Source organism: Lycium barbarum, chromosome 6, assembly GCF_019175385.1.
Source record: "Lycium barbarum isolate Lr01 chromosome 6, ASM1917538v2, whole genome shotgun sequence".
Taxonomy (NCBI): domain Eukaryota; kingdom Viridiplantae; phylum Streptophyta; class Magnoliopsida; order Solanales; family Solanaceae; genus Lycium; species Lycium barbarum.
In genome coordinates this window covers 107692216-107764304 of record NC_083342.1, presented here as the reverse complement: position 1 = coordinate 107764304, position 72089 = coordinate 107692216, and the positions used below count along the sequence as shown (strand labels likewise).

Genomic DNA, 72089 nt, shown 5'->3' with positions numbered 1-72089 from the left:
AGAACAGGTACCCTCTTCCTAGAATAGATGACTTATTTGACCAACTTCAGAGCGCCTAATGTTATTCCAAGATTGACCTCAGATCAGGCTATCATCAGTTAAAGGTTAAGGAAGTTGAAATTCCAAAGATCGCTTTCAGAACCCATTATGGCCATTTTGAATTTCTTGTTATGTCATTTGGGTTGACAAATGCGCCAGCTGCTTTTATGGATCTTATGAACAAGCTCTTCAAGCCTTATCTCGACTCGTCATTGTCTTCATTGATGATATTTTAGTGTATTCCCGTAATGAGGCTGATCATGCAGAACATCTCAGAATAGTGTTGCAGACTCTTAAAGATCGCGATCTTTTTGAAAAATTCTCAAAGTGTGAGTTTTGGCTTAAGTCAGTGGCATTCTTAGGCCATGTGATCTCAGGAGAAGGTGTTAAAATTGATTCTCAGAAGATTAATGTAGTAAGGAGTTGGCCCAGACTCACTTCAGTTTCTGATATCAGGAGTTTCTTGGGTCTGGCAGGCTATTATAGACGTTTCGTTGAAGGATTTTCCTCCATTTCTGCTCCGTTGACTAAGTTGACCCAGAAGAAGGTTAAGTTCCAATGGTCAGATGCTTGTGAGCGAAGCTTTGAAGAGTTGAAGAAGAAATTGACTTCTGCTCCAGTTTTGACGTTACCGGAAGGAACCGAAAGGTTCGTGGTTTATTGTGATGCTTCGGGAGTTGGTCTCGGATGTGTCTTAATGCAGCATGGTAAGGTTATAGCTTATGCATCTTGTCATCTCAAGGTTCACGACAAGAATTATTCGACTCATGACCTAGAGTTGGCAGCTGTAATTTTTGCACTTAAGATATGGCGTCATTATTTGTATGGAGTGCATGTTGATATTTTCACAAATCATAAAAGCCTGCAGTATATCTTCAAGCAAAGGGAGTTGAATCTTAGGAAGAGGAGATGGCTCGAATTTCTTAAGGATTATGATGTGGATATTCTCTATCATCCGGTGTAGCCGATGCTCTTAGTCGGCGCTCCATGGGGAGTTTAGCCCATGTTGATGCAGATAAGAGAGTTATGACCAAGGAAGTTCACCGTTTGTCTAATCTTGGAGTTCGACTTTTAGACTCCGAGGATGGCGGCGTGGTTGTTCAGAATAGAGTCCTTTCCTCATTAGTGGTTGAAGTCAAAGAGAAACAGTTTAGTGATCCCTACTTGTTGCAGCTGAGAGAGGGTATTTACAAGCATAAGACGACGACTTTTGAACAAGGGGGAGATGATGGTACCTTGAGGTACCGAGGCAGATTATGTGTTCCAGATGTAGATGGGCTCAGAGAGCGAATCATGTCAGAAGCTCACAACTCCAGGTATTCCATTCACCCAGGTTCCACTAAGATGTACCATGATCTTAAGGAGATTTATTGGTGGAATGATATGAAGAAGAATGTAGCAGATTTTGTAGCTAAGTGTCTATTGTTAGCAAGTGAAAGACGAACACCAGAGGCCTGGTGGCTTGGCTTAGAATATTGATATTCCTGTCTGGAAATGGGAAATGATCAATATGGACTTTGTATCAGGTCTACCTAGTTCAGCTAGGAGACATGACTCTATTTGGGTGATCGTTGACAGGCTTACTAAATCGGCGCACTTTTTACCAGTCAAGGCCACAGATTCAGCAAAAGATTATGCCAAGCTATATGTTAATGAAATTGTCAGATTGAATGGGACCCCAGTGTCCATTATTTCAGATCGTGGTGCTCAGTTCACGGCGAACTTCTGGAAATCCTTTCAGAAAGGATTGGGTACCAAGGTGAACCTCAGCACAACTTTTCATCCGCAGACAGATGGCCAGGCAGGGCGTACTATTCAGACTCTGGAGGATATATTGAGAGCATGCGTCTTGGATTTCAAAGGTAATTGGGATGATCACTTGCCTCTCGTTGAGTTTTCTTATAATAACAGTTATCATGCTAGTATTGGGATGACACCATTTGAAGCTCTGTATGGGCGAAGGTGTAGGTCACCAATTGGTTGGTTCGAAGTTGGTGAAGCAGAGTTGTTAGGGCTAGATTTGGTCTATCAGGCGATGGAAAAAGTCAAGTTGATTCAAGAGCGTTTGAAAACGTCTCAGAGTCACCAGAAGTCTTACACAGATGTGAGGCGAATGGACTTAGAATTTCAAGTTAATGATTAGGTATTCCTTAAAGTCTCACCTATGAAGGGTGTTATGAGATTTGGGAAGAAAGGGAAGCTTAGTCCCAGATATATTGGACCTTACAGAATTTCACGAAAGGTCAGTCTAGTAGCTTATGAACTTGAGTTGCCACAAGAGTTGGCTGCTGTTTACCCAGTGTTTCATGTATCCATGTTGAGGAAGTGTGTAGGAGACCCGTCATTAGTTGTTCCTGCTGATACTATAACAGTTAAGGATGGCCTCACCTATAAGGAGATCCCCGTAGCCATTCTTGATCGTCAAGTTCGCAAGTTGAGAAGTAAGGAAGTAGCCTCGGTAAAGGTCTAATGGAGGAGCCAGAAAGTTGAAGAGGCTACATGAGAGGCTGAAGAAGACATGAAATCCACATATCCTCACTTGTTTGAAGAGAAAGTAGATAGACTTCAAGGTAAATACCTTTAGTATTCATGTCATGTCCCTTATGTATTCATGTCTCACGTTTCACGTTCAAGTTCATGTATTCTCTATTCATGTCTCATGTTTTAGCACTCATGTTTTCATGAAACTATGTCATGTCAGTTTTCTATGTTCCATGTCATGTTTCTTCACGTTCATACATTCAAGTTATGTCCAGCCACATTCTTAACCATGACCCATCATTTGAGGACAATTGATCCCAAGGGGGAGATATTGTAATACTTCGTGCATTCGGGCTAAGATTTGACTCATAAGACGGGGGTATAATGAACCCAATTTGAGTAGTGTATAAATGGTGTTTGAAACCCAATCAATACATGAGAAGAGTCCTTGAGCAAAGGAAAGTCCGAAGCTACCCTACGAAGCGTGTTTTCAAGTGAGTTTGCACCATATCTCAATTAAAATGAGTGTACGGAAAAATCTGTAAGGAATTTGGGAAAATTTCCTCTTGAAAGTTGTAGATCTTTGAAATACATTTCCAACGGTATATTATGGAGGTCAAACAGACATCTGTACAAAAAGTTATGCCTGTTTACTAAAACAGTGTTCTGTCGATTTACGACGGAATCTACGAGCCGTGAAAATTATACGGGTCGTAGATTTAGGCCGTAAAATTGGTCCAGAAATCCCAAATCACTGTGATTGATTTACGATGGGATATACGGTCCGTAAAACTTTTATGGGCTGTAAAATAGGGCATAAAATGGGTCCGACAACAATTTTAAAACTTCGTTTTAAGGCTTTTTCACTTCATTCTTCACACACCCCCAAGCCCTAGAACGACCTTCTATTCTCTCCCATCATTAAGAACACCAAGGTAATCCTAGTCTAATCATTCGATGTCAATTCTAATATATATATATCCTTGTAATCTAAACAAGAAATCATCATTCCTAACCTAGGGTTTTCAAGAAAACCCATCTCAAGGTTCAAGATTCAAGATTTTGGAAATCTTCTTTAAAGTTAAAGTCTTTGATTCAAGTTTGTAGCATTACAAGGTATGTAGAGTTACTATCTACGTGTGCGAACATCATTGTTCTTCCCCACGCCTCATAATCCATAAATTATGATTCTCTACTAAAACTAGGGTTTCTATACCATGCTCATGATAACCCTAGGTCCATGTCCATGATTATATTATGTATGAATTATTATAATTCCATCATTGAGTTCTTAATATTTCTTTATGATTATTGAGAATCCTTCCGTAATCTATGAAAACCCATAACTTGTATTCCATGGGTTCTTGCATGCATGTATTTAAATAACAATGCTTATTTCATGAGTATCCTACATGTCTACAAGTTTTCATACAATTGTATTATATAACTATCTTCATGCCATGACTCAAGATACATACATGCTAAATACAAGTTATTTCATGAAACCATGTTTACAAGTTATTTCATGAAACCATGTTTACAAGTTATTTCGTGAAATCATGATTACAAGACAAGTACAAGTTAATTCACGAAAATCATGGGCTTCTTAGCCAATTATATCATGTTCATGTTTTTGGGAGTTGCACGAATTACCGAGAAGGCTCAGATAGCCTGAAACTACGTAGCCACCGTAGGATAAGGATCGTTCCGCCCAGTTAGGACGATTTCCTTAATTTGACACTGAATGAATCCATCAGGAACGTTATCACCTTATACCCTGGCAAGGCATGGGGGCTGTGCTGGTCCGGCGAGGTACCAGACCCCACGTATCCACGTGGTGATATCATGTTGTTGGTTTATGAAATGCTCTTCCTATTTATCAAATTTTACTTATGTTATATATATATATATATATATATATATATATATATATATATATATATATATATATATATATATATATATACCCATGCTCATGCTCATGTTCATGTCCAGGTTTTCAGTTTTAGTTCTTATCATGTTATTCCATGTCCTATGTTATTTCTTTCAGTTGCTTTACATACCAGTACATTCAATGTGATGACGTCCCCTTTATTTCCCGGGGGCCTGCATTTCACGATGCAGGTACGGATTTACAGGACGACGCCTCTGCTCATTAGGATTTGCATGTACCAGCTTATTGGTGAGCCCCATCTCATTCGGGGTTTAGGCATTGTCTTTCTTTATTTAGTTTTGCATCTAAAGGTATGCTGGGGGCCTTGTCCCAGCAAGTATGTTACGTGCTTTAGACTCATGTTAAAGGTTTCATAGACAAGACAAGTGTCATGTTAGACTTCCAGAGTTGGTTAGCCAGTTTGGCTCATTTATGATATTGCCCGCATTCATGACTTAATCGAGTACTTATGTTTAATATTATGACTTACTATGTTTTATAAAAGCACATCATGCACTTCACGTTATATTTCCGCTCATGTATGCCTCATGATGATTCAGCAAGCCATGTGGTTCGCTCGGTCACATGCAATCAGGCACCGAGTGTCGTGTTACGCCCACGCTATGGTTCGGGGCGTGACAGTAGATGTCTTTGATACCCAACTTGTCCAATGAGTTGTTAAATGGTATACTTGGAACAACTTTTGTTAGCATGTCTGCTAACTGGCCTTCTGATTTCACATGAAGAAAAAACATATTAATTTCTCTTCAATTTTCTCTTTAATGAAAGTCGATCTGCTTCAAAATGTTTTGTCCGGTCATGTTGAACAGTATTATGAGCAATTTGTATAGCTATCTTATTTTTACAAAACATTTTTATTGTTGAACTTGAGTCAAAACCGATTTCGGTTAATAAACTCTTCAACCAAAGATGTTCACAGATTCCCTTTGTCATACTTCTGAATTCTGCCTCTCCACTAGATAAAGCCACCACATTTTGTTTCTTGCTTCTCTAAGTAACTAAGTTTCCTCCAACAAAGATCAATTAACCTGATGTTGATCTTCTATCTGTTGCACTTCCAGCTCAGTCCGCATCTATATTGTCACGCCCCGAACTATGGCCTAGGCGTAACACGACACTCGATGTCTTGCTGAATCAACATGGGGCATGAAATGTAACATCTCATACCTTTAACTTAAGCTTTGACCATGATTCAAGAATTAGAAAACCAGATAAAGAATGTGGGAATTTAAAATTTCTCTTCAGTTGTCAGATGGGGATTTACGCCCCAGAATACGAACCGTATTTCGATATACGACCAGTATTTCAAATCGTAATGTGGCATCTAATCACTGTGCATTCTGGAAATTGGCTCAGAAAATTTCATAGTTAAATACGGACCGTATTTTGAAATACGGCCCGTATTTGGTGGTCGTATTTGGTAAGGAGTTGTACAGTGTTTCTGTCCGTTGAACATGCTTAAATACGGTCCAGGTTTACGGACCATAATTCAAAATACGGACTGTATTTTGAACCGTATTTCTCAGCCCGCACCAAAACCTATAAATACATGGTTTCAGTTCTAATTTTATTTTTACCAGTTCCTAAAGCCCTAACGCGATTTGTTTCTATTCTCCAACCCCAAGAACTCTAAGGTAAGAAAGTTCTATCCATTCCAATCAAATTCTATCATGTATTTAGATCATCTAAGATAGAATTCATTGTTCTTAACCTAGGGTTTTCATGAAAATCCACATATAAGGTTTGAGACACAGGCTTTTGGTTTCTTCTCAGAATTCAGACTTTTGGATTGAGGATTGTGAAGCAAATAAGGTATGTGAGGCTAGCTATCTACGTTAGGGAATGTTCATGATTCTCCCTACGCCTCATTCTTCATACTTATCAGTAAATTGACTCAGAATACAGTTTAGCCCTAGTTTCTTGAATAGTTGTAGAACTGTTATCTTCTAAGCTTACAGTTTCAGAATTCGTTCATGAGGATTAATTTGAATATCATGAACTCAGTACGTAATAAAAATAGACTTATGAATTGTATCTCATGAGTCTCAGTATGAATGTTTAGAATTATTGTGAACAATTACCAGTTTTATCTTCATAATCAGTAATCAGTATCATGTTATCAGTTATATCTCTGTCTCAGTGCTTGTTATTGAATACATGTATTAGGGCATCAGGCCCACAGATATGGACCTAAAGACCCAAATTATGTGTACGTATACTTAGGCATCATGCCACAGATTTTGCATGCATGTTATTATTATTGGACCTAAGGTCACAGACAGTAAACAGGTTATTCATTATTCAGGACAGGGAGTATCCATATCTTTACTTCCCTGTTCAGTCCAGTTATCAGCATTTCAGTTCCGTTTCAATTCGGCGTATTATTTCATTCAGTTGCTTTACATACCAGTACAATTCCAGTGTATTTCCTATCTTAGAGCCAAAAAGATAATTTTCAAGGGGTATATTTACCACTTGGTTTGAGTCAGGAATGCAGATGCCCAGATTCCGACTCTCCAGTCAGTACCAGTTTTTAGTGAGTTTCTAGAGTTCTATCCAGATGATCTACCCGGAGTCCCTCCCGACAGGAAATTGACTTTGGGATTGACCTGCTTCTCGGCACTAAGCCGATTGGGAAATTAAATTTGGGATTGACCTGCTTCCAGGCACTAAGCCGATATCTGTTCCGCTGTATATAATGGCCCCAGCAGAGTTAAAAGGGTTAAAAATTCAGTTGAAGGATCTTATTGATAAAGGATTTATAAGGCCAGGTGTCTCACCCTGTGGCGCGTCAGTCTTGTTTGTTCGAAAGAAAGATGGGTCCTTGCGTATGTGTATAGACTATCGCCAGTTGAACAAAGTCACCATTAAGAACAAGTATCCTCTTCCCAGAATAGACGATTTATTTAATCAACTTCAGGGTGCTCAGTGTTATTCCAAGATTGACCTCAGATCAGGCTACCATCAGTTAAAGGTTAAGGGAGTTGATATCCCGAAAATCGCTTTCAGAACCCGTTATGGTCATTTTGAGTTTTTTGTCATGTCTTTTGTGTTGACGAATGCACCAGCAGCTTTCATGGATCTTATGAATAGGGTCTTCAAGCTGTATCTTGATTTGTTTGTCATTGTATTTATTGATGATATCCTGGTATACTCCTGTTGTAAGGCTGACCATGCAGAACACCTCAGAATAGTATTGCAAACACTCAAGGATTGCCACCTTTATGCAAAATTCTCAAAGTGTGAGTTTTGGCTAAAGTCAGTGGCATTCCTAGGCCAGGTAATTTCAGGAGAAGGTGTTAAGGTCGATTCTCAGAAAATTGGCGCTGTTAAGAATTGGCCCAGACCCACATCAACATCAGATATCAGAAGTTTCTTGGGTCTGGCAGGCTACAATAGACGTTTTATAGAGGGGTTTTCCTCAATCTCAGCTTCGTTGACCAAGTTGACTCAGAAAAAGGTTAAATTTCAGTGATCAGATGCATGCGAGCAGAGTTTCGAAGATTTGAAGAAAAGGTTGACTTTCGCTCCAGTTTTGATGCGACCAGAGGCAACCGAAGGGTTCGTAGTCTATTGTGATGCTTCAGGAGTTGGTCTCGGTTGTGTTTTAATGCAGCATGGTAAGGTTGTAGCTTACGCATCTAAATAGCTTAAAGTTCATGAAAAGAATTATCCGACTCATGATTTAGAATTGGCAGCAGTAGTCTTTGCACTGAAGATATAGTGTCACTATTTCTATGGAGTGTATGTTGATATCTTCACCAATCATAAAAGTCTACAGTATATCTTCAGGCAAAGAGAATTGAATCTTAGACAGAGAAGATGGCTCAAATTGGTTAAGGACTATGATGTGGATATTCTCTATCATCCAGGGAAGGCGAATGTTGTAGCCGATGCTCTCAGGTTTAGCCCATGTCGATGCAGATAAGAGAATTATGACCAAGGAAGTTCACCGTTTGGCCAGTCTTGGGGTTCGACTTTTGGACTCGAAGGATAGTGGTGTTGTTGTTCAAGATAGATCCCAATCCTCCCTAGTCGTTGAAGTGAAGGACAACCAGTTTCGTGATCCTTACCTGTTACAGCTGAAGGAGGGGATTCACAAGCATAAGACGACAACTTTTGAACAAGGGGAAGATGATGGTCACTTACCTCTCATCAATTTTTCCTATAATAACAGTTATCATGCCAGCATTGGGATGGCACCGTTTGAAGCTTTGTATGGGTGAAGGTGTAGATCACCAATTTGTTGGTTCGAAGTTGGTGAAGCAGAATTGTTGGGACCAGATTTGTTCTATCAGGCTATGGAGAAGGTCAAGTTCATTCAAGAGCATCTGAAAATAGCTCAGAGTAGCCAGAAATCTTACACAGATGTGAGACGGAGAGATCTAAAATTTGAAGTTAATGATTGGGTGTTCCTCAAAGTCTCACCCATAAAGGGCGTTATGAGATTTGGAAAGAAAGGAAAACTCAGTCCCAGATATATTGGACCTTATAAAATTCTGCAAAAGGTCGGTCTAGTAGCTTATGAACTTGAGTTGCCACAAGAGTTGGCTGCTATACACCCAGTGTTTCATGTGTCCATGTTGAGAAAGTGTATGAGGGAACCGTCATTTGTTGTCCCAACTGATAGCATTACAATTAAGGATAGTTTGACTTATAAGGAAGTCCCAGTAGCAATCCTCGATCGTCAGGTTCGCAAATTGAGAATTAAAGAAGTAGCATTAGTAAAGGTTTTGTGGGAAAGTCAGAAAGTCGAAGAGGCTACATGGGAAGCCGAAGAAGTCATGAAGTCCAGATACCCCTATCTCTTTGAAGAAACCACATAAATTGGTAAAGGTAACGTACTTTCTCTTCTCAAAATTTATCCATCTATAGTTTCCACGTTCTCAGTATTCAGCCAGTTAGACAGTCAGCTTAGTAGTTATTCAGTTCAGCAGATAATTCAGTTTAGCCCCTTTCAGTTCAGTTTGCATGTGCTCATGCCAGATAGTGTGCACATGTTTCAGCAGTTACCTTTAACCAAAATCTATCATTCGAGGACGAATAATCCCAAGGGGGAGACATTGTAACATCTCAAACCTTTAACTTAAGCTTTGACCATGACTCTAGACTTAGAAAACCAGATAAAAAATGTGGGAATTGAAAATTCTCTTCAGTTGTCAGATGGGGATTTACGCCCCAGAATACGGACCGTATTTTAGTATACGACCCGTATTTCAAATCGTAATGTGGCATCTAATCACTGTGCATTCTGGAAATTGGCTCAGAAAGTTTCATGGTTAAATACGTACCGTATTTGGTAAGGAGTTGTACAGTGTTTCTGTCCGTTGAACATGCTTAAATACAGTCCAGGTTTACGGACCGTAATTCAAAATACGGATCGTATTTTGGTTTGTATTTCTCAGCCCGCACCAGAAACTGTAAATACATGGTTTCAGTTCTAATTTTATTTTTACCAGTTCCTAAAGCCCTAACACGACTTGTTTCTACTCTCCAACTCCAAGATCTCTAAGGTAAGCGAGTTCAATCCATTCCAATCAAATTCTACCATGTATTTAGATAATCTAAGATAGAATTCATTGTTCTTAACCTAGGGTTTTCATGAAAATCCACAGATAAATTTTGAGACACATGCTTTTGGGTTCTTCTCAGAATTCAGACTTTTGGATTGAGGATTGTGAAGCAAATAAGGTATGTGAGGCTAGCTATCTACGTTAGGGAATGTTCATGATTCTCCCTACGCCTCATTCTTCATACTTATCAGTAAATTGACTCAGAATACAGTTTAGCCCTAGTTTCTTGAATAGTTGTAGAACTGTTATCTTCTAGGCTTATATATGGTTTCAGAATTCGTTCATGAGGATTAATTTGAATATCATGAACTCAGTACGTAATCAATATAGACTTGTGAATTGTATCTCATGAGTCTCAGTATGAATATTTAGAATTATTGTGAACAATTACCAGTTTTATCTTCATAATCAGTATCATGTTATCAGTTATATCTCTGTCTAGTGTTTGTTATTGAATACCTGTATTAGGGCATCAGGCCCACATATATAGACCTAAGGTCACATATTATGTATACGTATACTTAGGCATCATGCCACAGATTTTGCATGCATATTATTATTATTGGACCTAAGGTCAATGACAGTAAACAGGTTGTTCATTATTCAGGACAGGGAGCATCCATATCTTTACTTCCCTGTTCAGTCCAGTTATCAGCATTCAGTTCCATTTCAGTTTGGCGTATTATTTCATTCAGTTGCTTTACATACCAGTATAATTCAGTGTACTGACGTCCCATTTGCTCGGGGCCTGCATCTCATGATGCAGATACCAATATACAAGGTGTAAACGCAGCTCGCTAGGACACTTTCAGATTCAGCTAGTCAGTGGTGAGCCTCAGTTCTCCGAGGCCCTACACTTAACTTTATATTCAGTCAGTTAGTAGACAATATTTTCAGTATCTCCGAGGCCCTACATTTATCTGAATATTTGACATGACGTACTGAACTAGTCTAGTCTATGAAACCTCTGAAATGAGTCTGACTGCTAAACTATTTATCCGAACAAAGCCCCCCCGCATACCTTAACTGCATAACTGACATGAAATAAATAAAGATAAAACCCCGAATGAGATGAGGCTCACTAATAGCTGATACATGCAAGGTCCAAATGAGCTGATCCATCGTCCTATAAATCTGCATCGTGAAATGTAGTCCCCCGGGCAAATAAAAGGAGACGTCAGTACATTCAAATTGTACTGGCATGTAATGTAACTAAATGAAATAAGCATGGCACATGAAATAACAGAACTGAAACTGTATATGTAAGCTGAACATAAATATCATCTGACATGAATATGTATAACATGAATAAAATATTTTAAGTTTGTTAAGATATCTGTGGGAAAGCATTAGTATGACCGACATGTAACCACCACATAAGTACATGGCGTCTGATCTCTGGCTGACCAGCTAGCCATCCTGTACCTTGCCAGGGTACAATACATGAACATAGGGGTGTTCACGGTTTGGTTGAAAATCGATCCAAATCGAAAACTAAAACCAAACCGATTAAATAAAGTGATATTTACTTGGGTTAGGTTTGGTTTGATTTTTTAAAAATCGATAATATTTGATTTGGTTTTGGTTTTACTAAAAGCAAATCCAAGAAAAAATCAAACCGAACCGACAAATTTTATACTTTTTTTATAATTATATATATACACAATATATTAGTTTTTACAAATACTTTTAAATAATTTATACTTTTTAAGCAAAATTTTATTTATCTCTAATAGGCTAATGAGCTTTATATTGTAAGCTGATTTTAAAAAAAGAATTCCATGAATTCAAACTCATTTATTCAAAGAAACAACTATATGAGATTTACCTTGATTTATTTTTTGTATTTCTTATAAACTTTATTCACTTAATTAAAATCATAAATCTTAAGACATTTTCTCCATAATGCAGGAAACTATAGTTAACACAATAAAAGGGTAATAGCGGATTATAAGTTGGAAAATGATAGAAAATTCTCTCCTAATTGTAGGAAAAAAACATGAAAGAGAGAAATACCGTTAATTTTCTTAAAAACCGAAAGACCAACCCAAACCAAACCAAACAGACTACAACCAAACTGATGGATATGTATTATATCTGGTTTGGTTTGATTTTAATAATTTTAAAAACTAACTAGATTGGTTTGGTTTTGGTTTTAACCTAAAACCTACCCAAACCAACCCATGAACACCCTTATGTGAACATGAAAATGAACATAAATGGATCCAATAACCCACAATGGGAAAACATGAAGGAATCATTCTAACTGGGCGGAGCGATCTTTATCCTACGCAGGCATACGTAGTTTCAAGTATTAAACCTTCTCGGTAATCTATGTTACTCCCAAAGCATGAACATGGATATAATTGGCTTAGTAGCCCATAAGTTATATAAACACAATTGTAAACTTTATTCGTGATTGTATTGTAACATGAAGACAGATATACAGTATAACTTATATGAAAACATGGAAGCATGTAGAGGTTCGTGAAAAATAAGCATAACAGTTCATATCTTGCATTTAAGAACCCATGGAATGCCAAGCATGGGTATTTATGAATTACAGACAGATTCTCAATAACCAAAATGGAATATCAAGAATACAACAACGAATTGGTAATACAAAGATGGTATAGCATGATACTTGTAACTTAGGGTTATCATGAATTTAAAATAGAAACCCTAGGTTTATGGAACTTCATATTTTCATGGATGAACGTGGTGTGAGGAAGAAAAATGATATTCCCACACGTTGATAGAAACCCTACATACCTGTTAATACTCCAAAACTTGTAATTAATGGTCTGAACTTGAGAAGAATCCCAAAAGAGCTTAATCTTGAATCCTTGAGGTGGGTTTTCTTGAAAACCTTAGGTTAGGAATAATGAATTCTTATTTAGAAATCATGAATACATGTTAGAATTTACTTGGAATGATTGGAAAAGGCTTACCTTGTTGTATTATAATGGTGGGAGGAGAAGAACTTCGAGCTAGGCTTGAGAATATGAAAAGTGAGATTAAAACTGAAGTCCCGAATTTATACTATTTAAGAAGCGGGGAAGATACGGGCACATTGTGTGGCATGTACAATATTGTACATCCCATACAATGTGGGCATACCTCATGTGCCAAATTCCAGAAACCGTGATTTTTCGCTGGTGAGGTACGAGATGATAAGTACGGCCCGTACTTTAAAGTACGTCCCGTATAAATTTTATGGCCAAGAACTACTCCCCGTACAATAATGCACGACTCATACATTCAGGCCGTATCTGGAATGCCAAATTCCAGTAGTTCTATTTTCTCCCTAGTGAAGTACGGCCCGTACATTTTGACGTAACGCGTACTTTTACCGTTCCAAGGTAAATTCCTAATTCCAACACTTCCCGTCTTGGTTTCTAAGTCCCTGAATCATGAACGTAATTTAGTTAGAAGATACGAGGTGTTACATGTATGGCCATCTATTCAAACGACTATGTTTCTTAAACATAAGTCCTCTTCCGGGAGATGACTTTAGATATTGCAGAATACGAGTGACCGCCCCCATATGTTCTTCACTAGGATTATGCATGAATTGACTAACAAGACTCACTGCATATGCTATATCCGGTCTTGTATGGGATAGATAAATCAATTTGCCAACAAATTGTTGATACCTACCATTGTTTGTGGGCGTCTAATTCGGATGCTCTTTTAGTCCATGATTTTGAACTATAGGAGTTTCAACTGGTCTGCAATTTAGCATTCCTGTTTCTGCCAATAAGTCAAGAACATTTTTTCTTTGGGAAAGGAAAATTCCTTTGCTATCCCAAGAAAATACTTAAGCCCTCAAAGGTTCTTCATTTCAAACTCTGCAGCTAAATATCTTTGCAACTTCATAATCTCTTCTTTATCATTCCCCGTGATCATAACATCCTCAACATAGATAATTAAGGTTGGCACCATATAAACTTCAGGACTGCACTCAGGAGATTGGTCTTCGTGTGGTACTAAGCTTTGAGTGACGATTTTATCTGTCAGTTGCTCATTTATATGCCCTGGCCCCTCCTGTACATCCTCTCGTATACTCATACCACGTTTCTCAGATCCTTCCATTAAGTCGGTGTTTCATTCAAAGTAGGATTATTATCACCATGCTTTTGAGGTTCTTCCATAAAGTTATGTTTGTCATTTAAAGCTGAATTATTATCTTAGAAAGTGGCCAATTCTCCTAATCATTTGCACTTTGCTTTTCACTAAGTTTCTTCCCCTGAAGAGAAGAGTCCATACAACTATCAGAAAAAAATGTTTCAGATTCTAAGAAAAGTAATATCCAGTGTGACATACAACTTTCTACTCGTGGAGTCATTGCAGCGATATCCTTTCTTATGATCGGCATATCCAAGAAAAACACAACGAACAGCACATGGATCAAGTTTAGATCGATGATTCTTGTAGAGATGGACATAAGCCACATAGCCAAATACTTTAGGTTCAAGCATTAGTACCGACGATAATGAAGAATGATCAGCAAGTGTCTATAATAGAGTTTGAAACTTCAATACTCGTGATGGCATTCTGTTCACCCAGTAAACCCAGTACAAACTGCACCTATCCAATAATGTCGATGTGCTTTAGATGTTATCAAAAGAGATCTAGTTTTTTCCAAAATATGTCTATTTTTCCGTTCTGTGACATCGTTTTGTTGGGGTGTTAGTGCAAGAGGTTTCATGAAATATTTCGTTCTCTCAAAAGTTATCCGCAAACCAGTTACTCTTATATTCTCCGCCATTATCTGATCGTAGAACTGTCACAACAGCAGAGAATTGAGTTTTTATCATATTATGAAATAAACGAAAAATCCCAAACACCTCATCTTTACTTTTCATCAAATAAAGCCAAGTCATACGTGTACAATCAGCTACAAATAGTACAAACCATCTAATACCCGAAGAAACTGAGATGGGGGCTGGACCCCAAATATCATAATGAATTAACATAAATGGTGTTTCATACTTATTTAAACTTATTGGATATGAAACACGATGACTTTAGCAAGAATACAATATTCGCACTTAAACTTTGTTTCGTCTAAATTTAAGAATAAACTTGGCAATAAACTTCTTAAATAAGGAAAAGATGGGTGTCCCAGCCGGTGATGCCACAGCCATATCCGTTGCTTCTTCTCACTCATTCACAGAGCTACACTTGTAATCATCTATGTAATATAGACCTCCTCGCTTAGTACCACGACCAATAATCTCCTTCGTGGGAATATCCTAAAATAGACAAAACTTTGAATATATTAGTGCAGAGCAATCCAATTCCTCTGTTATTTGACCAACAGATAATAATTTATTGTAGAGAGATGGGACAAGTAAAGCATTTTATAAAGAGAGATTTAGTGCTAGCGTCACTCTTCCAGCCTCTTCAACAGGATATGTCACTCCATTTGCATTAACACTATATGTCCGTCTAGGTTGAGTTGAGTCTACTAAATCACGCGAATCAAAGGTCATATGGTCAGTTACCCCTGAATCAATAATCCTGTCACGCCCCAAAACCCACCCTAGACGTGACCGGCATCCGACGTCATGAACAACATCGGAAGAACCTAAACAACACAATAATAATACTTGAACCCGCCAGGTTCAACATTCACCTCCAACAGTTTATAAATTAAATGTAACAAATCATGAATATATGAATTAAATCAGCGGAAGTCTTTATAAGTAAACAGTCCTAAACGTTGCAAATACACATTAAGTCGTACGAGACTTTGACAATCTACTCACTATTCTGACACCTATCTATGGAGCTTCTAAGAGCCAAAACAATCATCTAAATTCGGGACGCAGCCCGGAAATCTAGAATAATAAATGAAACAGGAAGTGTCCCACGAACAAGGATGTGGGCTCAGCAAATCAACAGCAGCAGCAAGTTCTCCTAAGCGTCGAGAGTATCACGAACCTGCTCTTCTTCGTTGCCTAACATACCATAAAAAACAACAATGGTATGCCTGAGTACTTTCGTACTCAGTGAGTGCCTCGGGGATAACAAGTATTATAAAAATAAAATATAATAATACATAAAGAAATCAATTCTGGAAGGATAGTATAAAAACAGTCATTCCACTTTGTGATTCTTAATATCATTTGTTAAATAGTTTACAATGCCATTAATCAATATAAAAACATGTATTCAGCATATGTATCTCAATAAGAATTATCAAAACCGATTACAAAGCCTTTTGTCAATTTATAACTTTCAATTATGCCTTTCAAACTGATCATGATTGTTATACCCCATTTTAAACGGGTCAAATCAGAGTACAACATATTGGTGATTCCCAATTAATTATTTTAAGGAGTCGCCACCTAATTATTTTAACGGTGAATTAGGACACCTAATTATTAACTAAGGTAAAGCTAACTAAACCTCCATTAATGGTCTGCTTAATTAATGTGATTCTAGGTAAGGGTTCTTGGTTATCCTAAAGGGAAGGGATTAGGCATCCTATAAGATCCGTTTAAAAACGGTTAACCGGTCAAACTTAGGTTATTTAATTAAGACTAAAAAATACAAATATAGCATTTTAAATGTTTAGGAAAATAGTTTGTAAATATTGTCAAGATTTCAAAATGGAAAATATAAGACTGCTATTTAAATTTAAATAAGACAGTAATTTATAGAAAAAGACTTTAGCCATTTTATACTAAAAAATGTGCTGGATTAGTCAATATACTAATATGCATTTGAAAACAATTCAATGATTGCGTATCAATTGATTTTAACTGCTTAAATTTATTAAGTGACAAAATAAGATCAAGAAAGCAATAAAAAAATTAGCTCCCTGCTGTTATGTGAAAAGTAGTTTTAAAAAATATAACTATCCTCTTTTATGAAAAATTGGGCCTTGTTTGGAAAGTAAGGATTTAAATTAAATTTGGGAAAAGATTCATCTCCAACCACTACTAGAAATGATCATTTAATGTCTTTACATAGAATTAACCATAAAACTTAAAAAAGGACTTATAAAATAATGTTAGGCTATAATTTGAAGTAGGTGGATAATTTTGAAATCGGACTTAATTCTTAATTGGATCACTCAACCCATTTTAAACTTGTAAAAGAGTAATTAACAGAAATCTTGAACTGACGAAATAGGCTAAATTATTAAACCTTTAAATACGTTATTTCGAAGGCAAACTCAAACTCTAACTACCCATTGTCACTAAACTATCCCCATGTATTCCACTAGGATTCATCTAAGCTAAGAAAACAAAAACAAGGTAAAATGTTAGTCATGCAATACAAATCAAATACACAAAATAAAGTAGAGGGACAAATATAATTAAATGGATCTGGCCCATTTTAGGCCACTGCAGTCTGGTTCCGCCATATGGGCTTTGGCCCAAAATCCCTTTACTACACGGCTGATGAAGGATTGACTCGATAAGGAATATCACGTTGGGCTTTAGCCCAACACCGAATGCAGGAAGAAGACGAGCCCCTTGGACTCATACGAGAGGGTCATGCATAAAAATGAAAGAAAAAGGATTAGTACTGTCACACCCCATTTTAACCGGGTCGATTTAGAGAGTATGACGTATTGGTGATTCCCGTTTATTTTGTTTTAAGGAGTCGCCACCTAATTAATTTAACGGTGAATTAGGACACCTAGAGGTTAACTAAGGCAAAGTTAAAACTAAACCTCAGTTAATAGTCTGCTTAACCAGTGTAATTCTAGGTAAGGGCTCTATATTATCCTAAAGGGAAGGGGTTAGGCATCCTCTAGAATCCGTTAACTTACGGTTATCCGACCAACTTAGGTTAATTAATTAGATTGAATATAGTGTTTGAATTTTAAGAAAAAATGGTTTGCTTATATTACTAAGGTTCCAGAAAAAAAATATAATAATACCGCTTGAACTAATTTGTAGAGAAATATAATAATTTCACAAAGGAAATGTTGAGACTTATAAATGTTGTTAAAACTTTGCATGAGAATAGTGATGTTATTTTTTTTAAAAGAAAAATAAGACTTGTAGAAAATATAATAATTTATGTAGAAGAATATTTAAAATATTGTTTATAATAAGACTTATAAAAGACTTCTAATAATAAAGCTATTAAAAATAAGGTCAATGCTTTGTATAAAGGGAAACCTTAGAATAAAATTTATAATAATTGCTCATAGTTTTAAAGGAAGTAGCATAATAAGAATGGAGTTTACAAAACATGATAACTTACATATAAGTAGAAGAAGATGCGAATTTATGCAATGTTTTAATAAATATTTGAACTAAGTAATGAGGTATTAATTGATTTTCAGTTTATGAATAAAAATACAAAATAGTTAATAGATTTCCTTTATCTATTTTTTAGTATCTTTATCAACTATGCTTAATTAAGAATATGCGTGATTGATTCAAAACTTGAAGAGTTACAAAAAAATATACTTATAATTGCGTATTAGTGACGTTTTGAAACATTTATGATAAAATGTGATTCCCTTTATTTAAAATATATAGTCATGCCATTTTGCAAATCAATTATTCCAAATAAGTATTAGAGTTTGTAAATAGTTTTAACATGAAAAGAAAAGAATAACTCGTAGAATTAATTGTTAGTCCTCTTTAACTGACTACCCATTATACTAAACTAAGCCACTAATCTTACCGAATTCATCTAACTAAAAGTAGAACAACAATAAAAAGTTAGTCACATAATACACATCAAATGATAATGAAATAAGAAAGTGCAAATTAAATGGACCCAACCCATTTTGGGGGCTGTTGGATCTCTCGGCTGTTGGGCTTCGGCCCAGCAGTCTTTTTTGGTATTGCTGTGGATTGGCCTGCTGTAATTTATGGGCTACTGGGCTTCGGCCCAGAACTGCTCTTATCGTTTAGAATGGACTACGGACAGGGCTGGAACGAAAGAAAAATGTTGTTTCGTTGGGCTTTGGCCCAACATCGAATGCGGAAGGAGACGAATCCCTCGGATTCGTATGCGGTGTTCATGCAAAAATGAAAGGGAAAAGGATTAGTAGATGATCAATAAATGATGTTAAGACACATGAAATATAGACTTGCAAAACAATCAGCGAATTATGTATACACTATGTATACATATTCATAACTATTTCAAATAGGGATATACCAACAATATATGTAATATACATAAACCAATTGAAATATACTTGCAGCAATGCACAAAAATTCAAACAGTAGTAGATCTGCTAATTCATTCACTTGAAGGTGCTCGGAATATAGATTAAATGTATTGGCAGTGCACAACACATATCAGGCCTAGACATGGCATACGAATATCCACTGAATTCAGGAAGGATATTCATGGTATTCAATCACATTTTAGCTCATATTCATGGTATTCAATCACGTTTCCTACATAACGAGCGATATATACTAGACAAACAGATCACTTTAAGAAAATTAGGAGTCTTTAGAGATAGGGATTCTCTAACTCAAACATTTGTCCATACCCAAACAGTCCCCTGTATACAAATTCCTAGACTTCCAATTCATTAAGATAGAGCAGATTCCATCAAACACAAACAAATCCTAATCATGAGTCATTTTAACAAACACCTTACCATATACCATAAATCAAACCAAATATATATCAAGTTCAGCATTGTTATGGAATCATTATTCAAGCACTCCGACAGGATTAACCGATGAAACTAAAATATGCATAACAGATCCACTTAAAAGAAAGTAGGATCACTATAATGGGTCATACATCAATAGAGCAGTCCTCAAGACTTATCTATATCCATGATTTATTTAACATGATGTTATCACAAAGCATTTATACAAGTTCATAATGTTCAGATAAAGTCTCGAAAGAAATCACCCAAGATATGAGGGAGAAGAGGAGGGTTCTAGTTTAAGGAAAAGGAAGGAAACTAGTTTTAAAACATATTTTGCCTCATCCTAAGTACTGAACTGGAAGAACATCTCCTACACATGGAACATAGCCAAACTAAACTCTATAGTCTGTTAGAAATCCCAGAAAATGATTATTAAGTCAAGCTACTTCATTAAGCAGCAGTCGAACTACACAAATGCTGATGCCCTAACAAACAGGAATCAAAACCCAATAAGCCAAAGAAACATATATGAAAAATATTAATAACCTAAAGCTATCTGGACAAACATATTTGAACAGGACATGAACATAATTTGAAACATGTTTATAATAATCTTAGCCAACACATAATTAGCTACTAGCATAGTTTCAGGCCACAAAGCACGTTGATGCTGGACCAATTATGCAATTCGAGCAGTATGAAGTGCTACAGACACGCTAACGACTACGATAAAACTACCAGCAAGTTAATGACTAGGCTAATATAACCCATACTTAATCCGAGAGCAGCTGAACTAGATCAAACTAGGCAACACATTGACAACTGATCCACCTGAACTAACACGGCACTCTTAAACCAACCTAATATCAAACAAGAAATAATGGGCTATCCTGATAACATGTCAGATCAAAGCATAACCCAGATAGACTTGTTTAAATCAACTGAATCATAAGGCTAATGCATACGAACTAGATGGACAAACTAGCTAGTTCATACTAACATGTGATCAATCTAATAACACACCAGCAAACAAGGCGAAACTTGCAGCATAAGGATTAATTTAAACAAGCATATAGAGCTAAAATAGTCATAAACTCAATTGAACCAGACTAAACTTGTATAACACGACCAAAATAACTGCAAACGGGACTGAAGTATGACTAACAGACAGATCACACAAACAGTTTCAAACATCCAATCAAATACTAGATCAATTTAAAAGAAAGAAAATACCTTCTCCGGGTGCAGCGAAGTGGGTACGGGGGTCTTCGATTCACCTCGAAACACTTGAGACTCTGGTTTCAAATTTACTCGGACTCGAATCAGTTGCAGGGAACAAAAAGGAATCAGAATAATCTTTTGTTTTCGAATGAATATCCAAACGATATTAAAAACTGATGAAGACTTGATAATTTTAGACGTGAATTTGAAGCGATTAAAAGAAACTCAAAACTTTAGGGGATTTCTGCAGCTAAACAAAATTTGTTCTTGGGAAACTTTGTGAATCCAAAAAATCCTCTCTTTTCGATTCAACCCTACCACCATTTATAGGTCTTTTGACCTTTGTATTGAAAAAAGAAAGAGGAAACGGGGACAGCGTCGAAGTGGGGGCAACAGTGGCGTGGGGAACAGGAAGGCGTGGTGGATATGGCAGGTGAGGTCACGTGGTGTAGTCAGAGGCGTGGGTGGAGACAAGGTGAAGTGGAGTGACAGAAGGTAACGTGGGGGAGATGGGAGACGAAGGGAGCAGAGGGAAGTGGGGTGTCAGGGGTGTAGTGGAGGCGTGGGAGAGAGAATCAGTGGGAAGGGTGTGCGGCGGCTAGGTTTTAGGATGAAGGGGAGGAAGAGAACGATGGGGAGATGGTGGTGTAGAGGTGACGACGGTGGTGATGGTGGTGATAATTGACGGCGATGAGGTGGAAGAGGGAGAAAGGGAAAGGGAGAGAAAGGGAGGGGGTGCGGCGGTGATAAGGAGGAAAGTGATGGGGAAACCCTAAAAGGGTTTCCTTATTCAGCTGAAAAATGAATTGGACCCGGTCCATTTGTGGACCGGGTCAAATTTTAGACTGGGTATTAAAAGAACGGACCAGTAAATTAAACATGGATTATTCTAAAAAATTGAGACAAGGGATATGGACTAGTCCTAAAATTACCAAGAGTCAATCGGGCTTTAATTTGGAGTCCGGTAAGTCAAAATGCGGACCGAGTGCAAGAAATAGTTTGGCTTTAAATTTGAATAAAAGACCCATTTAATTAATGAATATACCGAGGGTGACAAAATATTACTTAATACCAAAAATGTGTGATTATTAGACTCGGGTAATAAGATCATATGGTGTTATAATAGCCGTGTAATAATATATGTTACTTTTCTTTGAAAATCCGCACTAAATAAATACTATTATTTATTTATGCAAAGATAAATGCGTAAGCTGGTAAAATGCCGAAATGATAAGAATTGTGAATTATAATAATATTAATAAATAATAATAATAATAATAATAATAATAATAATAATGATAATAATAATAATAATTATTATTATTATTATAATAGAATAATAAAATGTCGGTATTGATAAGAGGCTAATAATTATAGTAACCAGAATGTATTTTTTTTATTTTTTATTTTCAAAATATTAGAAGCTTAAAAATAGGTATTTTGGCAGAGAGACGGGACAAAATTGGGTGTCAACAACTTGTCCCTCTTTGCCCGGTAATGATGAAAAGAGTTGTCGGGCAAAGACGTTGACTTAGTAGCCTATTTTGTCCCGGCTAAAGGAAACTTGAGAGGATTATGACTGGACTCCGGTCTCTGAGTTGCCTACATATCTCGGGCTATACGAGAATCAGGTCGAGTGTAGTTCTGGGACAATTACGACACTTGAACCCCAATTGGCGCGAAACTTGCAAAATATTGTCTCAGTGCTGAATTATGATAACACTGGGTATTGTGATAGAAACTTGAGAATTCTGAAAATTGAATTGTTGGAACGCAAGAGAATACTTGTAATTAGAGACGAGTGTTCGAGGTAGATCTTTGACCCGTGTCGAGAAGTCTGATTATCCTTCCCGACAACTTGCCCCAGTTCGCTGCCGAAGAAATAGTTCCACGATTTGATGTGTGATGCCAACTTTGATGTTGTCAAAAGCCACCAGCTAAAAACAATTGTTAGCAATAAAGAAATATATGTAAATAAGACAGGGTTGGAGAAGTTACACTTGCAGCCCCTGTTTCGAAAGTTGAATCCACATTCGGAGGTGGATGCCGGAACTGAAATATAAGATACCCGCATTCGGAGGTGGGTGCCTGAACTTGAAATATAAGATACCCGCATTCGGAGGTGGGCGCCTGAACTTGAAATATGAGATACCCGCATTCGGAGGTGGGCGCCTGAACTGAAACATAAGATACCCGCATTCGGAGGTGGGTGCCTGAACTTGAAATATAAGATACCCGCATTCGGAGGTGGGCGCCTGAACTGAAATATAAGATACCCGCATTCGGAGGTGGGTGCCTGAACTTGAAATATAAGATACCCGCATTCGGAGGTGGGTGCCTGAACTGAAATATAAGATACCCGCATTCGGAGGTGGGTGCCTGAACTTGAAATATAAGATACCCGCATTCGGAGGTGGGTGCCTGAACTCGAATATAAGATACCCGCATTCGGAGGTGGGTACCTGAACTGAACATTGAAATACCCGCATTCTAAGGTGGGTGCCTAATTTGAAAATCGACATACCCGCATTCTAAGGTGGGTGTCTAATTTGAACATTGAAATACCCGCATTCTAAGGTGGGTGCCTGAATTGAACATTGAAATACCCGCATTCTAAGGTGGGTGCCTGGATTGAAATTGACATACCCGCATTCTAAGGTGGGTGCCTTGATTGAAATTGACATACCCGCATTCTAAGGTGGGCGCCTAGATTGAAATTGACATACCCGCATTCTAAGGTGGGCGCCTAAAATTGAAAATTGACATACCCGCATTCTAAGGTGGGTGCCCAATTTGAACATTGAAATACCCGCATTCTAAGGTGGGTGCCTGGATTGAAATTGACATACCCGCATTCTAAGGTGGGTGCCTAAAATTGAATATTGAAATACCCGCATTCTAAGGTGGGTGCCTATATCATGTCCACTTCCCATGGTGCAAAAATGTAAATCCACATCCACTTTAAGGATGCAGAAAAATAAATCCAAGTCCACTTTCACAGTTCAAAATATAAATCTACGTCCGCATTTCACGGTACAAAATATAAATCCACGTCGACTTTGACGTCCGTATTATACGGTACAACAGTAAATTTACATCTACTTTCACGTCTGCATTATACGGCGCAAAAATAAATTCACTTTTACTTTCGAAACATAAATCTGTATCCACTTTCTACAATTATATGTATATTTTGTAATATAATTCTACTCCCACTCCCATACTCGTATCCACAATATAAATGTAAATCCACGTCCACTTTAGAGATAATATTGTAAAAAGATATCCACATCTTACTCGATGTCCCATTGTGACGGGGGTTAAATCTATAATTAACCCCACAATTTGATATACGATGCAATATTTCGATCTTGTTATCTTATTAACATACTTCATTAATGATTTGAACATGTATGAAGTGATGACGAAATTGAGGAATTCTAACCAATAACAGGTGATTAAGGTCAGTGTCCATGATTATATGTATTCGATCCATCGATGAATGTCACGAGCTAAAACAATTGTTAGTGATAAGAATCAATAGCTGGGTCTAAAAGAATTATACTTACAGCCCTTGGTTGAGAAGATGAACTTGTGTCCATTGTTGCAATTGAAATTTCGTGATGAGTGGAACGACGCCCACCGTTCGGCATAAGCTACCTTTGCATCCATGCTGAAGAGTATTTGCATTTTGAAGAAAGTTAACTTTTTGATCACGCCCATAATTTGATACATGCACCGTGTTCATGTTAATTGGACCTGTCTCAACAAAGAAAAATTGTGAGTTTAAGAGAAAATTGGTTGACTTGTGCATGTCGGGGAACTTGGCCCTTGAATTGACTTTTGTCTCGGTCGCGTCCACGTTCTTCGATGTCTCACCACATATCTTGCTTTGCCGGGGAGTTTCAGTTATAAAAAAAATGTATTTTGAAAATAAAAGTAATGAGATTTAGATGACTTTGAAAGGAAATACTTAGTGGCTCTAATATGTAACATGATTAAGAAGACTCAATTTTTGAATTTACTCACATTTTAGAAATATGGATGGACTTTTGTTTAAGACCACTTTTATGCTACTTCTAAAAATTTGTCCCAGTTTCAGTCTTAGAGATGCTTGATTCTGGACAAATGAAAAATAAGAACTTATAATGAAAGTTTTCGAAAGTGATTTGACCGACTTCGAAATTTGTCCCAGTTTCAAGTCCTGGAAACGCTTGGTTCTAAACGATCGAAAAGTGAGAAAGTTGTAATGAAAAATTTTTGAAAGTGATTTGACCGATTTCAAAAATTTGTCCCAGTTTCAAGATACTAAGACACATGAATTTAAGTAGTGGGAAGACCAAGTCTTGTATAAAAATCCTTATGTATTTTATAAGAACCAAAATGTTTGGACAAACTGAAGATAAAAATTTTAAGATAGAAGGGCCGAACCCGCCTCGGGTTGCCTACGTATCCCAAAGGAATCAGGCCAGACGTAGTTCGTGATGAACACAAAGATTTTTGAGTTTGTTTTGTTTTTTAATAAAGGGGCCGAACCCTATGTGGGTTGCCTACGTATCCAAAAGGAAATCAGGCCATACGTAGTTCCACTCATACAACAAAAACACTGAAATATTTTGAAAAAGTGGTCGAACCCGATGTGGGCTGCCTACGTATCCAACAGGAAGTCAGGCCAAACGTAGTTCCAACCACAAACAAAGATACTGGAATGATTTGAAAAGAGTGGCCGAACCCGATGTGGGCTGCCTACGTATCCAACAGGAAGTCAGGCCAAACGTAGTTCGTTACAAACAAAATGACAGAAATCTTAATTTAAAAAGGCCGTAACAAAACATAGAGGCAACATGACAAAAGGAACTAAATGTTCTAGTTGATGCCTCCGGCCTACTACAAAAAAGGAAATTTAAAACTTAAAATACTGAAACTCCCGACGAACCGGGGCTAAGATAGAAGTTCAATTTTGCAACTCAGGTCCTGGCTCAGCAGCCTATAAAGTCAATATTTCAGCAAAGTCTTTGATTATCGCAGCATGATCATTTTCATCTTCGACGAACAGGTTCTTGACTCCCTCCACGATATCATCATAGGCAACTTCAACAATCAGATCTGAAGGTTTTGAGAAAGTTTGATCAATGGTGGGAATAGGTTTTGGCAATGCAATCTCCTTCCTTTTATTCTTTCGTGCTTTCTTCACTTCTTCCTCAGTTGGCTCATATCCCAAACCGAATGTAAATTGTTGCGTAGGGAGAACGACTGGCTCAACCCGCCCATTTAGTGTTTTCCCTAGCCCAAATCCAGGTTGGTACCCATTTCTCACCATTTCTTTTGCAACCATAATTGTGGCACATGATCTTTTGAACTCTTGAGTTTGACATACTTCACTCTCCTTAGTGACATTCACAACCTCCCAAGCGTGGTAAGCTGCTCCGTCGAAACCTCCTTCTGCCTCGACGAATGGGGTGGATTGCTCTAGATAGAAAGACGTATCTCCTTCTCCGTGTATACATATTTGTTGCTGATCCCACTCGAATTTGACAGTTTGGTGCAAAGTAGATGGTACGGCCCCAGCCAAATGGATCCACGGTCTACCTAACAGCATGTTGTATGTCGTGGAAATATCAAGTACTTGAAAATCCATAATGAATTCAACAGGGCCAATCAACACTTTCAACTCTATTTCCCCAATAGGGCGCCTTTGAGCCCCATCAAATGCTCGAATATTCATATCACTGGTCTTGAGCTCACTAACATTATATCCGATCTTCTTCAGACTTGCTAATGGACAGATGTTGAGTCCAGAACCCCCATCAATCAATACTTTAGCCACAAACATATTACGACACTTGACAGTTATATAGAGTGCTTTGTTATGCATACATCCTTCCGGCGGCAATTCTTCATTATCGAAGCTGATTCGATGACTGTCAAGCACGCGCTCAATCATCCCAGCTAACGCCTCACTAGTCGTTTCGCTTGGAACATATGCTTCATTCAAAATCCTCAACAGTGCATTCCTGTGCATATCTGAACTCAAAAGCAAAGAGAGAATAGGAATTTGAGCATTGGTCTTTTGCAACTGATCCACAACTGAGTACTCACTAGCCTTGATCTTCCTCAAAAATTCTTCTGCTTCGGTTTCAGTCACGACCCTTTTGGGAGGTACATTGGCTTCCTTAACTTGCCCCAATCTAACTAGCTCTTCTGGAGAATAGCATCTTCCAGACCTTGTCATTCCTGATGTCTTAACCTTGTCAGTGATCGTGTCCTTTCCTCGACATTCCATCACAGTTTGTTGATAATTCCATGGTACGGCTTTTGTATCGAGCACTGGTAACTGATTTGGTGCTTGAACTACTTCCACAGGCGTTGATGAAGCTCCTAATATCTCGACAGGCACACAACCCCTTATCACTACAGCCGGAGAAGCAACGGCTACAAAATTATGATCCTCCACACGATCCACAGGCACTATAAATTCGGCTGGGTCGTCAACATTTTCATCTATTCCAATCATATTTATCGTGGCCCCATCATGGGTCGGGAGTGGATTGTTAACCACATTTGGTGTTGGTGGTTTGACCGTGATCTGTTTTGCTTCAATAAGATCCTCAACTTTATGCTTCAATGCGTAACAACGATTAGTGGAATGGCCTTTTACCCCCGAATGATATGCACATGTTTTAGTGGGATCAAAGATTCTGGGTAATGGATCTGGAATTCTACCTTCCACGGGATATACTAAGCCTGAAGCTTGCAGTCTTTCGAAAACAACGCTCAGTGGTTCTCCCAATGGTGTGAAATTGCGGAACGGTTTATTTGGGCGAGGTGCGGATGCATTGTTTGGATGATGAGTTTGTGATGGTGGAGCTGGATATGTTGGTGGTCGTGGAGCTCGATATGCTGGTTGTGTGTTGTAAACAGGGTAGGATATTTGTGGTGATTGAGGTTGGTAAGATGACAAAGCTTGGTCGTAGGGATGTGGAGAATATTGGAAATATTGTGAGTGGTGAGCGTTAGGCTGGTATCGCGGTGGCCGTTGATGGCGGTATGATGTGTTTCCCAAGGCCATCACCGATGCTGCTTCTTTCTCTTTTTTCTTTCCATTTCCGAGAGTACCAGTTTGTATAGCCCTACTGGTAGACTGCAAAGCTGCTAGACTTGTTATTCTCCCTGTCTTAATGCCATCTTCGATCATGTCCCCAGCTTTGATCACTTCTGCAAAAGTTTTTCCACTCATTGTCACCAAACGTTCATAGTATTCCGGTTCTAGTGCTTGAATGAAGAAAGTAACCATTTCTGTCTCCTCCATGGGTGGGTGTACCCTAGATGCTTCTTCCCTCCACCGTATAGCATATTCTCGAAATGATTCGGTGAACTTCTTCTTCAATTTTGTAATTGAGATTCTGTCAGGAGCGATCTCAACATGAAACTTGTAGTGATCCACAAAAGCATTTGCCAAATCATCCCAAGTACGCCATTTGGTTGTATCTTGCTTAGAATACCACTCCAAGGCTTTTCCACTCAAACTCTGATTGAATAGTTTGACTCTTATCCCTTCATTCTTCCCCACACCAATCAACTTTTCACAATAGACCTTCAAATGGAAGAAAGGGTTCCCCGACCCATCAAACTTCTCAAATTTTGGAATCTTGTAACCTGGTGGCAATTCTACCTCAGGAAATGCACATAATTCTTCATATCTCACGCTTTGGTTACTACCAAGTCCACGCAAACTTCTCATGGCATCTTCCAAACTTTTGAGCTTTCTATTTATCATTTCATCATTAACTGACCGTGCCTCATTTTCAACTTCGACATAATGATCAACATCTGTGCGACATTGTCCTTGAATCTGTGTCATGGGTGGAGCTGTGGTATAAGTATACACCGGCGGAACTTGATGTGTGTCATGTGCTGGCGGTATGAATTGAGCTTTTGAAGAGGTGGTTGTAAATAAAAAGGGAGCATTTTGAGTGAGGTGTTCGGAACGAACTGGCTGAGAAGTGGTGAAATAATTTGCTTGGTTAAATTCGTCCAAATTTGGGAATGGACGTGGCACAGGCAAAGTTTGACGAACTCCCTGGGACGGAGTCATATGTGGCGGTGTTTGAGAAAATGACCGGTTATGAAGTACCATATGACTTAGTTCGGCAACTCGTCGCTCCAGACGAGCAATGGTCTCCAAATGTGTTTCTGGTTCATTAGAGGATGTGGGATCACTCGTGATTGGTAAACTAAGAGATGGCTCAGATGAAGTGGTTGCATTGATCAAACTTTGCTCCATTTTAGAACGAGTCCTTTTAGTTAACCAGGTGATTAGTGATGAGTCAGAATCTGATTTCTTGGCTTTAGACCGTGTGAAATATGGATGCTCCGCCAGTTCCCTTTTAGCACAAGTCAACCTTTTTTGTTTTGAAAATAAGTTTAAAAAGAAAAAGGATAAAAACAAGAAAAAGAAAAGGAAAATGAGTCAGTATACGGTAAGGATAATATTATTGCATATAAACACATTATTGCACATAATACATCGCGTTTTATAATGCAAGGGACCTCTTTATGCCAGAGGTAGGCCTAACGAACATTGAAGGACAAACATGTCTTTTATGTATCATTCCATAACTCTTCTTACAACTAATTTACAAGAAAATAAAATTTATTACATGCCAATAAATAATACATCTCAAAGTTAAACTAAGATATCTAATACTTCAACTCCACTAATTTCTTTTAGTTGTCTTCAACCTCCAGCATTAATTTAAATGCTCCACGTCAACCTGCAACAAAAGGTCAGTTTTTCTTGAAATACTTATCTATAGAGTACTAGGTCTACATATTCCACATATTTGTCCTTCAAATAATGCACATAGATAGTGAGTAGTGTCACTTAGAGTCATAGACTCTTTTGGACATTTGGTAAGGTTGACTAATGAACTTAATACACCAAGGGTATTAAGCCTCCTAGGTTTAAAATGATGCATGTCCTTACAAGGTTTTGGCTTCGCTCTACCCTAAGTAGACTAAGAATGGGTTTGCTAGACACAAGGTTCCCGAGCGGACTGCTCGAGTGAGAAGGCTACGCGGTCCCCGTTATTCGGGCACCCCCGCGCATGCGCCAACTCCCTTAAAATTTGGATTCTATGAAGAAATTTGCGGGTGCGCTAAGCACACCTCGCGTGTACGTGTGATAGTGTGAATTTTCCAAAAGTGGAGGAAATATGAACGGAATGCCAGTTTAAGGAAAGCAGTAATAACATATTACACAGAAAATACATATAAGGAATAAAAATACTTAAAAGCATATAAAGCAACAATATAGACAAAATAAAGCAAAATAAACAAAGCATCCAACAAATGATTTATTAACCTAAGTTGTTATGGTTAAGAGCCTAAAGTCCCCAGTGAAGTCGCCAAGCTGTCACACCCCATTTTAACCGGGTCGATTTAGAGAGTATGACGTATTGGTGATTCCCGTTTATTTTGTTTTAAGGAGTCGCCACCTAATTAATTTAACGGTGAATTAGGACACCTAGAGGTTAACTAAGGCAAAGTTAAAACTAAACCTCAGTTAATAGTCTGCTTAACCAGTGTAATTCTAGGTAAGGGCTCTATATTATCCTAAAGGGAAGGGGTTAGGCATCCTCTAGAATCCGTTAACTTACGGTTATCCGACCAACTTAGGTTAATTAATTAGATTGAATATAGTGTTTGAATTTTAAGAAAAAATGGTTTGCTTATATTACTAAGGTTCCAGAAAAAAAATATAATAATACCGCTTGAACTAATTTGTAGAGAAATATAATAATTTCACAAAGGAAATGTTGAGACTTATAAATGTTGTTAAAACTTTGCATGAGAATAGTGATGTTATTTTTTTTAAAAGAAAAATAAGACTTGTAGAAAATATAATAATTTATGTAGAAGAATATTTAAAATATTGTTTATAATAAGACTTATAAAAGACTTCTAATAATAAAGCTATTAAAAATAAGGTCAATGCTTTGTATAAAGGGAAACCTTAGAATAAAATTTATAATAATTGCTCATAGTTTTAAAGGAAGTAGCATAATAAGAATGGAGTTTACAAAACATGATAACTTACATATAAGTAGAAGAAGATGCGAATTTATGCAATGTTTTAATAAATATTTGAACTAAGTAATGAGGTATTAATTGATTTTCAGTTTATGAATAAAAATACAAAATAGTTAATAGATTTCCTTTATCTATTTTTTAGTATCTTTATCAACTATGCTTAATTAAGAATATGCGTGATTGATTCAAAACTTGAAGAGTTACAAAAAAATATACTTATAATTGCGTATTAGTGACGTTTTGAAACATTTATGATAAAATGTGATTCCCTTTATTTAAAATATATAGTCATGCCATTTTGCAAATCAATTATTCCAAATAAGTATTAGAGTTTGTAAATAGTTTTAACATGAAAAGAAAAGAATAACTCGTAGAATTAATTGTTAGTCCTCTTTAACTGACTACCCATTATACTAAACTAAGCCACTAATCTTACCGAATTCATCTAACTAAAAGTAGAACAACAATAAAAAGTTAGTCACATAATACACATCAAATGATAATGAAATAAGAAAGTGCAAATTAAATGGACCCAACCCATTTTGGGGGCTGTTGGATCTCTCGGCTGTTGGGCTTCGGCCCAGCAGTCTTTTTTGGTATTGCTGTGGATTGGCCTGCTGTAATTTATGGGCTACTGGGCTTCGGCCCAGAACTGCTCTTATCGTTTAGAATGGACTACGGACAGGGCTGGAACGAAAGAAAAATGTTGTTTCGTTGGGCTTTGGCCCAACATCGAATGCGGAAGGAGACGAATCCCTCGGATTCGTATGCGGTGTTCATGCAAAAATGAAAGGGAAAAGGATTAGTAGATGATCAATAAATGATGTTAAGACACATGAAATATAGACTTGCAAAACAATCAGCGAATTATGTATACACTATGTATACATATTCATAACTATTTCAAATAGGGATATACCAACAATATATGTAATATACATAAACCAATTGAAATATACTTGCAGCAATGCACAAAAATTCAAACAGTAGTAGATCTGCTAATTCATTCACTTGAAGGTGCTCGGAATATAGATTAAATGTATTGGCAGTGCACAACACATATCAGGCCTAGACATGGCATACGAATATCCACTGAATTCAGGAAGGATATTCATGGTATTCAATCACATTTTAGCTCATATTCATGGTATTCAATCACGTTTCCTACATAACGAGCGATATATACTAGACAAACAGATCACTTTAAGAAAATTAGGAGTCTTTAGAGATAGGGATTCTCTAACTCAAACATTTGTCCATACCCAAACAGTCCCCTGTATACAAATTCCTAGACTTCCAATTCATTAAGATAGAGCAGATTCCATCAAACACAAACAAATCCTAATCATGAGTCATTTTAACAAACACCTTACCATATACCATAAATCAAACCAAATATATATCAAGTTCAGCATTGTTATGGAATCATTATTCAAGCACTCCGACAGGATTAACCGATGAAACTAAAATATGCATAACAGATCCACTTAAAAGAAAGTAGGATCACTATAATGGGTCATACATCAATAGAGCAGTCCTCAAGACTTATCTATATCCATGATTTATTTAACATGATGTTATCACAAAGCATTTATACAAGTTCATAATGTTCAGATAAAGTCTCGAAAGAAATCACCCAAGATATGAGGGAGAAGAGGAGGGTTCTAGTTTAAGGAAAAGGAAGGAAACTAGTTTTAAAACATATTTTGCCTCATCCTAAGTACTGAACTGGAAGAACATCTCCTACACATGGAACATAGCCAAACTAAACTCTATAGTCTGTTAGAAATCCCAGAAAATGATTATTAAGTCAAGCTACTTCATTAAGCAGCAGTCGAACTACACAAATGCTGATGCCCTAACAAACAGGAATCAAAACCCAATAAGCCAAAGAAACATATATGAAAAATATTAATAACCTAAAGCTATCTGGACAAACATATTTGAACAGGACATGAACATAATTTGAAACATGTTTATAATAATCTTAGCCAACACATAATTAGCTACTAGCATAGTTTCAGGCCACAAAGCACGTTGATGCTGGACCAATTATGCAATTCGAGCAGTATGAAGTGCTACAGACACGCTAACGACTACGATAAAACTACCAGCAAGTTAATGACTAGGCTAATATAACCCATACTTAATCCGAGAGCAGCTGAACTAGATCAAACTAGGCAACACATTGACAACTGATCCACCTGAACTAACACGGCACTCTTAAACCAACCTAATATCAAACAAGAAATAATGGGCTATCCTGATAACATGTCAGATCAAAGCATAACCCAGATAGACTTGTTTAAATCAACTGAATCATAAGGCTAATGCATACGAACTAGATGGACAAACTAGCTAGTTCATACTAACATGTGATCAATCTAATAACACACCAGCAAACAAGGCGAAACTTGCAGCATAAGGATTAATTTAAACAAGCATATAGAGCTAAAATAGTCATAAACTCAATTGAACCAGACTAAACTTGTATAACACGACCAAAATAACTGCAAACGGGACTGAAGTATGACTAACAGACAGATCACACAAACAGTTTCAAACATCCAATCAAATACTAGATCAATTTAAAAGAAAGAAAATACCTTCTCCGGGTGCAGCGAAGTGGGTACGGGGGTCTTCGATTCACCTCGAAACACTTGAGACTCTGGTTTCAAATTTACTCGGACTCGAATCAGTTGCAGGGAACAAAAAGGAATCAGAATAATCTTTTGTTTTCGAATGAATATCCAAACGATATTAAAAACTGATGAAGACTTGATAATTTTAGACGTGAATTTGAAGCGATTAAAAGAAACTCAAAACTTTAGGGGATTTCTGCAGCTAAACAAAATTTGTTCTTGGGAAACTTTGTGAATCCAAAAAATCCTCTCTTTTCGATTCAACCCTACCACCATTTATAGGTCTTTTGACCTTTGTATTGAAAAAAGAAAGAGGAAACGGGGACAGCGTCGAAGTGGGGGCAACAGTGGCGTGGGGAACAGGAAGGCGTGGTGGATATGGCAGGTGAGGTCACGTGGTGTAGTCAGAGGCGTGGGTGGAGACAAGGTGAAGTGGAGTGACAGAAGGTAACGTGGGGGAGATGGGAGACGAAGGGAGCAGAGGGAAGTGGGGTGTCAGGGGTGTAGTGGAGGCGTGGGAGAGAGAATCAGTGGGAAGGGTGTGCGGCGGCTAGGTTTTAGGATGAAGGGGAGGAAGAGAACGATGGGGAGATGGTGGTGTAGAGGTGACGACGGTGGTGATGGTGGTGATAATTGACGGCGATGAGGTGGAAGAGGGAGAAAGGGAAAGGGAGAGAAAGGGAGGGGGTGCGGCGGTGATAAGGAGGAAAGTGATGGGGAAACCCTAAAAGGGTTTCCTTATTCAGCTGAAAAATGAATTGGACCCGGTCCATTTGTGGACCGGGTCAAATTTTAGACTGGGTATTAAAAGAACGGACCAGTAAATTAAACATGGATTATTCTAAAAAATTGAGACAAGGGATATGGACTAGTCCTAAAATTACCAAGAGTCAATCGGGCTTTAATTTGGAGTCCGGTAAGTCAAAATGCGGACCGAGTGCAAGAAATAGTTTGGCTTTAAATTTGAATAAAAGACCCATTTAATTAATGAATATACCGAGGGTGACAAAATATTACTTAATACCAAAAATGTGTGATTATTAGACTCGGGTAATAAGATCATATGGTGTTATAATAGCCGTGTAATAATATATGTTACTTTTCTTTGAAAATCCGCACTAAATAAATACTATTATTTATTTATGCAAAGATAAATGCGTAAGCTGGTAAAATGCCGAAATGATAAGAATTGTGAATTATAATAATATTAATAAATAATAATAATAATAATAATAATAATAATGATAATAATAATAATTATTATTATTATTATTATAATAGAATAATAAAATGTCGGTATTGATAAGAGGCTAATAATTATAGTAACCAGAATGTATTTTTTTTATTTTTTTTTTTCAAAATATTAGAAGCTTAAAAATAGGTATTTTGGCAGAGAGACGGGACAAAATTGGGTGTCAACAAGTACAGTGGGGATTAACAAGACCTGTACTTTAAATAAAAAGAAAGCAATGGCCGAAACAAAATAAAAACATCACGTAAATAATAAACAAAAGCAGGACTTTGACATGCCAACTTAATAGAGGAATCTCGACACTCGAGACAAACAAATGATTTATGTATACATTATGTATATTTAAGTATATCTCGTGTATACACATTCATAAGGATGCTTAGAAGGTTAATATCGGAAAGCTTTTGCCCCCGTCTTCCCGATGTTGCATAAGTTCCAAGGGATTTCCATGAATCCCAGGCATGGCTAACACCGGGGAGGGTTCAAGCTTGATCCATAATGACCAACTAACCTCCCTATCAATGTGTTTTCCTTTAAATATATCAAAGGACATATGCATATACACATTTAAACAATGTAAGTATACTGTAAATAGTGGTAAGCAAACAATCATCCAGACTTAAGACATTCAGACAAATAAACATTGCAGTGATCAACACATACATATACATAAAGGTCATGAAGAAAGTTGGAATAAGGTAAGCAACTACAGGATATAGAGGCATAGTTTGTCAGCACCAAATAGCTTATATATACACGATCACAGAGAGTGCACAAAAACAAGACACTAAACTAGCATGGTAATCAGCTATACAAACTAAGAAGCTAAACATGGTGTAGGATAAGCTGCATTAAGCTAAAATGAAATCAAACAATTTAGACATGGTATTAGGCACACAGAACTCTACTAATCGAGTAACGGGATCCAAACTTAATCAAGAGGAATCTGAACAAGCAACTGGGAAGCAAGCATTGTGCTAAACATGACAAGGACCAAATGAAACAAAGAGATAGGAAGTGAATGCCATCCTAAACATGGGAACTGCTGAGCCAAACAAAACAAAAAAAAAAAAAACACGGGACAGCCACACTATATCTAACATGATAATAACCCAGCCAACAAAGAAATAAGAAGTTAATACTACACTAACATGGTAACTAAGCTAAACAAACTAAACATGATAACCAAGCTAAACAGGACATAAATACCACACTAAACACAGACAACTAAACTAAACTATACTAAACATGATAACTAAACTAAACAGAAGATAAACATTACCCTAAACCATGACAACTAAACTAGACAGGCAACAGAAAATAGATATAGCAAAACCAAATTAAGCAGATAAAGCACTAAAACACACAGGGGAAGGTAAAATGCAATAAGATAAAAGAGAATAGAGGATTACTGACCTTCCTCGTGTGCAGTGAAGAGGGTGCGGGGGGTCTCGGATCTATGCTCGAATGCGAACGACGGTTGGATCTTTCGAATGCAACCCTCACCGAGAATGGAATTTAAATTCCTTCCTAGACCCTCAATACACTCAAACACAACAAAAACAAGAGAATTTAAAACTGGAAATCAAACTAGACTCGGTATATATTCTACTGGATTTTTTAATTAAAATAAGACTAAGTCTTAAAGCTTTTAATCGAAATTTTCAGGATGTTCAACCCAGAAAAAAAAACCCCTCAACACTGAGATGGGGTTCTTCTTTTATAGGACCCCGAAACCCTAGATCCATTGTCGTTTTCATTGTGAGGCCAATAGAAATTGAGGGAAAAATCCCTCCAAAATGTTTGAACAACCAATCACATGCGAGTATTTAAAATTAACAAGTGGACAAAACCAATTAAAGGTTTCAGATGATCAGCAGAAGAGAGGGAAAGAAAACAAAATTACCCTCTTCAACGGTTGAATCCTGATGGAGGAAGGACGGAATCATTAATTCCCTTCCCCAAAATGGCCATGCACGACCTGTAGAATCGAAGGCACCTCTGTGAATTGCTATTTGCGTCAAGGAGAGAGAGGAAGGAAAGAGGAGGCGCGGATGACTTCATTTAGGTTTACATTGAACAGATTAAAAAAAATGGGCCGGGTCGGGTAGGTTTAGACGAAATGGGTCAGTTGGGTCAAAGAATAAGTGGGCCGCGTCGTTTTGGGCTGGTCCGAAAAATATTGGTGGTTGATTGGGTTCGGATTTGGGCTAATATTGGCCGAATGAAAGAAACAATTTGGGCTTCTGAATTTAAATAAAAGATCTTCCTCCATTAATTATATATTAACGTGTGCTAAAATATTACTTACTATAAAATATATTTATTACTAAATAAAATTATACGATGTTGTAATAGCCGTGCGATAATATTTTAAAAGTTTAACAATAAGTAAATGCTATTGTTTAATTGCATAAAATAAGTGCGATGCGTGTGTGCAGAAGACGGTAAAATAAAAATGTTAAAAGTGATCATAATGCAAATAATAATAATGGTAATAATAATAATAATAATAATAATAATAATAATAATAATAATAATAATAATAATGGTAATAAAAAAAAATGAGAAAAGCGACGGTATTAATAGAAAACTGATTAAAATTGTGGTAAAGTATAAATGACTATTCTTAAGCTATCAAAAAATATCAGAAACGTAAATAAACATTTTGGAAGACAGGCGGGACAAAATTGGGTGTCAACAATGATTGTCAACAACAGTTCCATGAGAGAATAAAAATATCATACATGTCAATACAGGCCCAAGAATCAATCATATCGCGCATAGCGCACCACACCGGAACATATAATTCTCGGTGGCTATCCTTCCTCCCGAATAGCTAGGCATAAATCACACCGGACTATGTAGTACGCGGTGGCTATCCTTCCTACCGAATAGCTAGGCATAAATCACACCGGACTATGTAGTATGGGGTGGCTATCCTTCTTCCCGAATAGCTAGGTAGTACGCGGCGGCTATCCTTCCTCCCGAATAGCTAGGCATAAATCACACCGGACTATGTAGTACCCGGTGGCTATCCTTCCTCCCGAATAGCTAGGCATAAATCACACCCCGGGTAGCGAACCCAGCGGTGGCTATCCTTCCTCCCGAATAGCTAGGCATGAATCACACCCCGTGTAGCGAACACGGTAGTGGCCACTCTTCCTCCCGAATGGCTAGGCAATTACCACACTAGGATCCATAGTGGATACCCTTCCTCCCGAGTAGCTAAGCCAAACACAACAATAAAGTTCATAGCATAGAAGCCGATTCACAATTTGTCACAAAGTAGTCTCACCATCGATTAGCATTAAAGTTCATTATTCCATATCGTAAAGATAAACCATTTCAAAGAACGTCTTGAAAAAGTTTACACTTCTTTAACCAAGATTTCAATGCCATAGTTCAATATGAAAACATCATTACTAACCCTTATCCATCATTATTGATCATCTCTTCTAGAGGCAAAACATTTATAACTTATATATGTACATAGAGCTTGATATAAACTAGGTTTAATGTGGGTTTGTCCCCTCACACACATTAACCATAATTAAAGCAATAAATAGAGTTTCAATTTGTGAAAATTTAACCCTCTTATTCAACGAAGAGCCTTAAAAGAGACATACAAATCACAACCAAAGAGTTCATAAAAACCGACCGAAAAAGTATGTTCAAAAGAGACATACAAATCACCTTTATAGTCAAAAATGATTTTTAAAAGAGACATACCTTAATATGTTAAACAAAGTTTAGCAATTCACTTTCCTAATGAAGAACACCCAAACCCTAGCTTGAATCACTTTAGGAAGAATTATGTTGCAAACCCTAGATTTTGATCACAAGAATCATGGTAAGAATCATGGGTTTGATGTTAGAATAGATTAGTAATGTTAAGGGTGTTCTTACCTTTGATTTAAATAGTTGGAGAGATGATTTTCGTGATTAGGGTTTGGAAGGATGAAAAAAAGGGGGAACAAAATAAGACCATACCCATTTTAAACCCACTTTTCTGCCAGAAATGGAGAAAATACGGCCTACAAAGTACGTCCCGTACTTGTAGCCCACATTTATGCTTCCAATACCAATGAAGAACGGAAGAAGTACGTCCAAAAGGACGTCCCGTACTTTCTGGGCGTACTTTGGGCGAATTGTCCAGCTTTTGTGCCCTTCAGTAAAACGGACATAACTTTTTATACATAGCTTTGCACGGGCTGAGCGACCTACCATTGGAAACATATTTCAAATATCTACAACTTTCATCTGGGAAGTTTTTCCAAATTCGCAACACATTTTCATGAAAATCGCCCAGAATATAGACCTATCAAAACTTAAGAACTCCAATTGTTGGTTTGACTTCAAAACGACCATCTTCCACCCGAATTCATCAAGAATGGATTCATATAGATATAATATCATCTTAACACTATATTTTTACACATTCACACCTAATTCAGATTTACGGGATGTTACAAATCCAACCAAGATTACCTAAATCGTTATGAGCCATAAAGTTGTTGACACTTGCTGGTGAAGTATCCTCATGTTGTGGTATAAGCGTCAATGATTCAGCACTTTTTGAGGTCTCCCCAGTGTATGCCAATGAGGCTCTACCGACCTCTTTCTTTCTTTTCTTTTCATTTCATACCACCAGTCTGAAGTTCCATTCAATTGGAAGCATGTTTCTATTGTGTGTTTCGAGTTTCCACATTGTGTGCAACCACGTCTTTCTTCTTGTTACTTTGGCTTTGACGTGTTATACTTACCATTGATCATTGGTTGTAGAGATTCTTGGCGTTGAGATCCTTGTCCTGTCCTTAAAATCATAGCAGCACTACTCATGTCCTCTTCTTTAGTCAACATTACAGATTGCCTCAAGTTTTCTCGCCGAACAAATGCATATGCTTCCTCTACTGTAGGGAATCGTTTGAGTTGCAAGGCATCACCTCTGATTTTATCTAGTTTATCATCCAATCCATCTAGAAAAGTATAAACTCTATCTTCTTGCAATATAGAATTATACTTTTCTATGTCAGATTGACATTTCATTAGTTTTGATCTCTGAAAATCAATTTCTCTCCACAAGCCTTGAAGTTGGTTGAAATATGTCTCAATGGATCCCCCTCCTTGCTTCAACTTAATCACTTTTCTCTTTAAATCATAAACTTGAGAAGTATCATGTAACACCTTGTATCACTAAACTAGGCTACGTTCATGATTTGTGACCTAGAAGACCAGATGAGAAGTGTTAAGAATGAATTCGTCTCAGTTCAGCAAAGTCCTGCTTTTACGTCCAGATATACGAACCGTATATTATTATACAACCGTACTTTCAGACCGTGTTTAGTAGGTGGAAAATTCTAGTTTCTACCAAAATTTTATAATGCTTTAATACGGACCGTATAAAGTTATACGGACCGTACTTGGTGATTGTATAATAATATATGGATCGTACTTTCAGTCCGTAAAACACTTTTAGGAAATTTCAGTTTCTGGAATTTTAATCATTGTTAAATACGATCAGTTGACCGTATAATTTTTTACAAACCGTTTAAATGGACCGTATAATGTACCGACTTAGTTAAGTATAAATACCCCAGTTTAGCCTTGTTATTCTATTTTTCATACTCCCAAGCCCTAGCACGAAGGTTTTCTTTTCTCATCAATCCAAAATAACAAGGTAAGCCATTCCAAGCCCTTCCAAGTCAATTTTAACATATATTCATGTAATCTAATAAGGAAATTATTGTTCTTAACCTAGGGTTTTCAAGAAAACCCATCTTAAGGCTCAAGGTTTAAACTTTTGGAATCCTATTACGAGGTAGCAGCATTAATAGGTATGTAGGGCTTCTATCTACGTGAGGAAACATCATTGTTCTTCGCCACGCCAGGTTCCTCCATGATTTTACAAGAGTTCACCAAAACTAGGGTTTTAGCCATGTTCATGATAACTTATAAGCTCAAATTACACCTATTAATGGTATAACGCGGACATTGTCAAATATAGTAACCCAACAAGGTTGGGGTCGAATCCCACAATGAATATGGTGTGAAAAGATTACTAAAGTCGTAGGATGCTAAATTTAGGTCTAATGTCTTAATCCGATGATTTTGGTAAAAGTTGATTTTTTTTTTTATGACTAATTGCTAACTACTTGCTTTGGTGGAAATTTATGGTCAAAGAAACTAAGGTTGTGTCCCCTTTAGATGAGGTGTATGATCATGGGTATTGATCTTGATATACTTCTAATGGATTGCTATATGAATGCACTTAACCTCTATGTGAATCTCTACTATTTCCAATAAATAGAGATTATTACTTTCTATGAATTTCCCAAATATAAGAAAGTGATATGAAGAACGGTTAATTATGCCAAGTAGATTCGTCTTATTCCTAAGTGAATCTATTAAACAAAGTTTAAAGCTTTGAGTTCTTGTTATTTATTCTTACCAACCCTAATTATTTTCCCAAATAAATCAAGATTTATGGCTTTAATCAATGTTTGCAACCATTAATTATGAATGAAGAATGAAGAATAAATAAACCCTAACAATCCATTATGCATATATCAATCACAAACCCAATCACGAAACACCCATCATTGGGTTCACAACCCTAGTAAGGGAATTTAGCTACTCATGACAAAGAACAAGAAATAAGAAATTGAAGAATTCATAATTGCTTACTTTGGAAGAAAAGAGGAATTAATAATATTTGAATTGATGTTTGAACCTTAAAAAACTAGAGAGTATTTAATGTTCTAAGCCAAAAGTCAAAATATAACCACTCATAACTATTAAAATCCTACAATGAGCTATTTATAGGTTTCAAAAACGTAAAATTATAGAATTTGCACTTAAGTCCCAGGCAGTACTTATACGGTCCATACAATTTTTCACGGACCGTGTAAGACTTATACGGCCTTCATCCTTGTGTCTACAGAGAACTATACGAACTGGTGTTCCACGATTCGTAGAACTTTATACGACCCGTACAACCTGCCCGTGAAGCTTCATCCATCCTTCATCACATCCACTTATACGGCCCGTATAATGTTGTACGGTCCGTATAAGTGTTCGTGTTTCAGCGTCTCTCCATTGTGGCATTCTGTTGCTTTGCCACCTTTTGTACGACCAGAAATACGGTACGTGCAACTTTCTACGAACCGTGAAAATCAAGCTTCAGTGCAACTTTTCTGTAACTTCTAATTCTTGAACCCGAACTCTATGATTTACCTGAAATATGATAAAAACACATCAAAACAACACCCACTTTCCTAAAAACAAGTAAAACTTCTCGTAAAAAGGTATCAATTGTGCCTGAATTTCTCGGCACATCAATAACCCTATGTTTGTGTACCATGATATACCATATATGTATGATTACTTCGTCATTGTGTTCTTAATATTCCCTTTTGGTTATTGACAATCTATCTGTAATCCATGAAAACCCCTACTTTGCATTCCATGGGTTCTTACATGCAATATGTGAACTATTATGCTTATTTTTATGAAAATCCTACATGTCTCCATATTTTCGTACAAGTTAAATTATATAGTAGCTTCATGTTGTAATAGAAGCTAGAATCATGTTTACAAGAAAGTTATATAATTCATGGGCTACTAAGCCAACCATGTACATGTTCATGTTTTGGGAGTTGCACAGATTATCGAGAAGGCTTAGATAGCCTGAAACTACGTGTGCCAGCGTAGGATAAGGATCACTCCGCCCAGTTAGGACGATACCTTCATGTTTACCCATTGTGGTTATTAAATCTATTCATGTTCATGTCTTGTACCCTGGCACAGTATAAGATGGCTTAGCTGATCGGGCAGAGATCAGACGCCTTGTACTAACGTGGTGGTTACATATCGGTTATACTAACGCTCTCCTATATATATATATATATATATATATATATATATATATATATATATGTTCATGCTCATGATCAAGTTTCAGTTTCAATTTCAGCTCTTATCATGTTATTTCATGTGCCATGCTTATTCTTTCAGTAGCTTTACATACCAGTACATTCAATGTGCTGACGTCCCCTTTTCTATTGCCCGGGAGCCTGCATTTCACGATGCAGGTACGAATTTACAGGACGCTGCATCTGCTCGGTAGGATTTGCTCGTATTAGCTTGTTGGTGAGACCTATCTTACTCGGGGTGCTATCCTTATTTATTTTCATAGCATATTTTGCAAGTTAAGGTATGCTGGGGCCCTTGTCCTAGCAACTATGTTTTATAGTTCAGATTCATGATAGAGGTTTCATAAACTAGTCAGTCAGTTATGTCAGATACTCAGAGTTGTGTAGCCATCTTTGGCTCAGCTTACGATATTTCTGCATTCATGTTTTATACAAGTATTTTATTAAATATCATGACTTCTCATGTTTTGTTGAGGCTCATTATGTTTCATGTTATATTCCGCTCATGTTTATGCCTCATGTTAATTCAGCAAGCCATGTGGTTCACTCGATCACATGCAATCAGGCACTGTGTGTTGTGTTACGCTCAGGCTATGGTTCGGGGCGTGACATATCACCTCCATCAAAATATGTCATAGCAATAACATCCTAAATTGCTTTTCCCGTCGGAAATTGAATATAATTTCCAATTAACTTGGGATCCATCGAGTTGATTAACCAACTCTTCACTAGTGCATTTTTCGTTCTCCACTTTCTGAATGTGGAATCTGTCTCTTCTAGTAGTTGAAGATCCCATTAATATATTCCAGTTTGTCTTTGCAAGAGATATACATCTCTATAACCTGGGATCAAATCGCATAGTTGGTGCCATCTAGTTTGATACCTAGCGGAACAACAAGTGCTTCATGGCTTGCTGTTATTGATGTACTGCCTATCATTTGTGATAATTTGGATGTTAGTTCAGAGATTAGGGAACACTCAGATCCAACACCAGATTTCCCAGTTGGTGGAGTAGTCTCCACCATAGTGTCTCAGTTTTTTCTTCTTTTCAATCTCCCTCTATATTACTCGCCCTTTTTCAGAGCTTCGAACTATGCTCAAATACCATGATAAGAAACCAAACATAGTTAAATGCTTTCTTTTCTATTAATTTTCTGTATTTGAATGATTAAAAAGCTATTGCTATATCCAAAGAGAAAAAACACCTAAAAGGAAAGATAATCAATAGTAATTAATCCAGACACCTAATAACTATTAAAGGAAATAGAATAAAATCAATTTAAGCTCCAATCCCACTAATCTCTCATTCTGTTTCATAGCTTTGCTCACTCTATACAGCATAGGAAGACTTAACATTTCTTCACTCTATACAGCATAGGAAGACTTAACATTTCTATAGTTAGCTCTGTTGTAGTAGAAAGACTTAACTTTTCTCCCTGTCTCGACTCTAAGAATGCATAACTATGTGTCTTTTAAAAACAGAGATCTATATAGCAACATGACCACCAAAAAGACTTAGCACTTTGCCACTTGCTCTTTGTTTGTAAAGTAGGGAAAAAGAAGTGCTTTATAAACTATTCTTTGGCTCTACCAGAGAAAAGATTATATTGGAGAATACTTTTTTTTTATCTTTAACTTCCTATTGTTAGAGAGGACATGGCGCATTTTCAGCTTACCGAGGACATGACCTTAGATAAGAGGATATGGAGGTCGCAGATTTGGGTAGAATGTTAGTAGGTAGTTGAGGTTGTCTTATTTTTTGGCGGGACTAGGCTAGTGATAGTCTGGAGCACCGTGTCTATCATAGTATTAGCCTTATTTGTGTGTTTTCTTGCTTCTGATATTTGTTACCATGGATGTTTATATTGCTTTGATTATCGCACTATTTGCTATTGCTATTGTTCTTTTTGTGAATGCTCTGTAGTGCTTTCCTTATTAGTTGTCATGTTTTTTTCACTGCTGCATTTCCTTTTCATAACTACTTTGATGTTGCATTTGAGTCTTCTTTCAGAAACAACCTCGCTACCTCCACGAGGTATATATAAGACTCCACTTGTAGGATTACACTAGGTATGTTGTTGTTGTTGTAACTTCCTAATATAGTTTTTGCTTGTACTTTCTTTCATTTTTACTTGACAGTGCTACGAATTCAACAGAGTTAAAGCTATACTTTGTGGGATTGAACAACTTTTTGATGTACACTTTTGGTCTGCGATCTTATCTTAAAAAAAGATGAGTGTTAACAATTCAACCTTTCATTTTTTAACTTGATAGTCCTTCTACTAATTGAACAGAGTTGAAGTCTATATTTTGTGGGATTGTACAACTTTTCGACGTACTCTTTTGCTCTGCGATCTTATCTTAAAAAAAGTTGAGTGTTAACAATTCAACCCACTCTATAACCAAAAAAAAAAAAAATTGCAAGAAGATGCAAAGTTGTTACTAAGAGGATATCATATTAAAAGGATTATATCAAAAACTTTGAAGAATATAAAAGGCATATATTAAAATATCATAAAAAATTTGTGTATCTCGTCAGGGCTTGCCTAGTGCGGGTTATCTCTCATGTGTGGTTTGCGGGCTATTGCACGGAAGCGGGGTTTACCTTGTGCCCGGATATAGGTTTTATTTAAGAATGATATTTGGAAAATCTTCTCCTTGTATTCATCTATACAGCAATATAGGTATTTATACAGGACTGAGACTGAATTTAATAAAGCAATATTTAAATCCTATGCTATTTTGTCTAATTCTAATTAGCGACAAGAAAATATCTATGTAACAAAATTATTCCTTTCTATGTTCATTTGTGTGCTTCTCACGTGATAATTGGAACCTTCTGGAATAATTTTATTCACAACTGTGTCATGAGCTATATTGGACTGATGTGGACGGTCCAGATTACTTCTTTCATCTTTGGCACTTTGTACGGCTAGATCATGTCCACGTAGATGTGACTTGTTTGGGGACAAGTCTAAACACTTCGACAAGTTCGAAGTTTGGTCATTTGAAACCCTATCACCTATCTTCTTCAACTGAGAACTTTCCACCATTGTTGATGAACTTAAACTCATCAAAATCTTTTCTTTCTCAGTCAAGGGGGTAGGGGGATTTTGGGGAGTGTTTGGGGGGCCAAGGTGACGGATTATAGCCGTTGCCAACGGCTATAATTGCAAATGGCCGTTTGTGCAATGGCTATTTTGTAACAGAATTTTTTTTAAAAAATAAAAATAAAAATTGTGTTAACTACTTTATTATTGTATGTAGTTTGCTTAGCAAAAGGCATTGTGGCCCAGCTTGTTAAAGTGCAGGTGAGGGCTTTAAGGTCATGTGTTCGAACCTCCCTCACCCCATAATTAATTTTACCCTTTAAAAATGTAAAGGGCCGGGGCGGGATGGGCCGGAGTCGGGGCGGGTCGAGACTGGAGCGGGCCTAGCGGGATCGGGTCACACGGGCTAAGCTCTAGGCCCATCTCGAGTTCGAGCCCACCAAGCTCCAATCCCCATCCCCTCTTTTCCCAACAAAACGGGGTGGGCCGGGTCGGGATTCGGGATGGGCCGGGGCGGGATCGGGCTGTCCCGGCCCACTGGCCAGCCTTAATTGCACCTACTCCAAGGTTGCAGATCTGGAGAATCATCAGCAGGGGTAACATGAGATCCAGTGATAAAACCAAGCTTATTCTTGGCTGACAAGGCAGTAAGGATGGATCTCCTCCATCCTTGATAATCTTTTCCATCAAATAGGTTATTAACCAACACCATTCCAGATGCAGTTGCTGTGTTGATAGCAGAAGTAGTACCTTCAACCATTGGTTAAACAAGAAAGAAATTCACACATTTCTTAGGGATTTGATCACTGCTCTGATACCATGTAGGTTTTATTTAAGAATGATATTTGGGAAATTGTCTCCTTGTATTCATCTATACAGCAATACATGTATTTATACCAGTGAAATTAAAAGCGCGCTTAAGGCGCGCCTAAGCGCAAAAGCGAGGCGCAACACAACTTTGGCGCTCCACCTGACCTGAAGCGAGGCGCGTGTAGTCAGAGAGCCTTTTTTTTTTTTTTTTAATTACAGTAGGTGTCTGTCACAGTTCCCTAAAGGAGTAAATTAGAGTTCCCAAAAAAATAGAAAGAGATAGAATATTATAAGAAGGCAGAGAAGTTTGAAGCTCAACAGAATAAGACAAGATCAGCTTTTGGACAACTGAAACGGCATGCCTTCATCACAGGTTGTACTCTTCTCTACTTCTTTGTGTTCTTCTTTACGTATGACACTAACTCTCTCTATTCTACTCATTATTTTATTATTCATTCTTATTATTAATATAAAGAGAGATATATATAGACAAAAGAAAAACCTCCATTAAAATATGTGTATTTTACTGAGTTGACTTTTTTTCTATTTGGTCTTTTGCTATTTTTTTTTTTCCGATTAAGGTGGATCACTGGTATAGTTGAAATAAATGGGTTTGGTGCTTAATTTCTTTATTTAATCATTTTGTCCTTGTAAAAAAAATTGTAGAATTAAATGGGACACTTGTCCTTATTTGGTGATTCATGCTATTTATGTAACACCACCTGTAAAGAGACTTAAGAGAGGATAAAGATACAGCTTTCTTAGAAGTCATGTCATAATGGTGTACCCCAATGGTGTCCACTTTATCTTCTTGTTGCATATATCTATTTAACAATTATAATTACATGCAAAATGTCATATACTCATTATTTTTTACTGTATTTCAGAATTCAAATGTTAAGAGGATCTGTCTACCTTACATTTTTGTTGTATATGATTATTTAAAAGTTATAATTGCATGCAAAGTGCATTGCATGTGACTTATAAATTTTATTTCACAGTTAAAAATGACAAAGGACTGTCCAGCTTTATTTTCTTGTTATGTATATTATTTAAAAATTATAATTAATTGCAAGATGCCTTATATTTTTTTTTTCCAGAATTAGAATGGCAGAGGACTTGTCTAAAGGCAATCGAAGGGATCCTGGCTGGAAATATAATCATTTGCAGAATCCTAATGACACTACAAGAGTCACATGCAATTTTTGTGGAAAAACAACCAGGGGTGGAATAAATAGGGCAAAACAACATTTGATTGGAAATTTTAGGAATGCAGCAAAGTGTTTAAATTGCCCACATGAGGTTAGAGATGAATTGAGAAATTACATGGAGGAGAAAAAATTAAGAAAGGAAGTCTATACTAATGAATTTTCTGGATTTGATGAGTTTGATTATCAAGACGATGTCGGTGGAGAAGATGAAGTCCAAGAGATCATTCATAAGAAAAGAGGTAGAGGAAGCTTTCCTAGTAGCACTAGTAAGAAATTGGCCAAAGGAAAGGGACCCATGGATGTGTTTCTACAAATGCAAGGAACACTTAGGCAAGCAAATATCAAAGATTCATGTGATAAAGAAGCAAGAGCAATGACAATTCAAAAAGTTGCTCGCTTCTTTTACAATAATGGGATCCCATTCAATGTTGCTCGCTCAAAAAGTTTTAAGGAAGCAATTGAGGTTGTAGGAAGGTATGGTCCAAACTTGAAGCCTCCAAGTTACCACAAATTAAGGGTTCCGTTACTTAGGAAGGAGGTTGAGTTGACCAATGAGATTATAAACAAACATAGACAAGAATGGCTGAAGTATGGATGTTCCATTATGGCGGATGGAGGGTCAGATAGAAAACAAAGAACTTTGATAAACTTTTTGGTGAATTCTCTGTATGGAACAGTCTTCATGGAGTCGATAGATGCTTCCTCATTTGTTAAGACTGGAGAGAAGTTATGTGAATTGCTTGATAGATACGTGGAGCGCGTTGGAGAGCAGAATGTGGTTCAGGTTATAAGTGATAATGGCAGCAACTTTGTGTTGGCTGGTAAGAATTTATTGTTATAAATGTTTAAGTTTTATGTTTTACTTTCTAATATCGATCAAAGTTCTGATTTCTAATTGTTAACATGTCTACTTACTTTTATTTCTACAGGTCAGCTCTTACAGAGAAAAAGAAGACACATAGAAGATATCGGGAAGATTCCAAACATTAAGAAGGCCCTTCAAAGAGCAATCGCCCTTATCGGTTTCATTTATGGGCACTCAGGAGTCTTAAATATGATGAGAGATTTCACAAAAAATAAAGAGTTGGTGAAATCTGGGATTACTCGATTTGCATTAAGTTTTCTGACTTTGCAACGGTTGCATTGTCAAAAAACTAATTTGCGAGCAATGTTTACCTCTGACAAATGGATGATTAGTAGATGGTCTAAGTTACCAAAGGGGAAATCTATAGCTCATACCATCTTGATGACAACATTCTAGAACTAGGTTGTGTATATTTAGAAAATCATGGGGCCTCTTATTCAAGTGTTGCGATTAGCTGATAATGAGAAAAAACCCGCAATGGGGTACATTTATAAAGCTATGGATAGAGCTAAGAAGGCTATTGCAAAGGCGTTTGAAGGGAATATTGCAAAGTACAAAGATATCTTTAAGATTATTGATGAAAGATGGCAATGCCAATTGCATCATCTATTACATGCAGCTGAACATTATCTAAATCCAGAGTTCTTCTATCAAAATCCAGCTATTGAAAATTGTACAGAAGTAACAGATGGGTTGTATGCTTGTATTGAAAAATTGGTTCCAAGCACTAAAGTTCAAGAGAAGATTATGTCGGAGATACCACTGTACACTAAAGCTGAACAACAATTTGGCCTTCCGATTGCAAAAAGATCTAGAACAACAAGATCTCCTGGTAAATGAAAATATTAACCTTTAAATTGCTAATTATTAGTTTATGTTTAAAATTTTACTTAATACTTCCATAGTTACATACTTACATTAACTTAGAAATAATGACTGTAAACATAACACTTTTTACAGTTGAATGGTGGAATTTATATGGTAATTCGGCTCCTCATCTCCAAAAATTGGCCATTAGAATTTTGGGTTTAATGGCTAGTGTTGCTGGATACGAGCGTAATTGGAGCGTATTTGAGCATGTAAGTACTCGTAGTGGTATACTTCTTATTTATTCATTTTCTTGGCATAGTTAATCAATTAGACTAAATTACTAACAACAAAATAATTCATGCAACAGATCCATACCAAAAAAAGGAACAGAGTGGAGCACCAAAGATTGAATGATCTGGTGTATGTTAAGTACAATCGAGCTTTAAAAGCCCGTTATGACTTGCAGAGTGTTATTGATCCAATTTCTTTGGATAACATTGACCATAGTAATGAGTGGTTGGCTGGGAGAATGGGCGTTAATGTGGAAGCAGAAGATGAGTTGGTATTTGGTGATGACAGCTTGACTGGGGGTGATGTTGCAAGAGCGTCAGGTAGTAAGGACGTCTTGACATACACAAGGCGACCAAAGAGATAGTTAGGAGTTACGACAGCTAATGCCTCAAGCTCCCGAGCTCCACATGTTGAGTCTCTTGACATAGAAGATGAGATTATTTCTGATGAGTCAAGGGAAGAAGAGATTGGAGGCTATAGTTCTGGTGATACCAATGAGGATCACCCTATTGAGGAAGATTATATGGAGGAATATTATTTTAGTGATTAGAAGTAAAATCAAGATTGGGTTTATCTTTCCATATTAAGACTTAAGTTGATGATTTGATGAACTTAGACTTAATTATAAGCAATTGAGGAAGATTATATGGAGGAATATTATTTTAGTGATTAGAAGAAGAAATGTAGAATCAAGATTGGGTTTATCTTTCCATATTAAGACTTAGGTTGATGATTTGATGAACTTAGACTTAATTATAAGCAATATATATTTATCATTTATGTCTATTATGTTCTCTAAATATTACATATATATATATATATATATATATATATATATATATATATATATATATATATATATATATATATATATTTTAAATCTTCGTAGTGCGCTTTTTTTCAATGAAGCCCGCGCTTTAAGTGCGCTTTGCGCTTAAAGCTCCCAACAAGGCTTCAGCGCTTTTTTGCGCTTTTCGCTTTTGACAACACTGATTTATACAGGACTGGGACTAAATTTAATAAAGCAATATTTAAATCCTATGCTATTTTGTCTAATTCTAATTGGCTACAAGAAAATATCTATGTAACAAAATTATTCCTTTCTACGTTCATTTGTGTGCTTCTCACGTGACAATTGGAACCTTCTGGTTGTGTCATGAGCTGTATTGGACTGATGTGGACGGTCCAGATTACTTCTTTCATCTTTGGCCCTTTGTATGGCTAGATCATATCCACGTAGATGTGAGTTGTTTGGGGACAAGTCTAAACACTTCGACAAGTTCGAAGTTTGGTCATTTGAAACCCTATCACCTATTTTCTTCAACTGAGAACTTTCCACCATTGTTGATGAACTTAAACTCATCAAAATCTTTTCTTTCTCAGTCAAGATCGTTTCTTTCTCAGTACCGGAGGATAGCGGTTGCGAGTTCCCTTATCGTAAAAAATAAAAAAAAATTGCATGACGTTTAGTATAGTATTTGAGCCCCCAAAAAGATTATATTAGATACAAAATAGTTTTTTATTTATTTATAGTAATTTAGAATATTTTAAACAAAAATGTATAATTTATAAATTTCAATATATTTCCCTGAAATATATTTTAAACATTATGACAGTAATGTCCAAATTCATATAAAAATTAAATACTTGACTCTTGTACTCCGAGGGAGTAGTACTTTAAACAATAGCCTCTTTTTAATTTTTGAAATAGCAGCAATTATTAGGGGATTGTTTGGTTCATATATTAGCTATACTTACGCATATTCTTATGTGTGAATAACAAGGGACTATCCTATGTGGTAAATATAAAAATATAAAAACTTGTTAATGGCAACTTGAAGAAACTGTTATTGTTAAACTATTTATTAGATAATCTACATAAATTTTTATAGAATCTATGTCGATGTTGGTGATAATAGAGTTTAAAATCAAATGTTATACTAGTGGTTCAAAGTTTTATCCCAAACTAGCAAACTATGCCCGTCCAATGCACGGGATCCAACATGATTAATTTGATTATTCACTTTAGTTAGTCTTTATGGTTTGCATATTTTACAAAAGATACTGCGATTCTCCTTAGTGAGTCTCCATATTTTTTTTTCCTCTTATTTTTCTCCTTAATTTCTCAATTGTTGTTAAAATTTGTCTTATTTTGGATATATCCGCCTTTTTTTATATTTAGTAAGTTGACAATTCAAATATCCTACATATCAAGTTTATAATCACAAGATTCAAAAGATATTTTATTATATTAGACACATTTTTAATTTAGAACCACAAGATTCAAAAGTCTATCTTTATTTCTTAGCTCTGTGCCTAGTTAGACGTAGACACTTAAATTGAGACAGAGGGAGTATTATACCCAATGAAGAAAATGAAAGGACAATTGAGACACTGCGGACACGTAGAGACTTAAAAATTAAACATCCAAGAGGTAGTATTAATGTTAAACTTCTGAAATGTACACATGTTAGTCCCGGCTTAGAGTACAATTTTAGTTGATTTTTGTACAACTTATTGTTGCTGTGTTCGTCCACCTTGGACGTTTGTTGTTAAATAAAAAAAAATTGTCTAATTTTGGTTATGTCCGCCTCTTTTTATATTTAGTAAGTTGACAATTCAAATATCCTACATGTCAAGTTTATAATCACAAGATTCAAAGGATATTTTATTATATTGTACACATTTTTAATTTAGAACCACAAGATTTGAAAGTCTATCTTTAGTTCTTACACTCCGTGTCTGGTCAAATATAGACACTTAAATTGAGACAGAGAGAGTATATGCCAAATGAAGGAAATGAAAGGACAATTAAGACACTGCAGACCTGTGGGGACTTAAAAAGTAAACGCACAAGAGGTATAATTAATGTTCAACTTCTGAAATGTACACATGTTAGTCTCTGCTTAGAGTACAATTTCAGCTGCTTTTTATATAACTTATTGTTGTTGTGTTCGTCCACCTTGGGCTTTTACATATAATAAAGAAAAATATAAAATAGAAAAATAGACATATATTTTTAGTAAGTGGCCAAGTAATATGGGACGAAGGGAGTACTTCATTTATTAATTCTTAAAGAACGAGAAAAGTTAAGTAATATGGGACGAAGGGAGTACTTCATTTATTAATTCTTAAAGAGCGTGAAAAGTCAAGTAATGTGGCCAAGTAAATATGGGACGGAGCGAGTACTTCATTTATTAATTCTTAAAGAACGTGAAAAGTCAAAAGTGAACAAATAAAAGTGCATGGAGGAAATAAATATGTGTCGGAGAATTAAAATTGAAATGCATACATGTATCCATGAGAAGAGAATAAATATTCAGTACTATGATATATGTCCACGTGAGATTTATTAATTTTTAAAGAACGTAAAAAGTCAAAAGTGAACAGGTAAAAGTGCACGGAGGAAATAAATGTGTAGGAGAATTAAAATTGAACTGCATGCGTCTATACATGAGAAGAGAATAAATATTCAGCAAGAACGTGAAAAGTCAAAAGTGAATAAGTAATAGTGCACAGAGGTAATAAATGTGTCGGAGAATTAAAATTGAAATGCATACGTCTATACATAAGAAGGGAATAAATATTAATTACTATATGACATGTGTCCACGTGGGATAAAAAAGTAGTTGGTTAAAGTGTACAAGTTATATAGCTTTTGGTACAAACATTCATTACGTGTACAATTTATTACTTTTGGTATAAACAGTCAATGCTCTGTCGGTCCCTCTTCCACGCTTATATATAATAGAAATCAAAGTTTTAGTAGGCGTTTGGCCATGAAAACCAAATATTTTTCACTTTATTTGGTATTTTGGAGTTAGAGTTGAAGTTAGAGAGTTGAAGATGGAGTTGTGTTTGGTTATAGTTTTTACAAAGAATATTTGGTTGTTTGAATGTATTGAAAGTGAAAAAAGTGAAGAAAAAAAAAGTGCAAAATAATTTTTGGTTGTTTTTCAAATGCCAAATACAACTTCATTTGGAATTTTTATGATCAAACACCATAAAGTGAAAAAAGTGAAAAAATATTCCAGAAAAAAATCTGTATTGAGATTATTTTTCATTTGAGAGAAGGTAACAAAATAAAAGGGCAAAAAGACCAAGAGCCCGTTTGGATTAGCTGAAAAAAATGGTTTTTAAACATAAGTGTTTAAAGTACTTTTTAAGTGCCGAAAATTATTTTATAAATAAGCAGTTACATGCTTGGATAAAAGTGCTGAAGCTGAAAATAAGTTGTTGATGTGTTTGTTTCACAAGTGTTATTAAGCACTTTTTTAGTAGTTAGGGTAATATTGGAATTAGAAGAAAATATAAGAGATAAAAAGTAAAATTATTGGTCAAACCAAATGGCATTTAAGCCGAAAAGAAAAAAGTTGGGGTCCCAGTTTCTTATTTTTACCTTATTTTAAGCATTTTTTAAACTATTTTAAGTATTTTTTTATTTTGCCGAACACCCGAATAAGCGATCCAAATGGGCTCCAAGTACTTTTATTCTATTTAGGCCCCGTTTGTCCATAGATACCATTTTTTTTTTTTTTTTTTTTGGAATTTTGGAGTTGGACATAGTTTTTGAAATTGTAGTTTTTAGTGAAATGTAGTTGCAAAAAAGTGAATTATTTTTTAAAAATAAAAGTTTTTTGAGTTTTTAATATTCTGGAATACAACTTCAAATTGTATTCGAAATTTTTATGACCAAATGCTAATTCCGAACAAAAGTGAAAAAAAAATTACGAAATAAAACGAATAATTTTTATGGCGAAACGGGGGCTTATTATTCTCCTCCCGCTGAAGAATAAAAGCAAACAAACAAACAAACAAACGAGATAGAGAAACATATAGAGTCGAAAAGTACATAAACATGATAATAAATCTGGCCAAAACCTAAATTTGGTCGAAGCGAAACAATAGTCTTCTCTTCTTCAAAAAATAACTACTCTCTCACTATATCCCATGTAAGTAAATCTGTGCAACTCTACATTACACTGCTATATTTGTATATATTCACAATTAGGGTTTTTGGGTATGTTCCTTTTTGGCTCCAAGTTTTATAGTTGTTAAAAGGGCACATACTCAATTCTTTGTTTATACTGTTCTTCCGGTTGATAATTTGCGAGATTGTTGCTTTATTTTTTATGGGTCACTATTTTCTTGATATTTTTTTTACCTCTCTCTCTCTCTCTAATAATTGTTGTTGCATTATGTGTTAATGTTCTAATTCTCTTTGAGTAGATTTTGAATTGGTTGGGGTGGTTACGTGTGGCATTTGTTATAAGTTTTAAGCTCTTTTTGGTATTTAATTTTAGTGGCAGTGGTTATAACTCTTGTTGAATTAGTGTTCTAATTCTCATGTTGTCTGTTATGATTTTGGTAGTTATTGAACTAGTTGGGGTGGTTTCGCGAGGGATTTGCTAAAAGTTTTAAGCTCTTTTGACAATGGAAATTTATTGCAGTGATTATAACTCTTTTTGAATTAGTGTTGCTTTATGTGTTAGTGGTCTAATTCTGATTTTTGCTTGGTTTAGTTTTGGTAATTTCTGAACTAGTTCGTTTGTCTGGTCTACTTGTATGAAATTTGTGATTGGGTTTTGTTGTGTCAATGTTGAAGTTCTATCTGGTTTGAATTACTGTTGCATTGTGGAAAATGGTTTTCTAATTGTCATTATGCTCGTTTGATTTTTGATATTGCTAAAACTAAGTTATGATGCCTGTGTTTCTATACTAGTTTTCTGATGGCGTTTTCCTGTACCCTAAGTTCCTAGTATGTATGGTTTCTGATTTTAGTAAAGGACACTAGAGAAAGTGGAGTAAAGAGAGAAACAATGATTAGTCAATCTCTTTTGAGCAGGGTCAAGGTGTGCGTCTCTTCATACTAGTTTCGTGGTGGGATTTCGTTATAGTTTAACTTTTTCAAGGGCAGTTTGGTTTATGGGTTCTATGCTGAAAATAAAGCAGGTAAGAGTAATAAGGGTAACAGTGATTAGTGAATATCCGTTTGGCCCCTTAGCCATAACTCATCAAGAAGGATATGAGAGAGTGGTAGGTTTTGAATTCAGGACATGTGAGGGTGAAAAAGCTACTTGAATCAAAATCTTTTATTGGACTGACTTTGTTTCTGATGATACTGGTGCTACGTATTCAAAAGATCAGCACGTAGTCATGTACAGTAAACTGGTAAACAAACCAAGTTTGTGTAACGCTAATTTTTTCATTATTCCGATTAGGTTAGGCTAATAAGTTTTTGGATAAGATTAGGTTAGACTAAATTAATGTTTAGGAGTTATAGACGAGGACAAGTTCAAACCAAGAGAGCTTTGGTAGAGCCGATATTGTAGCTGGGGTCTTGATCTAAGATGCAATTCTTGTTTACCTTTGGTGTTATAGTTCTTTCAAAGAATAATGGACGAATTGTTGTAGCTTGCGATATGCCTATGCTGAACTATATAGTATTGAGATGCATATGCAGGTCATTTATCCGAAATTAAGAAGAAAAAGATGCAAAGACAACACTGCATAGTGTCAACTATCTTGAGTGAGAGCTATCTTGTTTTTGAATGTTAAGTGGGGGAACAAGTGTGGTCGCTACTTACTTCTTTATCTATAGCGTGAACTAGAAAAAGAATAATTTTCATTGAAATTTAGAAATCGGGTCCCATGTAATATTTGTGTTAAGTAGTATGCTATAAACATTTGATTGGGAGAATGGGCATCATGTTCTGGCAGACTGGAAAGGGACAAACATTGATTCTTTGATCATGGAGTGTGAATTATGTACTAATGAATGATGTACAGTTCCAACCGAGTTGGTTGTAACTTCATAGCTCCTCTTCCAAGATGCTTTTGTTTTGTTGTGCTCTTAGTGCACCAATCGGTTCTAACTTTTGTTTAAGGAATTTGATTTGTTTCACTGATGAGGATGGTTCACTCCTCATGAACTTTTTTAAAGACGATCCTTATTTGCTCTTAGCCTGTGAACCCTATGGGATTTCTTTTACAGTTTAAGCACAAAGCTTCCTGGTGTAGGGGTGATATGGTAGAAAGTGTGGGAGAGTTTATGGACTTTATAGAAGCTTTGAGAGTGTAATTGTTTTAGTTTTGTTGTAAGTTGTTTGCTTCCAGTACCTTCTTGGTACTTGGTTAATGTAATTTATATTACCTTATCTAAATTTATAAAAAAAAAAAAAACTGGAAGAGGCACCATTTTCCCTTACATTCTCTTTTAGTTTTGAAATGAATTCCTAATTTAGTTGTTGCTGTTTAAAACAAATTCCTATTTTTTGCTGATAGTTTAGTTGCTGCTATTGTATTAACAAGTTAACTTTATGAGCTTTTTGGGGGGCAATGGTTAGCAAAAGTAAGAATAGTGTTAGTTTTGATGGTGCTGATTAAGATCGTTAAGAATAGTGTCAGTTTTGATGGTGCTGACTAAGATCGTTAAGTAAAGAATTCATCAAGAAAAAAGATTGGTAAGTAATATACTTTTTGAAGTGGAACCTTTTTCTATATAAATGTACCCACACCCCTTGACAATATTATCTCTATTTTACAGTAAAGAGATTATGGAGGAACTTGATGTTATCAAACAAGAGACTATGGAGGAACTTGATCAAAGCCTTAATCAACATGAGAATGAGGGAGCACCAGAGAACTCACTCCTTGAGGTGAAAGAAGAACCATCACTCATTGAGGCAAAGCAAGAACAAGAACAAGAACAGGAACAGGAACAAGAACAAGTTCAGGAACAAAAACAAGAACAGGAACAAGAACAAGAAAATGTTGCTGCTACTGGAGGTGGTGGTGAGAGGTGGCCAGGGTGGCCTGGGGAAAGTGTTTTTCGCATACTAGTCCCTTCACAAAAAGTAGGTGGCCTTATTGGACGCAAAGGAGAATTTATCAAAAAAATTGTTGAAGAATCAAAAGCTCGTATTAAGGTTCTCGATGGTCCTCCAGGGACTTCTGAGAGAGCAGTAAGTCCCAACTATTTTCCTGTGTACTTACATATTCTTGTAGACAAGATACTTCTCAAATTCCACTGCGTCTTCTTCCGTGACTTTTTGTTGCCTTGCTTATAATCCATGTTTTTCCTTTTCTTTGACAAGGTAATTTTTTTTTTTTGGTTTTTGACAAGGCATGTTTTTCCTTTTCTACGTTTAATTTTCTTTTTTTTTTTGGTATCATCTCCCTCTGTCCCCGCCCTACCCCCCAAAATATTACAATATATTGGGAAAATGCACTTCCAGAACAGATAAAAAACTGGGTCAAAGGATCTTAAGAAAAACTGGGTTAAAGGATTCTGGATGGTACCCTCATGTTGTTTTTTTGTCTTCCTTCCCATCTTGTTCTCTTCCTCTCTTGTGTTTGTGTAGGTATGATACTTCCTGGTGAAATTAACTTTTGATGGATGTGAAACTCTCTAACTAATATTCCTCATTAATACTGCTTGCGTAGTTGGTCAAAATTAGTAAGTATTTATAAGTTTGAGTTGTAAAATAGGTGACTGCTACTGGGTTTGAGAGTGAAATGGGGACATTTGGTGATTGATGGTTAATGAAACGAGAAGGTTATAATGTTAGGATATAGGTCTTGAGATTGCTGCCATGTGGCTATCCTCTAGTAGCAACTAACACTAAATTTCAGGTCATGAGCTAGCTCCGAAATTGAATGTGATAGAGAAGGAAACATGGACGGATTCTCTGGAATGTTTGACATGCATGGAAGTGCATTTTGTAATGATAATCACAAGTATCAAGAATAATAGAGAAAAAGTTCCTATTGTCTGAAAAGGGAGGCAATCTGGGACGACCCAACATAGAAGTAAGGCAGATGATTTGACACAGGAGTATCTAACATAAAAGCATATAATATACAGCAACTTTCTTTCTAGGACAAGAGGCGCCGAACATGTTCCAGTCTTCAAAAACTTTTTAATTATGTGCATCTTCTATTAACAAGAATTCCAAAATATTCGTCTTTTTACAATTCTAAAATATTTTTCATTAGTATAGATCATACACAGTATTGTTTTTCTTATTAAAAATAAAATTCTTAGTGTATGATCTATAATAATGAAAAATATAAAATTCTCTCTTTTTATATAGCTATGTATATAAAATAATGAAAGGGAACATACTTTATATAGATGTATATATATCACTAATGGAAGAGAACCTACATTCTTCAAATTCATGATATGGAAGCTTGTACTGCTGCAGTTAACTTAAACCATTTTTTTTTGGTTAAGTAAGGTTAAGTTCTTATTAATTGTATTTGTTTGTTGCTATGCTGAAAGGTAATGGTATCTGCCAAGGAGGACCCTGACGCCTCTCTTCCACCTGCCATGGATGGTCTTCTGAGGGTTCATAGACGCATTGTGGATGGCCTGGAGAGTGATTCTTCTCACCCTCCTCCAACTGTAGCTGGAAAGGTCTCGACAAAGCTGCTTGTGCCAGCTGCACAGGCTGGAAGTCTTATTGGAAAACAAGGGACAACGGTCAAGTCCATTCAAGAAGCATCCAGTTGCATTGTTAGAGTTCTTGGATCAGGTTCTTTCCTTTGCTTTTTAGATATCTCTGTTATTCAACTTAGTAACAAGAATTTTACCACTCTAGCCCATGTATGAGGGACATTCAACTTATTGAGGGTATGCTGGCCACTTCCAAAAAGTTTACTAGTAACTCATTACAGGGAGCCTAACAGATCTACTAATTGATGCAAAGTTAGGTTGACTAAACCAGATTTCTTAACTCCCAACTTACTCCTACATTGACATAAATGTCTACTAAAAAGATGGGGTAAAAATAATGAGTTATCCTAATTAAAGGATAAATAAAGATCATAAATTTGAATAACAAGAATGCGATATGTCTAAACTAGACTTTTGCAATCTCCAGGGGTCTGTAGGAAGTTCAGAAGACAAAGTCCTCTTAATAAGACTTCCAAAATGAAATATGGGTATAAGTCTTTTCCAGGAAAGAATAGTTGCTTGGAAAAGTATTGCCTAGTTGATAAGACGGTAAGTGCAGGGAGAAAGAGTTAGTTTGAAGGTGGGTGGAACTCAAGATGAAGATCGCCATATACTGTTGGGAAGTTGTAGGAGTCATTGAACAAATTGCCTTTTTCTTAAAAAATATTTGTTATTTTTATTTAACAATAATGTTATGAATGTTTACCCAAGGGTGTGGCCTAGTGGTCAATGAAGTGGGTTGAGAACCATGAGGTCTCAGGTTCAAGTCCCAGCAGAGACAAAAACAATCAGTGATTTCTTCCCATCTGTCCTAGCCTTGGTGGACAGTACCCTGTTCCTGGTAGGAGGCTACAGGTATTCCGTGGAATTAGTCGAGGTACGCGCAAGCTGGCCCGGACACCATGGTTATTAAAAAAATTAATGAAAGTCATTTTTTTGATAAGGTAACATATTACTACCTCCGTTTCAATTTGTCTGGTTTTTACTTGACACGGAGTTTAAGAAAGTAAAGAAGACTTTTGAATCCTATAGTCTTAAATTAAAGATATGTATAATGTACCAAAATGCCCTTTAATCTTGTGATCTTAAACATGCCATGCCATGTGGAAAGTTGGAATTAAAGAGTTGCCAAAAAAGGGAAGAGGCATTCTTTTTTAAACGCACTAAAAAGGAAAGTAAGACAAACAAATTGAAACAGAGGGAGTAGTATATTTATAGTATATTTATAAATAGGGACTACACAAAATAGTGTGATCCTTTATAGTTACAGCGAGTTGTCCAGTCTGAGCTCCTATAACCTAGACACTCATTAGTAATCTAACACCTTAGGAATAAATTCTGCTTCTTGAAGGTATTTTTGTTTACACCAAAAAATAAAAAAGGACTCAACAATCATGTTCAATATCTGAATGGAATTGCTATTGTCCTCAAAACATCTCTGATTTCTCTCCTTCCAATTGTGCAAGCTGGAACAATCTTCCATCTCTCAGACTGTCCTGACAGGTTCCCATCTCTATTCCAGCAAGTTGGAAATTTTCGTGGACTCTCCTGGGCATGGACATGACCACATGATTTCCCTTAGGCTAATGAAAATCTTCCATAGTTGATCTGTCATTCTAATTGGATTTGTTAAGGAAGTCAGCACGTGAAAGGTGCAAAGTTGAAATAAAGTGGGAACAACAAGGTCAATGAGTGGGAATTAGACATATGCTTAGAAGTCAACAGTTGGGAAACAACAAGCTGATTTTCTTTATGCTTGTAAATTTTTGGTTTTGGAATTTTGGTCTCTTCTGATTTAGTAATGAGACATGATACCTACTGTATCACAACTCTTTTGGTTGATTTTCATTTTCTAGGTCAGTCAGTATGCTCTTAGCCTATTACCCTTCAAATGTTCTCCCTGCACTTCTTCCTCACACAAGTCTTGATTTTGTAACTTGCTTGCTTATACAAAGCTTTCATGGTCGGTTTATCATTATTGAATCTCATGTATGTTGCACTACTTTGGTTGACTTGCTGTGGATGGTGATCTCCAATTTCAGTTATCTAGGATTGACCATGTACTTGTAATGAGAGCAAGTATGAAATTCTCTAGGTGGTCACTTCAAAAATCATTAACACCTATGAAATTCTATCCTGATCGAAAAGTTACCATCATATGGATGTTTGGAAGATGTAGTTTCATAAATATGTTGCTATGCTACTTTACTACAGTATGTTTATCTCCCGACCTTCCCTAACCCTCCAAAACTAATGCGCGAAGAGGATAATCAAAACATAAAAGAACAAGGAAGTGAAATACTTAGGGAATGCTTGGCATCAAATTCATTCAGAGATTCTTCACCAACGATTTCATACTTAATCTTCGCTTTCTCTTCCTAGCAAATGCAAAGAAAGCAAACATTATGTATGAAAACGTTAGTGAAGCATCTCCGAATGAATTTGATGCCAATGCTGTGGTCTTGTTCTGTGGTCATTCTGGTCTAATTTTGGATTTACAGTCAGGACCTCTTACATCTCATTGCGTGTAGGACTACATTGTTCCACACTTTGGCTCAAGAACACGTGGTGATCCTCCTAGCTCAAGGGGGCATCTAATCTTTTTGTACTCTAGGTATGTGTACTGTTTGTATGCGTAGGCTTGAGCACACTGAATTAGAATTCGCTAAGCTTAGAAGTTTTTTTTCCAAAACTTGAACTTTTGCCAATTGAATTTGGTCTCATCCTTCTTTGGAAACCTTAAACCTGAGATTGAACTAAAACTTCTTCACATAATGGTATCAAGGTAAAAAACATGAAATAAAATTGGTTATAAAAAAAGAGGTAAAAACATGAAAATAACTTGTTAAATGGAAAGCTAAAACATGAAATAAACTAGAATGTGGAAAACTCACATGCCTATAGTGCATATTATCTTTAAGTTAATACTAGAGGAGTTAACTACGGTCATTCCCGTGGTTAAGTTCAGCTGGATTTGGAGATCGCGAGGTCCTTAATTGGTACTATAGCTCTCTACTTTCATCATGAACTATTCTTCAGGACCGTTTTGTTCAATTTGCATCTTTAACTGCGCCTTAAACTAGTTCGTGTGGTCTTAATCCTTTCTTGTGATGCTTACATATCATTGCAGAGGACCTTCCCATTTTCGCACTTCAAGATGATAGGATAGTTGAAGTAGTAGGGGAACCTGCTGGTGTACACAAGGCAGTTGAGTTAATTGCTTCTCACCTGAGGAAATTTTTGGTCGATCGTGGCATAATCCCAGTATTTGAGATGCAAGTAAGCCTCCTTTTAGTTAGATATTTTAGGTCAGGAGTTCAGCAGCTTTTAATGGAACTTCTTTGTTGCTTAGATGCAAATGCCAAATCCACCAGTGGAACACCGCATGCCACCACCTCCCCAGTCTTGGGGTCCTCCTCCCCAAGCTTTCCAACAAAGCGCTGCTGGAGGTCCGGGATATGGAAATAGTCCTCATTTCATGCCACCATCCAGGCAACATGATAGTTATTACCCACCAGCTGACATGCCACCTCCTATGGAAAAACAACCTCATCAAGGCATTTCTGCATACGGAAGAGAAGCTCCAATGTCAATGCATTCATCATCCAACAACCCAGCAGCACCATCTCTTGTTACTCAGGTATGTTCTGTTACCGTAAACACACTGAGGTATGTAACGAGAAATGGGGTGAGACTTCATGTTAATGGACTTGGTTAGATTTTTTACATGAGGAAAACAATTCATCGTTTTTTTTAATAAGCTAAAGGTTCAATTATACATCTCAACAAGAATACCCTCACCCCCCACCACAACCATTTCTCTTTTCCAACTTTCTGTTGAAAGACACCAAAAGGTTGTTAGTCATGTGCTAAAAGATGGTCGGGAATCCAAAAAAGGGAAATTGCTAAACAATATGCATGTCAGTAACAGGTATGAAATTGTAGTGGGTGATACGTTAATGCAATCTGGATGTACTATAATGCAGTTTATTTAGTGTAGCAAGAAATGGTAGGGCAAAATTCCCAGGTAGTTCTGCTAACCATGGCTAGTGGAACAACTCCTAGATTTCTTAAGAAGTACTCCCTGGCAGGTTTTTGGAGTCAGAGGATCAACATATCTGTCTTTGTTTGACTTCGGACATAAATATGTTAATTTTGTAATAAGAAATTTTACATGGTTGGAATTATGTTAGTGTACTATAAATCACAATTTTGTATAGTTGAAGTTGCTTGGATCATTTTTGAAAAAAATTGTAGTTGAAAAAAAGCCTTTTGACTTTCTAAATAGTAATTGTGTTAGATACAACATAGGGAGAATAAATTTGCGGACTCATTTCTTCGTATTTTTTTCACGAGGACTGCTCAATTAGTTACTTGATTTTCTAGGCTTCTTTTTTCCCTGCTCTTTTATTCTTTGATTCTTGTTTCTCTGAGCTTCTGTTGCGGCCTTTCTTGGTACTTTGATGGTTAAGCAAACTTGATTTCTTGATATTTTCTGGTTTTTCTTCTCGCACTTTTACAGATTTAAGGGCTTGTCGTAGCATTTTTTATTTGATTGGTGCCCAATTGAATTACTGCATTATGCACAAGCCTTTCACTAATACTTTATTAATTGAATACTTAGCTGAGAATTAAGAAATGGCTCTTGAGAAATATTTTTTAGCTTGCAAAAATGGTTTTGATGAAGTGCTGTAAATAAAAATGGGAAAAAGAAAGAAATTCGTCTGCTGATTTTTGCTTTATCGGACGGCGTGATTTTGTAGATTACACAGCAGATGCAGATCCCACTGGCCTTTGCTGATGCTGTGATTGGAACAAATGGTGCAAGCATAAGCTACATCCGACGGGTTAGTGGTGCTACTGTTACCATACAGGAAACAAAGGGAGTTCCTGGCGAGATGACTGTTGAGATCAATGGAACTGCTTCTCAAGTCCAAACAGCACAACAATTGATACAGGTAAAATTCTTGCTTGGCTTTTTAATCATTCAATTGTATTTTCTGATTTATCTTCTGCATTTATTATTTAATTGATTGCAAAATAATGTGGTAGATGCTACAGTGCTATTCCCAACCCCCTAAGCATCTTTCCCTTTCAGCTCAAATTTTGGGGTTCTACTTATGCGCAGAATCACCGTGGTAGTTCAAACGTGTTATATAAACATTGAAAGGTGATCAGATGTAAAAGACCTTGCTGATGGATTCCCCTACATCTCAAGCCTCTGGCTTATAGGAAACATTTTTCAACGATAGGTCAAAACGTATATTCCTCCTAAACCCAAGAATTTTAATTCTATTTTTATATATAGTCTTTTAGCTCAGCTTCTCAGACTCTACCCTCAATATCATAACATTGTTTACATTACCTTCTCCGCTGAGCTTTCAGAATAATATCTTTAGCCAGAACAAAATCATTGGGAAGTGGTCTTAGTGATTTGATTTACAAAACTTGGGATCCGCATGCGGCAACGAGAATGTGAAACAAGTTTTTTGACTATGCATATTTTTTGGTCACTAATCAAATAAAGTGGAGGAAAATCATGTGTAATCAAATAAAGTGGTGGAGGAAAAATCATATGAATCCAGGCTCGAGAGAGTAGGCTGATAGTGTTTTGTAGTGGTATGAATTGCTAGAAAAAGGGTCTTTCGTGAGTATCTTTGGGGCTGGGAAGGCTCCAGAAAAATGTGAAGGAGTTGAGCAAATGTATGCCTACTCATGATTTGTGTTTCAGATCTTCCACAGCTGATCCTAACTAATTCGGTATTAAGGGGTACATATAATACGGAATGCCTTTTTTCCTTCCAAATGAGGGTGTTCGCGCTCTTGTTTGGCATCCATGTTTTGCTAGCTGAGGTTGTAATTGATGATAACAAAGTCCCTGTCCAAAAAATGATGGCATCCGAAGGATACGGGTCGCAGCATCTAATCTTTTATGTGAATTTGGTCATTGGTTCTTCATATTTTTTGGAATTAAATTTCTTACGTATTTGAGACCTAAATGAAGATGGTACAAGTCTGCATATTTTATAAATAAAAATATTTGGAAAAGTCGTATGCAATTAAAAATAGTTTGACTTCCCAAATGGTAATGTTTTCCGTCTGAAATGTGCATATGCATGAGACTTTCCACTGAGGGCGCGCAAAATGCCATCTTTTCTGTGTTCCATTCGACTTTGAAGCTCTTGCTGTGTTAAACCTGATTTTCTTCGTTTAGCCGCAATTTGTGCTTCTGGCTATAATAAAAATTATTTTTCTTGATTAAAAAAATAAAAATTAAGATTTATTTTTGTGTTGCAGAATTTCATGGCAGATGCAGGGGCACCTCCAGCACAGACAGGTCCACCAGTTGATCAAGGCTACAACCCCTATGGGGCTCCTGCTCCTTCTATGTATTCATCTGCCCCTTCAAATGCAGGCATTCCAGGGCAATCTGGAGGCTATGGTTCAGTGTATGGTAACAATTATGGCTATTGAACTGGATCTATCTGCATTTAATTTGGTGAACAAAACTAATAATCCTTTCACGAGGATGTTTTGTATTGTTGTACTCTTCATTTAGGCCTAGTGACATGGAATTTCTATACATAGTGTTGTACGCATTAGGCTCGTTACAACCTTTGATCTACAAAGTGCTTATATTATTGTTGTCCTGTTTCTTCTCTATCTATTTGCACCTCTCGACGAGTAATATACTAATCTTGAACACTGGAGTAATTTCTTATTTGGTCGTCAAATAGGAAATATATTATATATGCCCAATCTGTAGTGATGGCAGAAGCAGCATATTCGTTTCGACCTATTTGATTCTCAAGCCGTAGTTATTTAGATGGTATTACTAGATCAAAGAAACGGGAAAGTTATGTTTTATCCTTATCCAAATTAAAAGCTCTGTGCTACGCTCATGCATGCCACCTATGTGTAGACAGCTTTGGATCTCAGTTCATTTGGGACTGTCAACATAATATTCGTTCGTGTCTGAAAAAGACTAGTGTGTTATATTTGTCATGCTCTAAATATTACCTTCTTTGAAAGGAATAAAGTGTATTTATAAAACAAAATAATTCTGTGGCTCTATTCTTATTATTCTCAATACCACAGTGGATCAAAGACCTCATAAAACTTTAGATTAAACACCACTATGGCGCTGGCATTAATTTAAGTTCGCCGCTTTTTCGATTAGTTTATATGAAAATGTGTTAGTTTTCATGAAAATCAACCTGTGAAATTTCCAGAAACAATTCGGCTGCTTTTTGATTCGTTAAAAGAAAAAACGAACTACCATACTTAATGCAAAATCTAATTCAAGCTCAACTTTATTGTCATGGCCTATGACCAGTCGTGAGCCAACTTCAAGTTGTCAAGTTCAAATTCTTTTTTGGGGAAGTAGGAGTTGTAGACTTATTTCCACCCACATAGAAAAGACTATATCATTGAGGGAAGAAATGTGTACATGGTCACGTACGAAATGATAGGCCCTAGCTTAGAATTCTACAATTCAACTCAAAGGGGTGATTTCTCCTTTTTCCTATTCTTCGCTCTCATTGGCCATACTTTTAAATAGTGGTCATATAGAACAATGAAGCCCTTCTAACTTTTCGCGTTTTGAGCTAGCTTTCGCTATACTTTTAGATAATTTGACTGGACCAAGCCCTTGACAATTGCCAGAGAGCATAAGGCAAAATCCTCCAAGACTATATTCTTTAGCGAAGTTAAGCCCATTGCATCAGGGAAAGCAAGCAAATACAGCACACAAAGAACCCCCCAAAAAGATAAAAATGATGACAATACCAAATTTATCGCACCACCTCCGGATAAACTGAATAAAGCATCACAAAACAGGAGAAGCCCAGTTCCAACCTAACTTTTGTTTGAGGGCATAGTTTCATATTTTATGAAGAGACTTGAATGAGTCCACAACAAAGTCAACATAAACAACGAATGGAAACCTACATTCAAGCTGATGTCAAATATTCACTTTATTTGGCCAAAATGTAACAACAGACCTAACAAGGGGAAACCTCAAACCAGACAATCTCACACATCTAATTATTTTTACTTGGTTGAAGGTGCCTTCTCCAGCTTCCGTTCTGGCTTAAGGAATGGATCCTGCAAGTTAACATTTGAATAAAACACATCAAACGAAGAGGAGGACATCAAACTATCAATTCCACCTTTAAAGTAACATCTGAGAAATCAACAACCAAAAATGCACATTTCTTGCTTAGAGAACTTATTAGCAACCAAAAAATAGGAAACGGAGATTTTGCAGCAAAAGAAAGCACAGCATATTACTCATTTATTTATCTATCAGTCAATAACACTACCTGACACAAAATTCTATCATAGAAAGCAGCGATATATGTTATCCTTTTACCACTTGAAATTTTAGCTGAGAAAGGAAATTGTCACTTATACAAGTACTCAACAATGAAACAAAGGCCTAAAAATTGTCACTTCAAACTTTACCTTGGGGACTATGCCTTTTTTCAGAAACATCCCCTAAAAGACAACAACCAAAAAACAAGTCCAGTTCAGCTTCATTCCAGTAAGAACCTAAACAAACCCCCCACCCCACCCCCACCCCACAACACACACACAAAATTTTTTAGCATCTCCTAATTATATACTTGCTCCATGACATATTCCTTTATTCCTCCTCCGGAGTACATCTTCAGGCTTCATCAGTGTCTTCTCCAATCCATACACCACAACAATTGCAATGGTTATAAGTAAGACATATCTTCAACTATAGGCTTGAGCTTTAACAGAGATCAGTATCCAAGTACTTGCAACTAAAAAACTGCTTTGCTCGGTGCATTTCCATTTTTAGTTTTTCCAGTATGACTAAGTTGTTGTGCTTTAGTAGAATAAAAGAAGACAGTGGATTAACCAGAGAGACCCTGAATATATCCCATCTTCATACTTGCCTTACATCTCCCACACAGCAGTTTTGGACAGTCTCACAGGGCTGCAAGCTAACAATATTTGCAAGATTTTGCTGAAAGAAGTGGAGAATTCAGGAAATCACCATCACTTATCTGTGGGCTATGAAGATGTTGACTGTTGATTTAAACAGTACGAAAGAACAAAACAGTCGCAGTAGTAAGAAACAGGAGGACTATTAGCAGAATTATCAGAAACAATGAAAAAGTGGCGGCAAAGAAGTCCAGCAGGATCAGGTATAGCTCAAGATTGAACAATAAAGAAAAAGATTGGGACTTGTGGAGGATGAGAGAGAGGTGACAAGAGAATTATAGAGAAAACGAGAGAGGGTATTCCAGAACAAGCAATCAGTGGAAAATGCACATGTGAACTGAAACAAAAATTGAAACTTTCTAATAACCCTACTAAAACTTTAGATTCTTCTACATCTTCTTAAGACTCTCCCTAAATTTATCCTATGGCCTTTTAGTTTCAGAGATGAGCAAATGGTTACTTGGTTTAGCATTGGAGATTGGGCATCTCTTTTATTAACTTTTCTCCTAGCCCTTTATTATACGTAAGCCTACTCAAATAAGACAGCTAGGTACTTGATTCAAAGACAAGGCGAGACACGTCATACAAGCAAAAACAAGAATGACCTAGGCTTAATTAAGCTCCCAATTCTGCTCATCTCAACAGATATGACCTTCAACTCAAAAGCTACTCGAACCAGCTCAAACTCAATCTTTTTTGATGAAGAGCTCAATCTGGATTCAATAACATTAGATTTAGTTGAGGTAACAAGATACGGAAAGAGGAAAGGAAGTAAAATAGCAACATTATTTGTAAGGAATAAAATCGGAGGGGTTGGGAAGCACTTTCTTCCCCTTTGAAATTGACTGAATAGAAAGAAGCATACATCTTTCATTTCCATTCCACTTGTGCAAAGCAAGTTGAAGTAATATTTGAACATTCAGGGATGTAAAACTATGAATGCTTCTCTCATTTACCCACTCCCTCCCATTCGTTGAACTGGAACCAAATGTAGAGCAAAACAAGATAGATCATTCGAGCATGAGATAAGCATAGCCTGAATAACTCAAGTTTAGCCTTTAACCCCAGTCTATGAATCGAAAAAAAAAAAAATCCAAGTCCATTCACCTCCCCAGATACAAGACCACTCTTTCTTTTCTACACTTGAAGACAAGTTATCAACTACATGTAAAACCCATTACCCAATAAATTTCATTTTACAGGATAATGATTTTAGGGCTCTGCCTGCAGTTCAGACCCCATCTGTACACTTGGCCCATGTATGTAAATCAAAACGTACAAACAGTAAATGAAGACAGAACCCCCCCCCCCCCCCCTCTCTTCTGGGCTTCAAATTCACCTCTGCGACACCATATTTTTTTCTAGACTTTTACCAGGCAACTCCGAAAACAATCTCGTTATCGGTTTCCTCTTCCATATATACATCCAGACCTCCTAAGTCAAATTCTGAGGCCTTTGTGTGACTAGGTTACACGCGCTCTTCGTTTGTTCTAGATGTTGATGGTGTCTAACACATGTATAACATGAATCCACAAAACACAGAATAACACACCCAAGCCGGAAAATGGGGGTTGAGATTCCCGGATCAATTACAGCTTAATCAATCTAGATCTGCCCTTGGATTAAGCTTTCGAAATGTAAGGTGTTCATTTTTATGGAATATGAACAAAACCCTAATCTAATCCCGATCTAAAAGACTCAAACAAAAATCAAGCTTCAACAATCATTCCATTAAGATAAATATAAAATAGATAGAGAGGCTTACGTTTTGAAGGAAGATAAAGTTAGCGACGACGATAGTACCAACGATACCGCCGAGAATAGCGGCGGGACCAGTTAGCAAGCTCCATTTTCTGTGTATCATCCTTTCCGATTTCTGAAAGACTCCTAAAAATGGGAGAACAAAAACACAGTCCCAGCAAACAAACAAGTGGGCCTCCAGAAAATGTACGGGAGTGACACTATTTTATTCCTTCATCCAATACGCGATATATATATATATATATATATGAAGGACTAGAATAATCCTACCCAATACCTTAAAGGACTATGTTGATCATTTTCTCTCTCAAATTCTATCCTTTTGCTAAGAAATGACAAAATGCTCCCTTACGTTTGAGAGTCGTTTTAAGTATATATTGAACAGTTTTTTCTCCTTTTAAGCATATACACGATAGTTTTGATCCTTTAAATTTGTCAAAAAGTTAATGCTTTTTAATTTTCGAGATGTATTTAACAAATTTATGTTGGTTAGATTTGATGAAATAAACACTAAGAAGATCCTCAAATCCTAAAATATGAAACATAAAGAATTGCACTAGACACTAAAAAAATAGTAAAAATTGCACGTAAAAAACTTGAACCAAAAGTGTTTATGGTCAAAAGCGAAGATTATGTGTCTTAATCTAATTAGACCCAAAATTTAAAAAAATATATAAAATTTTTGAATCTTGTAATCTTAAACATGTTTTATTAGTATAAGAGATTGTTATTAAGGATAAAATGAGAATGTTAGAAATCAAAATGAAGGAATAGTAAGGACCAAACCTTCTCATTTTCTCAATTCAATATTTGTAATATTTTTTAAATGAAATTTACATGATAAGAAACTAGATACAAGGTACTATAGTACTACCATAAATCACAATTCTGGGCTATGCAGGCTTCTATTTCCTCGATGCAAATCACTTCATTAGTTGGCATTAATTTCTACCAAATTTGTTTTCTTGCCGTTGGGTTACCTCTTTGAGGTTAACTTATTCCTTGCTACTCCCTTCATTAGTTAGCTTTAGTTTCTACCAAGTTTTTGAAAAAACAATCAAATCAGAGTCAGCAACAACGTTCATCTGAAAAATAAATTAAAAAAGGCAGAAAAACTTTCACGTTACACAGATGAAGTGCAAAAGGTACAATAACTTGTTAACCCCTTTTCTTTTTCTCTTTTCAGATAAGGGTGGTGTTTGAGCAGCAGAGTATTTACACCAAATCGATAAATATGTTTGTATATAGACTTGTCTCACTTACCTATGATAAATTTATATTTTAATTTCATTAAATCACTTAATTATGGTATATTGAATTGGTTTGATATAAATACTTGATGAGATAATTATTTACCTATTTGAGCCACCTTATCATGTACCTCAACTGATTTATTAACACGTGCTTGGATAAATTCATTAGTGACCCAGTACGTGTATTTTGATTAATCTATTAGGTACTTACTACCTCCCATCGGTACAAGTACCGAGTCTTTGTTGAAATTTGAACCTTAGTCTCTTATGGCATTTTTCACTTCATTGACAACTAGACCACACTCTTATGTGCAACATAAAACTTGTAACTTCAACCCAAGTCCAGAATCCAGGTATTGATTGAAGACCATAAATAACTTGCAGCAAAATTCTTTTGAAGTTGGATCACGCGTGGATGACAACACAGTTTAACCAATAAAAAGGAAAGAAAAATGCCAAAGAATATAGACAACCAACTACTCCCTCCGAATCAAAAAAAATGTCCACTTAACCTTTTTTCTTAGGTAAAAAAAAGTGTCCACTTATCAAATCAAGAAAGAATTAAGCTTATTTTTTCAGATTTGCCCCTTTTAAGTGTTATATGATCAAATTCCAATGTTTATTTAATTAAGGATTGTTTAGTCAAATTATCTATTTTTGTCTAGGAGTTCAAATGGCTAAATGGACTCTTTTTTTTTAATCAGGATGGAGTAGAACAAAACAGCAATACTAAGGCAAGGCAAATGGAACTGACTCAACTAATCATAATGGCAATACAAGAAGTGATCACCATTGACCATGCTTGTCTACGTGTGC

At 36.4% G+C, this 72089-nt stretch overlaps 3 protein-coding genes across 3 annotated transcripts; all 3 read left to right on the top strand.

Moving 5' to 3' along the window:
* The first annotated feature begins 47753 nt into the window (after nt 1-47753).
* LOC132644352 (uncharacterized) lies at nt 47754-49118 on the top strand. Its single transcript, XM_060360946.1, has 2 exons — nt 47754-48678; nt 48787-49118. The coding sequence occupies exons 1-2, from the start codon at nt 47754-47756 to the stop codon at nt 49116-49118; spliced, it is 1257 nt and encodes a 418-aa protein (XP_060216929.1).
* Nucleotides 49119-49145: 27 nt separating this feature from the next.
* On the top strand, nt 49146-50373 carry LOC132644351 (uncharacterized). Its single transcript, XM_060360945.1, has 4 exons — nt 49146-49554; nt 49683-49801; nt 49900-50143; nt 50252-50373. The coding sequence occupies exons 1-4, from the start codon at nt 49146-49148 to the stop codon at nt 50371-50373; spliced, it is 894 nt and encodes a 297-aa protein (XP_060216928.1).
* Nucleotides 50374-54616: 4243 nt separating this feature from the next.
* Nucleotides 54617-65944, top strand: LOC132645319 (flowering locus K homology domain). The gene is made up of 7 exons (XM_060362242.1): nt 54617-54775; nt 57370-57787; nt 59110-59362; nt 62414-62562; nt 62636-62923; nt 64047-64241; nt 65581-65944. Exons 2-7 carry the CDS (start codon nt 57380-57382, stop codon nt 65755-65757), a joined length of 1470 nt encoding a protein of 489 aa, XP_060218225.1. The 5' UTR covers nt 54617-54775; nt 57370-57379; the 3' UTR covers nt 65758-65944.
* Nucleotides 65945-72089: the final 6145 nt, after the last annotated feature.

Excerpts from the sequence above, each read along its gene's own strand:
- LOC132644352 (XM_060360946.1), top strand. The coding sequence starts at position 47,754 with ATGGCAGAGGACTTGTCTAAAGGCAATCGAAGGGATCCTGGCTGGAAA. Across the intron at positions 48,679-48,786 it reads CAGCAACTTTGTGTTGGCTG|GTCAGCTCTTACAGAGAAAA; the intron begins GTAAGAATTTAT and ends TTATTTCTACAG.
- LOC132644351 (XM_060360945.1), top strand. The coding sequence starts at position 49,146 with ATGGGGCCTCTTATTCAAGTGTTGCGATTAGCTGATAATGAGAAAAAA. Across the intron at positions 49,802-49,899 it reads ATTGGAGCGTATTTGAGCAT|ATCCATACCAAAAAAAGGAA; the intron begins GTAAGTACTCGT and ends TTCATGCAACAG. Across the intron at positions 50,144-50,251 it reads TGATGTTGCAAGAGCGTCAG|AAGATGAGATTATTTCTGAT; the intron begins GTAGTAAGGACG and ends CTCTTGACATAG.
- LOC132645319 (XM_060362242.1), top strand. The coding sequence starts at position 57,380 with ATGGAGGAACTTGATGTTATCAAACAAGAGACTATGGAGGAACTTGAT. Across the intron at positions 57,788-59,109 it reads CAGGGACTTCTGAGAGAGCA|GTAATGGTATCTGCCAAGGA; the intron begins GTAAGTCCCAAC and ends CTATGCTGAAAG. Across the intron at positions 59,363-62,413 it reads TGTTAGAGTTCTTGGATCAG|AGGACCTTCCCATTTTCGCA; the intron begins GTTCTTTCCTTT and ends ATATCATTGCAG.